At 43.0% G+C, this 70,034-nt stretch overlaps 3 protein-coding genes across 3 annotated transcripts in view; 2 read left to right on the forward strand and 1 right to left on the reverse strand.

Annotated features, from left to right (window-relative positions):
- GTPBP4 (GTP binding protein 4) overlaps positions 1-9,978 on the forward strand; it is a 10,209-nt gene extending 231 nt beyond the window's left edge. The window contains exons 2-17 of the mRNA XM_054390066.1: positions 711-881; positions 2,027-2,130; positions 2,209-2,345; positions 2,836-2,936; positions 3,426-3,518; positions 3,856-4,047; positions 4,145-4,210; positions 4,856-4,945; positions 5,335-5,445; positions 5,715-5,792; positions 5,899-5,950; positions 6,495-6,595; positions 7,454-7,651; positions 8,258-8,323; positions 9,194-9,328; positions 9,802-9,978. Coding sequence (XP_054246041.1) covers positions 711-881; positions 2,027-2,130; positions 2,209-2,345; positions 2,836-2,936; positions 3,426-3,518; positions 3,856-4,047; positions 4,145-4,210; positions 4,856-4,945; positions 5,335-5,445; positions 5,715-5,792; positions 5,899-5,950; positions 6,495-6,595; positions 7,454-7,651; positions 8,258-8,323; positions 9,194-9,328; positions 9,802-9,954 — 1,848 coding nt within the window. The 3' untranslated portion in view covers positions 9,955-9,978. The remainder of the gene's footprint in view (positions 1-710; positions 882-2,026; positions 2,131-2,208; positions 2,346-2,835; positions 2,937-3,425; positions 3,519-3,855; positions 4,048-4,144; positions 4,211-4,855; positions 4,946-5,334; positions 5,446-5,714; positions 5,793-5,898; positions 5,951-6,494; positions 6,596-7,453; positions 7,652-8,257; positions 8,324-9,193; positions 9,329-9,801) is intronic.
- A 2,940-nt stretch (positions 9,979-12,918) lies between these two features.
- On the reverse strand, positions 12,919-16,390 carry IDI1 (isopentenyl-diphosphate delta isomerase 1). The gene is made up of 4 exons (XM_054390127.1): positions 16,243-16,390; positions 15,679-15,771; positions 14,224-14,354; positions 12,919-13,236 (listed from the first exon to the last, which is right to left on the reverse strand). Exons 1-4 carry the CDS (start codon positions 16,382-16,384, stop codon positions 12,919-12,921), a joined length of 684 nt encoding a protein of 227 aa, XP_054246102.1. The 5' UTR covers positions 16,385-16,390.
- A 15,466-nt stretch (positions 16,391-31,856) lies between these two features.
- On the forward strand, positions 31,857-56,204 carry WDR37 (WD repeat domain 37). The gene is made up of 13 exons (XM_054390075.1): positions 31,857-31,994; positions 34,349-34,445; positions 36,444-36,539; positions 36,711-36,775; positions 39,569-39,704; positions 41,100-41,171; positions 42,088-42,132; positions 43,975-44,051; positions 44,888-45,125; positions 45,632-45,773; positions 52,005-52,139; positions 52,752-52,866; positions 56,001-56,204. The coding sequence occupies exons 1-13, from the start codon at positions 31,857-31,859 to the stop codon at positions 56,130-56,132; spliced, it is 1,488 nt and encodes a 495-aa protein (XP_054246050.1). The 3' UTR covers positions 56,133-56,204.
- The last annotated feature ends 13,830 nt before the right edge of the window (positions 56,205-70,034 follow it).

Below are 70,034 nucleotides of genomic sequence, written 5' to 3' on the forward strand. Positions count from 1 at the left end.
ACTCGCCCTGGGTTGGTGCGCCTGAGCGCGGCGGCCTGTGTCATGGCTGAATTGGGGGAGCAGGGGTCCTGCAGCCTATGTCGTGGCTGCATTGGGGGAGAGGGGCACTGCAGCCTGAGGAGGAATCTTGGGGATGGGGAGAGCAAGGCTCCTGTCAGAGAGGGGCACTGCAGCCTGAGGAGGAATCTTGGGGATGGGGAGAGCAAGGCTCCTGTCAGAGAGGGGCACTGCAGCCTGAGGAGGAATCTTGGGGATGGGGAGAGCAAGGCTCCTGTCAGAGAGGGGCACTGCAGCCTGAGGAGGAATCTTGGGGTCGCTTTGCACCCCCGCCCCGCGAGGTGGTTCCCACCAAAGTTCCTCCGGTTTTCCAAAGCCTCGCCTCGCTGCGCGGTCGTTCAGAACGGAATGCACTCCTGGTGTAACCAAGGAGCGTTAGTTGAAGTACGGTACGCGGAGCTGCTGGCAAGCATCACTCGGCACGGCCTCGGGCGGACCTGTCCCACACCCGGGCTTCAGGCTGTGCGAGTCCGGGATCCCCCCGAGCCGCTGCTGGGGCAGACGTGGGTGGAAAGCCAGCTCCCAGTTAAATGAAATGAAAACCTAAAACACAGGTTACAAACCCCTGTATGGTGTGCATGCTCCTGCACCAGAAAGAAATTCGTGGCTTTAGTTGACAGTTTATATAATTAATCATGTTTCCTCGACTGCAGGATTTCATAGATCTGACATTGTCAAAGACTCAGCGGAAGACCCCAACTGTCATCCACAAACATTACCAAATCCATCGGATTCGACATTTTTACATGCGAAAAGTCAAATATACTCAACAGAATTACCATGACAGACTCACTCAGATCTTAACAGATTTCCCCAAATTAGATGTAAGTATTTTGTCCTCTGATCATAAAGGACCTTTGCTTTCACTTTGATTCACTGTGTAGGTGCTTTTGATTGATTCCCAGTGGGCTTTACTGGGATGCATTTTAGGCAAACTTGTTCTGCAAAACAGCACATGCCTGCTAAGAAAAGGAGTCTAAACTGTGTCCATGGATGGTTAATGTAGGATAAGTTTTACAAGATTTTAGCTGATCAGATGTGTTTGCCAGAAGCTGCTATTTAGTGAAGAGAAGCCGTGGAGTTTTGACAGTTATGTTATATCTGCTTATTTCGTTCTGCATGCAGATTGTACTGATGCTCAGTCTTCCCTAGACTGAAAGAAGGTGTAAGAAACACGTAAATATCTCACATTTCGTGCCATCTTCAGTTCTTCAGAACTTACATTGATAACATAAACATTGTTCTTGGACCCATAAAGGTTGCATATAGTCTTAAACCCCCAGGAACTTCGTCTGGATCCATGTGTCCAATGGAATTTTTATAGGCAGTTTTTCACTCATGCTTAAATTGTTAACCTGCAACCTGGTTGGTTTTTTTTTTTCTCATGCTCTGGTGAGCATTACTGCAGAATTCCCACAAATATCTTTATGTGATGATAAACAAAATAAGTACATGAGTAGATAAAATACTTTGTTTCAAAGATTTGAACTGAAGATGCTTCTTCCTTGGAAAGCTGAAGGATTTATTTGGGTGTCGAAGAAACTTTTACCCAGTTTACACAGAATTTAATCTGGCAGTCAGAGGAATTTGTGTTGTGTTAGTGGTGTAGTGTGAATTTGCTTTTAGAAACTAGTTCTGCAGGCTGCTTACCATTTGTTGTTTTGTTTATAAAAAGCATTTCAGAGTTATTAGAAGTGTTTTACAAAGCAGAAGATGAAATGGAGACTCTGTATGAATGAGTCCAAGATGTGTTTGCAGAAGAAATTCAAAACTAGTAAGATTTATGCATTTTTTTGACCAAGCAGATTATTTTTTTACATAAAATACTAATGAAGACAGTTTGGCTTATCTTGTCATTTGTATTGCTGGACTGGAAAAAAACAAAAAGGAACTTACATAGCTGCCAAGAAATAGTAATTTTAACCAAGGAAAATACGAGGCTTAATTTTCTTTTATGCTTTTGTTTTAGGATATTCACCCTTTTTATGCAGATTTGATGAATGTTCTCTATGACAAAGATCACTATAAGCTGGCTTTGGGACAGATTAATATTGCCAAGAATCTGATTGACAAGTAAGGGGCGTTCATTTCTTCACTTGGTGTAACGAGTCTGCTTGCTTGCTGGGTAATTCCCCGTTTCCTGCCTCACAGTGTCGCTAAAGACTACGTGCGGCTGATGAAGTACGGCGACTCCCTCTACCGCTGCAAGCAGCTGAAGCGCGCCGCCCTGGGACGCATGTGCACCATCATCAAACGGCAGAAACAGAGCCTGGAGTATCTGGAGCAAGGTTTGTATTGGAAATAGGCTAAAATAAGGCGTGTGCATTGGCTCTACAATCTGTTCGTACACCTAGTAACAGAAGAATGTATTTAATACAGAATGGAGACATAGACTCGCAGAACATTAGGGGTTGGAAGGGAACTCCAGAGGTCACCCAGTCCAGCTCCCCCCACCAGAGCAGGATCACCTAGGGCAGATCACACAGAAACTCGACCAGGCGAGTTTTGAAAGTCTCCAGAGAAGGAGACTCTACAACTTCTCTGGGCAGCCTGCTCCAGGGCTTTGTCACCCTCACAGTGAAAACATTTTTCCTTCTGTTTATGTGGGAGCAGGAAACAGAAGTCGTTTCAAAATGCCCAAATTGTATTTTTTTAACTAAGTAGCTTTCTCTTTTAAAATTCTTCAAATTTTTTGGTATTTACAGTTATAAAACTTAAGCTTAAGCTTAAAAGTCACAGCCGTGCTTTACTGTATAGTTAATCTTTTTAACATTTCAGTGCGACAACATTTGTCTCGTTTGCCAACCATCGACCCCAACACACGAACTCTTCTGCTGTGTGGCTACCCAAATGTTGGAAAATCTAGCTTTATAAATAAGGTATGAACATGTTTGGGCTTTTGGGTTGGGTTGGTTTTTTTTATTTGTTGGCTTTTTGTTTGTTTGAATATTTTGTTGGTTTGGGTTTTTTCTTGTGTATGGGGTTTTTAGTTTTGTGGGTTTTGGTTGTTTGGTTTTTCTCCCCCAAAATAATACTGACATACCTCTGAATTTAAAACAAAGTGACATTTAAACAATGTGATGTCATTATGGCACAGCCTGATGTGAGCACTATCAAATTAAAATATGTGAACAGAGGTTGTATGAAGTTCTGGATGGATAAGTGGAAAATTACAATAGATTTCACTCTCAAAAACCATTCTTTCCCAATACAGCACATATTCATTATCATACCTTCTCATAGATACATGCTTGCAGCAAAGCCAGAATAACCATTTTTAGCTATTTCTGTAGCAAAGCAAGTGTATTATTCTGATACACTGCTTGCAACTTCAGGAGTAAATGTGTGTGGATTAATCTTGTTCTTAGGTTACACGAGCAGATGTGGAAGTGCAGCCTTACGCCTTTACCACAAAATCTCTCTTTGTGGGACACATGGATTATAAGTATCTGCGTTGGCAGGTAAGAGCTGTGACCATTTTGCATCTCCTTTAAAGAATTAACTGGTTACAACCTGGTTTGCTATTTCTCAAGCAGTTGCATTTTTGTGTCTAGAGACACTGTCTGAGAGCTGCTGTGCAAGTGTGCCAAAGCGTTCAATACTTGGAGCATTGGTTGTTCTGAGACCTCATTCTTGTGCCACTCTCAAGCTGGCCAAGTTTACAGTGTTAGTTGTGACTGAAAGGGTGGAATATTGCCATCTTAAAATGGATGGTATTGGCCAGAAATCAGGCACACGTTCTGCAGTAGTTTATCAGTTATCCTGGACTAAAGCCTGACTGAGTTATGTTAATTTTAGGTCGTAGATACTCCTGGCATTTTGGATCATCCTTTGGAGGATAGGAACACCATTGAGATGCAGGCTATAACTGCGCTGGCTCATCTGCGTGCTGCTGTGCTGTACATGATGGATGTGTCTGAGCAGTGTGGGCACAGCCTGGAGGAGCAAGTGGAGCTCTTCAGAAATATTAAGCCCTTATTTGCTAACAAGGTACGTTTGGTTTATCTCATTAATTAACCCCAGGTTTTTATAACATGATAACTTGAATCAGGATTCTTTTGGTTTTGTTTTTTTTTCTTTCTGTTAGCCTCTTATAATTGTTGCAAACAAATGTGATGTGAAGAGGATTGCAGAACTTCCTGAAGAGAGTCAGGTGAGACTTCTCCCACCTCTCTGTTTTCTGACACTTAGAGAAATAAAATGGACAGCTGCCATTTGTATTGGGCAGAAACTTTCACACGATCATTTCTTTAACTCTTCAATAGCATAATGGAAAGTAGCTTTCCAGGACTTTACTTATATCTTCTTAAGTACTGTCTAATCTGGGTTTGGAAATGTCTGACGCTGTGAGAACTTGCAGTTGCTACTGTAGTTGCAAGTGGAACTGAATAGCCTTGTTCAGTAATCATTTCAGGAAGAGTTTGTGAACCCCAGACTGAGAGGTGTTGCTGAAAAGTTGCAGTGGAAGGTCCCACTGGGCAACAGGTTGTGTATGTGCAGGGCTAGTTCTTTTGTGTCTACAAGTTCAGGGATGTTCTGTCACGTTTTGTTCCTTCTCTGTTTTTGTTCATATGAGTCCTTATAGGTGCTTTTTAGAAAGCAGCTCTTTGCTTTAAAAGAAGAAACAGTTTAAGCAGAACTGTAGCTGTAAAGTGTCTGTCATCTTTTCAGAAGCCTGTTGATGTAATAGTAACAGGTTGCATGCATGGATGTTGGATTAAGATTTCTTGTTCTTACAGCATCAGTATATTAAGAAATGGGCAGAATTTAATTCTTTGGGATAATGTTTCTGTTTTAGAAAATATTTGAAACTTTTGAAGCAGAAGGATTTTCTGTAATAGAGACAAGTACCCTAACAGAAGAAGGTGTAATACAAGTTAAAACAGAGGTAGGTCTCTTTTCTCTCAGTTTTATTCCCAATGAAGAGTTTTTTGCCTCATTTGTAAGAATTTAATCTCCGTTAAACTGTGCATTATCATCACATATTTTAAACACACTGTCTTTTAATGCTTGTTGAGCCTCACTGGACTTGGATGGAAGTGGAAAATTATATAAATCATATTGAAAAAAACCCTGGTGAATGTTTCCTGGGTCTTGTTACTTTCTGTTGTTTTCAGCTCACTGCAAAAAGTAATTTTTGCTTTCTTGAGAGTGAGGGAGACAAATTAGAGAGAAGATGAGATGTGAAGCTAGATACTTGGGATTTAAAGCCTGCTGTGTCATTTGTTGAATCAGGAAGGTTTCATTCCTTGCTTAAAATGTCATGTGCACTTTCAGGCTTGTGACAGGCTGTTGGCCCATCGTGTTGATACTAAAATGAAAGGAAATAAAGTGAATGAAGTGCTGAATAGATTACACTTGGCAATGCCAACCAAAAGAGATAACAAGGTAGGTTACGTGTTTGTTCTCTTTCACGTGTTTCTCAATAATTCTTGAGTAGGGCAAAAATTCTCTGACCTTAACATGTGAAGAGATTAATGTGGTGAAATTTGCTGATTTTTTTGGTCTGTAACTGCCTTTGCTGGGCTGAGAGTCAGCCTGGGGGGTTGTATGCTTTAGGAATACGTTACTCAGCAGTGGTGACTTACAGCATTGTGAAAAAGAATTGATTCAAACTTCTGCCTTTTTCCTTGGGGTCGGCTGTTGCCTTAATGTAGGAGCGGCTGCCTTTTATACCTGAGGGAGTAGTAGCACGCAAGAAACGCATGGAAGTAGACACACCCAGGAGGAAATTGGTAAGTGGCATCTCTGGATTAGGAAATCAGCAGCTGGATTTTAAATTTGCTACACTGGCCCATATACTTGAAGTTAGATGATCCATAAAGCTACCTGTCTTTGCAGGAGAGAGATCTGGAACTTGAACTGGGAGATGATTATATTTTGGATCTTCAGAGTAAGTATTCTATAAGAATCAGTATTACTCTTAAGCAGTAAAGTTTGGCTATTTCAGTCTTAGGAGGAGAATACCTAAAGCTGACTCCTTTCAACTAAATACCAGTGCCACCATTTATTGCATAGTGTCCTTGCCCTCTGTTCCATGACTGGTGATCTTCAGTGACTGCTCCTTGTTCTGTAATGTCCCTCAGTTTTCCCCATGGTAGAATCACACACGTACAATGACTGCTCTGATGACTTGAGTGATTTTTATCTTCCGTTCTGCATTGCATTACTCATTAGTTCTTGATGCTCTCTCTGCTAAGGAAGTATCGCTGTGAGAGAGACTGCATGTATTCTGTTTCCACTGGATTGTGTCATTATTGAGCAATATTTGGTGGTAGAAGGGACCTCAGGAGTATTTGTGAATGTGTCAGAGATGCTACCAAATTCTTGGTGGGGATGTGGCTCTTCTATTTCTATATAATTGGGATCTGAGTGTTTTCTGTCATCCACATTCTTTGAAATTATTTTTGTCTCTTTTTCAACTTGTGTTTTTTAAGAATACTGGGACTTAATGAATTCATCTGAAAAGTACGATAAGATACCAGAGATATGGGAAGGTCATAACATACTTGACTACATCGACCCGGATATAATGAGGGTGAGTTTTCCCATTGTTCTTTTTATCCTGTTTTTGCATCTTTATGCCTTTGTTTGTAGATGAGAATCAGAGTGTCATGAGGACAAGTTCTTTTGTATTGTCTGCACTTGCTGGTAGATGCTGTGTTCTGAGTGATCAAGGACAGCATTTCAGAAGAATGGAAAATGGCTTTAACTTGTCAGAATAATGGTGATCTTATTTTTTCCATCCTAAAAAAGGGGCTTTGCAGAAGTTACATTTCATTACTCTTTGACTGCAGCCAGGAAGAATGCAGCCATCAAACTTTATGTATTATTGATAATATGAAATTCACCCATCAAATTTATGTCTCCTGGGGTATGATGTTACAGGAAATGGACTGGATTTTCGTTTAACAATATTATTTAATTAAAATCACTGCTCTTATTTCATGCTGGTTGTTAAGGAGAAGTAATGAGTGCAGACTATAGAGCCTGGTGCTTATGCGACTGGGTTTGGCTGTACTATTGATGTTCCACACTGATCCTAAATGCAGAAACAGAAGAGTTTTTCAGCCTGTGCTTCCAGAATGAGCATAGCCAGCACAGTTCACAGTACAGCATGTGTGCATTCCTGCAGTGGTGAGCTTTGGACAGTCCCACAAACTATAATGTGGTCGAATAAGTCTGCATAGCAGTCTGCCCCATAGGTTTACAGTCATCTGCTCCTCCAATTGCATTAAGTCTGTCTGGAGGAGTCAGGATTAAGTAGTAATTGTTTTTCTGTGGAGGGTCTGCACACTGTCATGGCCTTGGACCACACAACAGTAAAATGTTGAGAACTGCAAGTCTAGGATTTAATGATCACCTTCATTTTCATTTCATCTCTTCAAAATCTAAGAAACTGGAAGAATTAGAGAAAGAGGAAGAGCTGAGAGAAGCTGCTGGAGAATATGACAGTGAACCAGAAAGTGAAGATGAAGAAATGACAGAAATCCGACAGTTGGCACAAAAGATCCGAGAAAAGAAGAAGCTAATAATCTTGCAGTCCAAGGAGAAGGATATTCACGGCCCAAGGATGCCTAGAACAGCTAAAAAGGCAAGTATAGAACACTGCAACAAAGTCTTGCTGATGTGAAATAGCTTCACAAAAACGTAGCAACACTGTTTAGTGGAACCCATCACTCCTGTTTTGACCCTCTTCCTCGCTCCTTGCTTTCTTCTGACCTCCTAGGAGTTCTGGTCACTACTGTGCTTGTGGAGGGGTGGTAGCCATTTCTCTTGTGACCAGTCCAGGATGATTGCAGTGTAGTAAATTGATAAGCAGACATTTTAAGAAAATGAACGTGGCTGATTTTGTACCCAGGATTTCTTACCTTCCCCAGAGGGGTGGTGCCTTGTGGAAGAGGTAAGGAAACCCAAGTACCTCACTGTTACCTGTTCCCCCAGAAAGGGAACCTGTGGGGAAGGTCTTTAAGGAATACTGGGACCTTGCAATCCTCTGTAGAAGGATTTATGGGTGAAGAGAATTGAGGTGCAACAAATGAAATGTGGAATTTTGGCTTTGGTTGTCTGCTTGTGGGATGTGCCAAAGGAATAAACACGTGGTGACTATAACGGGACCATGGCATCCTAAGACAAAAAATAAAGATGGAGCCATGCTTTTTTTGAAGGAAATATTTTCTTAGTGACTGTGTCTTCGCAGGTCCAGAGGAAGGTGCTAGAGAAAGAAATGACTGATCTTGGACTCGACATGACTAATAAAGACGATGTAAGTTTTTGCTAATTGAACACAAGGTTTATCTAGAGGAGATCAAGGTCTCGGAGCAGACTGACAATGTGCATTACAGCTGGCACAAGAGGGAGGTAGGGTCTCTGAGGGAGAAGATAGGAAACCTCAGTGAGGCAGTCGGTGCTGGGTGTTCAAAACATTGAGTAGGCTGCAAACTTAAACATCTTTCAAGAATTGCTATTTGTGCACTGCTTTGAGGGCAGCTGGCACTTTGAGACACAAGACAGTTAAAGTATGTCAGAGATTTGCCTTTAAGAGACACTTCATCAGAAATTAAAAACCAAAATAATTTTGTCCAGTAAATGCAGCGGTATTCGGGCTGCCTAGGCCTTCAGACCTCGAGTTCTTGAACTAAACAAGGAGTTGAGAAACAAGGAATGTCAACACTACCCATCCAAAGCAGAGCTGATAGGCCATACTGGTTTTCAGTGCTCTCAGGGAGGAGCAATGTAATTGCTGTGCTGTAGGATGGTGTTTCCATCTCTGACTTGCTGTAAACAGGACGCTAATCAGAGTAGGTTTCATTGCTCTTTTGCTGTGGCAAAATTGCCGCAGTATTATTATCCATTAATTTGCCTGTATCTTTTTTACCCATTGCTTAACAACCTGCTCAGAAAAAGCAGGAAGATGGAGTTGATACTTGTGAGAACAATCTGCTAACTCTGACTGAAATGTGCAGATTGCTGTGGGGTAGAAAGGCAGGGACAGATGGCTGACAAGGGCTGACAAGGAGTACCCAGTCTGGTGTCACAGCAGCCCACCTGGGTTTCTTGCTTAGTCTGCTTGGAATTGGAGCACGTGAGCTGATGGTTTCTGGGCTAGTGGTCAAGGTGCTGTTCTGCATTTCAGGCACATTACGTGAGAAGGTCCCGCAGCACTACAAGGAAACGGAAACGTGACGAGTCCGAAACTCCCCAGTCTGTGGCACGCAGCCGCAGCTGCTCTCGCACACCGCGGGACGTTTCTGGTCTTCGTGATGAAAAGGTTTGTTGAAGTTATTTACCTCTGTAGCAACTGTGAACCATTGTGGTTGTGCTTAAACCAGCTTCTAGGAGACTTCATACTAGGCAGCTTCATCTTTGGTTCATCTGAACTCTGTACATCAGGTGCCTAGTTCATTCTTACCAACAGGATGTAATAATGCAGGCTAAGAAAGAACATTCTACATTTTTGTCTCTTAAGAACAAGTATGAAGGAAAATTCTACAAACTGTGGAGTTCTACCTTCAGTGAGACAGGAGTTATGGGGCAGTGCCATCAGATTTTAAGTTTTCTGGAAAGAGAAGAGTTTTGCTAAGGAGGATTAGAGTGACTTACAAGTGATACTGTTCTGGAGTTGCAGGTGGTGGCAGATGTTGGGTATCAATGTCCTTGTTAAAATCATCAGTGTGTTTTCTGAAAGGTAAAGCTAGTTAGCTGAGTTACTGAGGAACTCACTCTGCCTGTCTCTTTAAATAGATGGTGAAGAAGGTCAAGACTATGGCAAAGAAAGCTCAAAAGAAAATGAATCGCCTGGGCAGGAAAGGAGAGGCGGACAGACACATATTTGACTTGAAGCCAAAACATCTTCTGGCTGGAAAGAGAAAATCTGGTAAAACACAGAGAAGATAAGCAGTCCTCTGGATTAAAACTAATTAAAACTCAGTTTATTAAACTGATTTCTGGTCCTGTCTTCCTTTTTAGTAATAGTGTTTAAAAAGTGTGTGGTTTGTGTTAGTGCTGAAGAAGATACTTGTAGCTCAGAGAGGGAAAGTTCTGAGTCCTCATCTTGCAGTTGTAGTACCTGGAGAGGTTTGTCAATACCAGTGGTGGAGACTGTTGCTAAATAGACAAAAATATTTTGTTCCATTTTCCTACTCCTGACTTTCCTGTAGACGCATTTAAAGTGCTGTGTAAAGCTAGACTTAAAATTAGGTTACATGTAGAAATGTGAAGTGTTTGTAATGAAGCTACTCTCAGAATTAGAGATGTACAGCTTTGTAAGGTACTGCAGCAGTGAGGCTTGGGCTGCTGGGTTCAAGTTAGCTCTGATGTACAGTGAGGGATGAGTTCATGTTGCAGGTGGAAGCTGAGATTGATGGGGAAGTAACAAGGAACCTGGCAGGTACTGCACATGGTGCTCATGCACTGAGCTAGTCTGGAATGAGAGGGAGAAATGCTGCTGCTTGAATCAGCTAAATGGTGACTGAAGCAGCAGGAGGGATTGCAGCTTTGGTATGGACCCAAAGCAGCACAGGCAGAGAAGGGTGCAGCTTAAAACTTGCAGTGTTCAAGTCTTCCAGATACGCAGAAAATGAGGATCAGACTGAAATTTTATCCTGAGTACATGGCAGTTATTCTACTGTCATCCCCTGCTTGGGAAGACATTTTCAGAAGCTGATAGACATTATCTAGTTGAGGCAAAACATATTGTCAAAGGTGAGATAGTGGCTTTTTGTCCCCATAGTTGATCAAGAGCTTGCCTAGAGGTTAGTAAGATGATGCATTATAAATATGCTGCCCAAACAATACACTTCACGTGCAGTTTGGAAGCCTAAACCTGAATCTAATGAAAAGTGGATTAAAAACAACCAAAAGAACCAAGAAGGGGGAAGAATCCTTAACGTATTACTTTAAAATTATTTAATACAACAGCACAGTGCATTTCAGAAGTGTTCAGATGGCAGCTTTAGCATGTTGGAGCACTGTAAATCCCTGTTCCCTTCATCTGCTCCACAGAATAAAGTTCATGTTAAAAACCTGACAGGAATGCAGCGAAGTTCAGTGACAAAACCCCTTCAATATCAGAGCTTTCTGGGGAACTGTTCAGCTAAACTTTGCTTTCAGCTCCTGTGTTTTGACACCAGAATCTGCTGTGTCAGCTCCTGCTCCCAGCTGGCTGCCCTACAAACCCAGACCTCTGCTAAAATGAACGCCTGCCCTGCTGCATCCCTGGTACAGCTCCAGGGGCCTTCCACAGCCCTGGTGGTGTTTATAGTGCAGCGATGTCAGACCCTTCTCCAAATGGCTCAAAGTCTGGAAAGAAATCAAGTCTCAGCTTTTAGGTTAGGTATTTTAATCATGGTCTTATCGTTAAGGTAATCCTTTATTTAGGAAGTATTCCAGGTATTTGCCAAGTGCTCTAATAGATGGCTGCTTGTGTTGAACTGAGGAGAGCTGTTACACTGCATCACAATTCCTTCACCCACTGCTGCTTCAGCTCAACGTACAACAAACTTGGCTCCAAAATCTTAAAGTGCTGAAGCACTAGAGCTGCTGGCACACAGGAGCTTCACAGCATCTGCCACTCAATGCTGGGATGAGAAGCATGCTAACCACTGGAAAAATTAGTTAACCTTCAGAGCACATCCAGAGTAGTTTAACACAGGGATTACACACAAGGAGTAGTGGTATGAAAAACATCCTATTTCAGCAAGACACTTCTGGGAGAAAGTAAGAAATCTTAAGGTGAGTAGTCTGCTAACAGAAGACAAGCTTTTGTGGGCAGTGATAAAAAAAAAAAAAATCTTTAATCCAGATAAAAAAAAAATCTTTAATCCAAATTGAGACCCTTCACTATCATTTGTTTTAAGAAGCCTTCCTTCTGACTTGTTACTAGCAACTGACTGCAGGATCAAAAAGCATTAGCTCTTGCCCTCTGCCACTTCTGACTAACTGAAATTAAGAGCTGATGTAAGCCCATGAACTGTGAGCCTTCAGTCTTGGAGTTCAAGGGGTTTGAGTTGTCCAGGATTTTGGAAAGACTCTTACAGTGGATGAAACAAGCTTCAACCAAGCTGCCTGTGTTTTCCAGCAGCTAGAGCAGAACCATTAGAGCCAGGCTACTGCCTAGGTCTGAGGTACCACTGGCATTTGGTATCATTAACCATCATTTTCCATGCAGAGATGGGCAGTACTTGGTCATGAACTAACCAGAGAAGGGTGGTGGCAATAACCCAAACAACCCCTGCAGCATTTATCATCTAAAGCTGTGACACTGCAGCACTTCCAATCCAGCCTTGGCCCATACAAACAACCCCATTACTTAAGCTTTTGTGTGTTCAGATAAAGCGTACAGCAAGGAGAAGAGATTTGGTTTCTGCAATTAAAATCATCCTGATTACTCTAAATTAATTGTTGGGGTTTTCTCTTCAGGCAACTAGCCTTGGCATCCATGCAGCGCTCAAATCCATGTCACCACTTGTCAGAAGGTGCAGTCACATACAGCTGGGATCAGCACAATCAGATGAGCTGGGCAGGAGGTGCCCCACCTCCCTTGCCAGCACCTGTAGTTAGGTGAGGAAGGAACAGCAAACTGGGCACACATGGGATGACATCTTCTGTATCACACCAGGTAATGGAGAAGAGGAACCATGTTACTGTTACCCATTTTACATGAGATTAAGCTTAACTCACCCAAGAGGAACAGGGCTGAGGGGAAGAGGAGCAGAAGGGAGGAAAGAAAACCATCAGCCACAACCATCTCTGTACAAAGTTGTTAAACATGCTCCAGGAGGACCAGTTTTGTGCCTTGGGTCACCAGTTACCATAGTGTTAAGGAGACAGCACAGCAGCACCAGCCCTGCCCCCAGCTGTTTACAGCCTGTGTATTTTCTCATGGTCAACAAATTTGTTCAGGTTAGCCAAGTTATCCCACCACTTAAAAAGAAAGGTCTCTGCAATTAGCTTAAACCACGGGGTAATCTTCACTTCATTCTTGGAGGCTTTGTCCAAGAGCTGCTTCAGTTCCTTCTGGGTCACGTAGCAGTAGCTTTGGATCTCGTTGGGGTCAGGGTTCAGCGTCACATCCTTCTGTACAAATAAGATGTAGTCTATCTCGTGTTCACCCCAGATCCCATCAGACTTGGCCTTGTAGTGAATTCGTGTCAAATAGGAGATGTCTTCTGGAGGTACCTACAACCAAGACACTTGTCAGCACAACTGCCCTGCTGGGCACCACAGCAGAATTGACAGCTCTCAGCCTTTTCCTTGAGAGCATTCCCCCAGTGTACACCTGCTGTGTACACCTGTACTGCCTCACAGGCAATTACTATGAACAATAAGTAACTTGCAGTCTGCTGACAGCAGCTGCACAGTTTCTCTAGTCAGGCTCACTCTCTGGGATACTCTTGAGTGGATTTCTTCTCCACAGAAAGTTTTAAAGGATGTTTCCCAGACCTTGAGGCACACTCATTGCAGCTGATCAACATAGCCCTTACCTGCCAAGGAGAAGACCTGACAGCTGCTTAGAGTCAAGGCCAGAACTGGTGCTGACAGACCACACAAAACCCTCATCTACCAGGGATGCACGCAAGCTGCAGACCAGGTAATTAATTCTGGGGACAACCTAAGCAGTGGCAGGCTGCCTCTCCTGGGTCCGTGACACAAATGTCATTAGTTACAAAATGCAGGAAAAGATTTTGGCTGTGAGCTTCCTTCAAGGAGGTTTTCTGTGCTCTCCCAGACTGCTACTAGAAGCTCTGGGAGCAACACTCTGTGCCCAACCAGCCCTAGAGGAAACTTGGGACTGCAGAGGGACTTGTAGATGAATGGTGCCAGAAGCTCAGTGATGCCCTCCAGGACTACCAGTTCTACAGCCAGCACACAGTGCCCTGCCTGCAGCCTGGAGGAACTACAGCAGCCTAGGCAAGCAGGACAGCCCAGGCAGCCCTAAAGCAGTAACCCTTCATTACAATGATTTACTCTTGGGCAGTGCACCAAACTCCAAAATACCACTCAGCACCATTAGCTTCTGAGGCTCTGCAATCTAGATGGAGGAGTCTCAAATTCACTAAGTTCCCTACAGCTCTTCAGATTTCATCCTGACACAGCCTGTCAGACGCTGTCAGTCTATAAACCAGCAAACATTGGCAAGAATTCCTCTCTCCCTCCTTCCTTTACCTGCTCCACAGGAATTCCTAACTCTGCTTTCAGTCGCCTCTGCGCTGCTCTCCGAACACCCATGGCATTGTTTTCTTCCAGTTCTAGTGGATGGCTTAGAGGATGACTGCAACAAGTGTTGGTAAAACAATCTGCAAGAAGTTTGTATCAGTACATTTTTGATGTGTAAGAAGTACTGCAAAAAAAAAAAAAAAAAAAAAGACAAACCAAAAACCCCACAACCCTGGAAATCAATCCAGAGACACAGGACAGTTAATGAACACAGCCTTGTTTCTCTTTTGTAGAGAAGAGAGGAAGGGTATTTTCACCTCTGCTTTTCTTTCCATATTTTGCACCAAGATTTGCCTGTACCAAGTACTGCTTGGCACATCAGTGTTTCAACACACAAACCTATGCATGCTCATGCCCAAGAAAGCATCTACTTAGAGAAGCAGTTTGGAAAGAACCAATTAAAATTATTTAGGGCAGTTTATATGCAACAGAATACTGAAAAGCCTCCCAGAGCTTCAAGGCCAGTCGACAAAAAGTAGAAGTAAATGAAGAGTTTTTGGTTATGTTTAAATAACAGACCCTCTATCCACTCTGCTTCGTGTATATTGCAAATCACTTATTAGTAATGCAGAATAACTCTCTTTGACCAACTTTTATCTGTAAGAGTCCATGTCAAAAGCATGTAAACCAGAGTCACATTACCCACAAACTACACTTGAGAATTTTGTTAGGTACTGGTCAAGGAGAAAAAAAAAAAAAAAAACAGCAAAGCAAAGCCTAAGGATTCCCTTGGAAGGAAAAAAAGGTCTTTCTTGCCCAAGTTAAAGAGGACTAGGAACGTCTGAAGTGGTTTTCCACCTGAAATTCTGAAACAGATTTATGCTTCCTCCCAAACGTCTGATATAAGCCACATTTCTTTCATTCAACGTATTTTTATGCCTCTCCGTTTGCATTTGATAGCAGTAGTTAAAGAGTCTTCAAAACTCATGCACTACAGAGTCTGTCCACAGTCTCATTTCTTCTATAGTTAAGGAAGTTGAGACAGCCACAGAAAAAGGTCTGCAGAGCTCGCTGAAACACAGCACAGCTGCTGAGCAGCAGGGCTCTGCTACACATCAGCTGCATGTCTTTACTAGTGGAGCCAAGGCACTCTCCAGCTACCAGAGCAATTGCTTCAACTCCTGCAACTACATCTTGCAGCAGAGGAGGTGAACAGCACACAGGATGAAACATGTCAGGGAAGCTCATTTCTCAAGATGATGGCTGGCAACAAGCTGCTAGTGCCATTACCTTACTTCACCCACATTAAAACCACCATAACATCTCAAACTCTTCAATGTGTCTCCTCCAAAGAAGTACATCCTAAAAATCTCAGAATGAGTTACACTGCAAATTAGAGTGCAGTATTTAAAAACATTGATTTAAAGAAACATTTTGATGGATACAATGCATGTCAGTACTGACCTGGAAAGGTAATTTTTGCATTTGACCTCTGCTGCAGCAACAATTTATTTTCTGTATTAAACAGGAAAACGCTGAAAGCTCGGTGCAGTAAACCTGAAAACAAAAGAAACAGAGCTACTTAGGAGGAAGAAAAACATACCAAGACACAGTCTAAGAACTTAGAATGCCCTCAGTTTTTAGATAACTTACATTTAAAATTTATACAGATTAAAACCCAAGGATTTGATAAAAAACTCAGAGTTATTATTTAGGTTTCTGTCATCTTATTTAAGATGACAGATGTCACCAATACAAAACATTAAGCCATTAGGAAAATGCCAATAACAACAATGCAACAGAGGAGTTCTAGTCAACTCAGCCAGTTCACCACTCTGAAGGTGCATAATTGAGCAAGCTTCCAAGGAGGGCTCAGCATCCAGAAATTTACTATCAAAAAGAGAGGAATCAAAAACTCATTAAAAATGGTATGAAATTTCAGGAAGTAAGTATTTTCCGAATAAAGTCATGATTAAATTAAAGCCTCAATCAACTTAATAGTTCAACTAGGAGGCAAGCAAGCTGTACCTTTATCAATGTTTTCATTCAGGTGACAGTTTTTCTTGGTATCTGCTCCAATCTTGTTGTCATTTTCATCAATAAGGATGCACATCTCTGCCAAGAGCTGCACCTGCTGTTCATCCAGGTGATCTGTGTTGACTTCAGGCATCGTGATGGTAGCAAAAGTTCTACTGAAAAACACAGTGAAGAGTCATCTGGTAATAACAAAACCTGTAAGATTCTGGGCACTACACAGCACTATGAAAAATGCTAGCGGGAATGGAACAAAAATAAAATGGGTAGATTCAGATAGGATGTTAGGAAGAGATTCTTCACCATGAGGGTGGTGAGACACTGGAACAGGTTGCACAGGGAGGTGGTGGAAGCCTCATCCCCAGAGGTTTTTAAGGCCAGGCTGGATGTGGCTCTGAGCAACCTGCTCTAGTGTGAAGTGTCCCTGTCCACGGCAGGGGGGTTGGAACTAGACGATCCTAGAGGTCCCTTCCAACCCTGAGAATTCTATGATTTTGTGCTATGGGAAGAACTAACTCATCTCAGCCAGACCCAACAAATGGGCAGAGCATGAGAAATAACCAAATGGGTCAGTTTTCCAGCACGGTGTAAATGGTGCCCCAATCCTATTTGGGGGCTTTTACATGCTTTTCAATTTCTGAAGCTTCCTCCCCGCAATGCCAAGCGCCGCTATCTAAGGTGTAGGTGCTCAGCTGAGCGTATTGTTGTTGTTTGACAACCCACACAGCAGCTGCTGCAGGACAGCTGTGCCAAGTGTACGAGTCCGGTGGGCTAATAGTGTGTGAAATGCAGTTGCGAACATCAACCTGCTCTACCCCACACTGTCTGCGTGCCCTGCACACTGCCGCCGGGTCAGCCTCACAATGACAGGCACCGTGTGCGCCAGTGGTTTTTCCTCCCGTCAGCAAGAGCTAAGTAACGAGGGTTCCCCGGAAAGGACACGCTGCCCAAGGCGCTCCCCAAACACTCCTCAAACTCTGCTTTCGCTGCCCCGTCCCGCTCCCTCGGCCCGCTGCCCTACCGCTCTGCAGCCCCCTTCCCTGCCGCCGGCTGCTGCAGCAGCTGCTCCTCGCTCTCGCCAGCCCCGTCCTTCAGCCTTCCTCACCTCTCGGCCCAGACCTTCCCCTCGCACTGGCCAGCGGCGGAGGCAAGCAGCTGGTGGTAGACCCACACACAACGGCGACGCCCCTGAGGGCCGGCGGCTCCTCGGCAGCCCGCACTAACGGCCCGGCGCACCACGCGCCACATCGCCCGTCACGCCTCTGCCGCCAATGGCAGCGCCCGCAGCGCCGACGTCACCGCATCGCCCGATCGCCCCACTGCGCCGCGGGCTGCCCCGGGCACGCACCAACCAGTGACAGCACGGAGAGGCGGCGACTCAACCATCCACCACCGGCCAATACAGAGAGGGGATAGCGGCGAGCCAGCCAATGGGAGCGGGGGAGCCGGGTCACGCGGCGGCCCGGCCCAGCTATTTCCGGCCGGCTGCGGAGTTGGGGTTTCGTTGCGAGCCGAGATTTCGGGGCGCCTTCCGTCACCGAGCGAGGGTTGTGGGATATGCTGGTGCGCCAGGGCAGAGGGACAGATTCGCCATGCTGGGGCGAGGCTGGGCGGCGATCGGTGCGGTAAAGGCCTGGCAACCTTCGGCGCTTCACTTGTAGAGCGCCCTGCGTTGCATCGCGTTGTTCCTGGGACTTGCAATGATGGAAGGTGCTGGTGTCGTGGGAGCTTTGAGTATTTCTCCCAGGCAACCAGCAGCAGAACGAGGGGACACAGTCTGAAGTTGTGCCAGGGGAGGTATAGGCTGGGTATTAGAAGGTAGTTCTTCACAGAGAGAGTGATTGCGCATTGGAATGGGCTGCCCACGGGGGTGGTGGAGTCGCCGTCCCTGGAGATGTTCAAGAAAAGACTGGATGAGGCACTTAGTGCCATGGAGTAGTTGATTGGATAGGGCTGGGTGGTAGGTTGGACTGGATGGTCTTGGAGATCTCTTCCAACCTGACTGATTGTATTATTCTAAGCGCTGCTGTTTGTCTTTCACCCATCCATGGAAAACAAAGGACTGCACTGAACCATTGAGTCGTTTTGGCTGGAATTAAGATCATCAGGATCATGAACCCAGCACTGCCAAGTCCATCACTAAGCCATATCACTAAGCATCACATCTGTGCATCTTTTAAATACGTCGAGGGATGGTGACTCCATTACTGGCCTGGGCAGCCTGTTCCCAGGGCTTCACAACCCATTTGGTGAAGAGCTTTTTCCTAATGTCCAATGTAGATCTCCCCTGGCACTACTTGAGGCCATTTCCTCTTGTCTTACCACTGTTAAATGGGAGAATAGTGTCACACCCACCTTGCTAGGACCTCCTTTCAGGTAGTTGTGGAGAATGATAAGGTCTCCCTTGAGCCACCTTTTCTCCAGAATAAATGGCATCGGTACCCTCAGCTGTCAGTGCCAGCTCCTACAAATGCAGTTCCTGGATTGAATTTCTGATCAATGCCCATAGAGTCCCAGGGCATTTTGGCAGTTTCTGTTACACTTGGATGTTTTTCTCTGCTCTGTAGTGGCATCCTTTGAATTAAAGAGGTTAAGTGTGTGCCATACAGATCACAGCTTGGGGAATGCTGTCCACTGGTCAGCTACAGTTTGTAGAAAACAGCTACTCTGTTAGTAAAGATCTGCCAATACCTAACTAGTTAAGTCTCTCAGGGACACAGAAAAAAATCAGTTTCTGGACAAGGAATCAAGTATAGGCAGTATGTGAAGGTGAGCTGCTCAGATACAAGGGTTCTAGGTATGCAGATACCCAGTTCAAAGGGAACTTCTATATCAGCCTCTGCAAAAACATCACACACCATAGATGAGTACATCTTGAGCAGGACCTCTCTTGCTGGTTTATTGCCTGTTCATGGGGTTGGATTTATAGTTAGATTCCACAAAGGGCCTGTAAATGATATTTCACATGTCTTGGAGGCATCACTGCCTCTCAGCTCCATCCCAGCATTTTAATCTGGTAGCTCCTGTGGCCAGGCCAGATGGCCTGTCATTTAAGGATACCATTAGCAGAACAAAACATTTAAGCTGACAGCTAATATCTTACAAGGGGGGTATCTTACAGGGATTTCCCTGTGCAGAGCTTGATGAAAGAAGAGGGAGGGTAGGAGTGGATGCCACTTGAAACCAGAAGAGTGCATCAGAAAAGAAGGGGGAAAAAAAAAAAAGACTCTGAGAATGTGCCATTTGCTGCACATCCCTCAAACTACAGCAAACACAATATATGGACAGTAATATTGATGTGAATATTGTGTTATTCATTAATACATCACAAACAGAATCATTTAAAAAAAAAAAGCAGCCAAAAAGGACAAAAGAGACAAAATAAACCCTTTTCACGCAACAGACAAGGGAGAGGCCTTCCAAGTCTTTAACCAAAGGCAATTTCAGGATCAGGTGCTTTATGTCACCTCTATCATCTTTTCTCTCGCACCCCTCCAGCCTTGCCCTGTACCTTCAAAGAGAAGGTATTGAAAAGAAACCATCCTCATTTTGTAAGGGCAAAAGCTCCACACTTGGATTCCACCCAAATGCACAGAAGCATGCCTGCAGTGACATATATCTGCCTTAGAGACTTAAATGTGTGCATCCTTTGATATCTGCTGACTGGTTGCAGACACTCCACTAACAAGGTAAAATCCATTTCTTGTCATCACTGGGAAGTCTGTCATTTCACCTGAAAATCCAACTACCTGCAAATCACTGTCAGGATTTTGCTGTCTGCTAAGATAAAGGAAAATGCAACCTGCACCAAAGTGGAGGAAATCAACTTAGTTCTCCAGCAAGTTAAACTAGATGATGGTAAAGCACAGGATGAAGTCAACACTGAACAAACCTGGCCTTTGACCCCAGCTGAGAATGCACAGACTCTTGAGACATGTCTGCTCACTTTTCAGCCTTGCCAAGAAAAATATTTTTTTCCCCACCCTTCACATCCAACCTGTCTCTTTTTTAAGCTTCTTGTTCACTTGTTCTAATGTTTAAGACCTCCAAGTCTCTGTTCTCAGATACAGACCTATCTTTGTTCCTGGTCTCTCTGAGGAACCCCTCTTAGGATTCTCCTCCTGCCCTGGAGAAATAGTTCTGCAGACAACATTTATCCAACTGATCCGCTTATGTGCAGAATAAACAACAGCCTGGGCTTTATCTGAATTGGGAGGAAAATAACTCCCAGTCCTGACTAATCTGCTGTTGTTTACCTGACCCTTCTTTCTTAAAAGGCCTATTTCAGGAAAATGGGTTTGCTTCAGCTCTCTTCAGAGAAGCCAGATAGCTTTGCAGTAACAATGTAATATATAAGTAGGATGTTTTATTTGCATTTTGTTTTGCTGCCTCAAGTGTAATAGAAAGTGTGCAATGATGGATAGCTTCCAAATGTGTTTATACAGCACAAGGTGATGATTAATGATACAGGAAACAGCTGTTTTAGGAAGAGGTATTAGGACATTTCCTATCTGAAGGAACAAATAACCCTCGAGTCCTTTTCTCTCTTAGATCTGTTTTTTTTTCTTCTTTCTTTTGGTCTGAGTTCTGGATAGGTGGTTCTGTCTTTCCCTGCTACTTTTACAGGTTTCGGAAATCTTAATTTGGGAAATTCAGCTGTTATTCTGTTCTGTTGCTGGTTTCCTAAGCCTTGTATCTTGTCTTCTCAAGTCCAGATGTGGGCCCATTAGCAGGTTTGGAAGGTGATGTCCAGGAGAACCTAAATGTTGCCACTCTGTTTTCTGTAATGACTATTTAAAAAGCTCCTTAGCTGTTACTATGATGCTGACTAGTACTGCCCCCATTCCCCAGGCTCCTGTACTGCTGTCTCTTGCTTTAAAAACAAGTAGCTGGTGAAAAACAGGTGCAGCACAGTGCCTTCTGCTCTTGCAGTGCCATAACAAAATGAAAAAAGCTACAGGGCTGGACTCACAACAGGACACTGGCTGTTCTTTTTCAAGAGAAAGCAAATGCATCCACACAAGGACTGTCACTTTTCATACCAGAATCATCCTCTCTCAAGGAAAGAGTTGTTTAAGTCCCTGTCCTTCCTTATTGCAGTATTTTGCATTTTTTCCAGGAAAAATATGGCCATTTCTGTATTGCCTCTTGTTGCTATAGCGTGAGCTGCTCTTGAAGGTAAGGTGGCTGCTAAGTGTCTTCCCAAATGGGAATCTTTGTTCTCTCTCTGGACTTTCTTTTTTCCTTTGTACCTACAGGTAAAACTATTGCAGTACAATAGAATTATATCAGGATTAAGTAACTTTGTTAGGAATAATGAGGCTTAAAAAAACCCATTTAGTTAGGAATTGAATAGCTGAGGACTGGAGTTGTGACTTGGCTAAGAAGGCTGAGGGAATGGCAGCTGCATCGACTGTGAAGAGAATTCAAAGCATCACACAGTGGCATTTGGTCAGGTTAGGTTGTGTTCAGGCTTCCTCCCACGCATCTCTGTTCTATCTTTTGTCCATCTTCTGCCAGTCCTGTTTCCCCTCCCTCTTCCTCTCCTTAAAACCGTTATTTGTTTTGTTCCATTCCTTTCTTGTTTTGGTGGCTTCAAAAAAGGAAAAACGCTAAGCTTAGAGAATCATAGTATGATTCAGGTTGGAAAAGACCCTTAAGGTTTTCAAGTTATGCTGGTTGTCTTGCAGAACAACATCCAGTGATGAAAAAGATGCTTCTAAGAAGGTAAACCACATTACTTTTGTCAGTGTTAATACAGCTACAATTAAGACATGACTGCACAGAAGGAGGAAGAAAGGAAAAAGAAGACAAAAGAGAGCAGCAGGCGTACTTGTAGCTGCAAAGTACATGAAAAGAAAATGTAATATTTTCAGCTCTCACTCTGAGGCACATGTTCCCCTGGCCTTTTCACAGTCCTCTTCTGAGGCAGCCAGATAATCTGCAGGAAGAGAGAAAATAATTAGGCATAGGGCTCTTTTGACTTTCACAGCCTGCTATAATGAATAAGAATTTTAGGTGAAGGTTTCTTCCAAGTGTTAATCAGCAGAGGAATTAATCACATTTCAATTATGTGTCGTAAGCTTCAAAGCCAGCAGCCTGCTCGCAGAATGTAGTGCTTAGCTTTGATTCACTGCTGCTGCCCTATCGCCTTGCAGATGCAGTTGGAAAAGTCCAGATTTGGTATCTCACAGCCATTCTATATTAAAAAGTGAGGAATTCCAGTGGTGTTTCAGGAAAGCTTCATCTGCCTTGGCAGCCCACGGTGGTCCACTCGGGCAACAGTGAGGACGAAACACAACTCAGCATGAAATTACAGTCAGGAGAGCCCGGGCCAAGAGCCAGCCCCCGAGGGGCGGGTGGGCTGGTGGCAGCGCTGCCCTTTGCCTCAGTCCTTCGCGGTCTGGCAGGGCCTGCCCTGGCCATTCGGCTTCTGCGGTGGGCTCCGTCTACCAGGATTTACGGCACCCACCCCAAACGAGCCGTCCAGCTGGCGGCCTGTGTCACGTTCATGTAACATTCCTGAACCTCCGGGCAGAAGCCGCCCGGGGCAGCGGGCAGCAGGCAGGAGGCTCGGCTGGCGGCGAGCGGCGGCTGCCCACCGCCAGCCGGTCGCCATAGCGCCCCCGCTTCCGCCTGGCGCCGGATGTCGCCGGGAGGGCTCCTCACCAGAGAGGCGCGTCCCTGCTGGAGCGCGGCACCGGCTCGTCACTGCTACCGTTGCCCCACCTGCCCTCCTCCTCCTCCTCCTTTCCCCTGCCGCCTCCGGCCCTGCCCCTTCCCGCCTGCCGTCCTGGCTGTGGCTGACAGGTGAGTGCTGGGGACCGCTGCGCTCCCTCGCCCCTCTCCCCTCAGCGGGGCGCGGACCCTCCGCCATCTTCCTGCCCACCGAGTTCCCCCCCGCCCCAGCCGGAGGCAGGGGCTGCCCCGAGGGCCTGCGGGCGCAGCGCGGCGCGGAGGGAGCTGCGGGGAAGGGCTGAGGCTGTGGCCGGGGCATGGGGCGGGAGAGCAGGGGCTGGGGTCTCGGGGAAGAGCAACGGGCGCTGACTGCGCGGTGCCGCTGCCTCGCCAGGCCCGTGGCGTAAAGCGGGGCTTCTGCCTCGGCAGCCCCTCCCAGCTCACCCTATCCCTGTTTCGTTCCCTGCGAAATGATTTCCACGTTTTCTTGAAACCCGTAATAATTGAAAATAAGCCCTTCTGCCTCTTTCTCTGGGTGGTGGGTTTGGGGTTTTGAAAGATTTTTCTGTAACACTTGCAGCCCGAGGCTGTAGGGATGGCTGCAGGTCTGCAGACAGTGAAAACAAGGGTGTCTGCTCAGGAGGCTCTGCTCCCTAACTTTATTTATGTATTACTGCATAGTCGAAGGACAAGCCAAGTGTAGCACCTCATTAGTTTACAGATAGAGTTCAGAACCTACCACACGTACAGATGAAGGAAAAATGAAATTCCTGAATTCCCTGAAGTGGGGCACAGCTGCTTGAGGATGGGAAATGCCATTTGTGGAGGGATGGGATAGATCTGGCCTTCGGCAGTGGGAGGGTGACTTGGAACCGTCTGTGAGATGGGTAAAAGTTACCTCTGTAAAGAGCCATTTGTAGTGTTTCTGTCTGTGAGCTAAAAACCATGAAAGCAAATTTGAGGGAAGACTTAATATGCTTAGTGTATTAAGAGGTTGACTAGATGTTAGCTTCCAGTTCTGAAAGGATATTAAAGAACAATAAGATTATTCTTACGCAAAGGCGAGGAAAACTTTCAAGTTAAGCCTTGAACCGTTGTTCAATGTTGGTGTTTGTGAGGAAAGAGAAACTTCTATGTGTTTCTATCCTTCCTTTTATATCTTCCAGCTTGTCGAAGTTTGTTTTGTTACAGCACTTGAAAGCATTGCCTTCTGTAACAGTAATCCATGGGAGATGTACCTAAAGAACTGGTGGAGCAGCTTTAAAGTGATTCAGTGTCATTTGGTACACCTTGAAATTATACAAATGTCTATTGTGCAGGCACCCATTTTGCAACATCACTGCAGTGTTGTTCTCCTTAAGCAAATTTCTCAAACTGTTTTTCCAAGCAAGCCTGCTGTTGGCATTTCTTAGGTGATCTTTTTGAAAGCGAGTTGGTAACCTCAAGAATCCTCAAGTATGTTTTCTAATGAGTGGTTTATATCAGATAAGATCTTGTGTGTGCGTGTGTCAGCCCTAAGATATCCAACTTTAAATGTAGCTTTGTGTGTTGTGGACTTGGGCAATATTTGAAGGAAAGACACCTACACCAGACATTAGAATTTAAAGCAGAGTCCACTGTATTTTATTTTTTCTTTGGCTGGTTGTTTTTTTTTAAATTTGTCTATTTGTCCCTAAACTGAATTTTTCATGTTAAATCAAAGTCTCTTCCAAAGATGAGACTGTTTCTATAACATAGACATGCCCTTCCACCATCTTTTTTTTTCCAGTTTAGGACTTTTTCAAAGGATGCAGTCTCTTGTATGGACTGAAATGCATTGGTAGAGGCACGGGAGAAATTCTGTGATTGTGGTGATAGTGTCTTTAAAGAAAAACTGACTTCTACAATGTTCAGAAACTGCAGGCCAGAACTAGCATGCCTCAAGTAAGAAGTTAAGTGGCATTGTGTTACATGTTTAACATGAAGTTTGAATCATTTTGTGCCATGGAATGAACTCTTGGAGCTGAGGCTACTAGCTTGTCTTGTGAATGATTAGTTCTGGATGCCACTGCTTCAAACCTCTGTGGGGAGAATCTGTTAGTACTGAGGAATGCACAGGAATTGAGATGGTCTGACAAGGCCACACCAGAGGATACTTAAAGAACAAAGGTTATTGGTGCTTCAGAAAAGCTTACTAAATATATTTTGTGTCAGTTACATGTTTTTGGTGATGTTTGAACCAGTAGAAAGATTCTGATTTGCAAGCAAGTACTATATTCCCAAAGTAAGAGCAATGATATTAGAGGTCACTCTGCTTGCATGAAAGCATAATAGCAGTTTATCCAGTATATTGATAATAAGTGCCTAAGCATTGTTTAGAGACTAGCACAATAAGATTCTGGCCTCTTAATGTGGTGCAGTGCTTCCTTAAACAAATACTTGGCTAAACTGCATTTGCTCTTGAACTTCCTTAGGATTCCTCACCCTGAGGTTTTGTGTTTGCATACCTGTGCATGCATGCATGTAGACCACTTCTAGGCGATTAGGGATTTGCTATACAGGAACAGGAGCTAAAATGTCTGTGAAACAGCTAAGGAAATAGAGTAGCCTCCTTTTAGGATTTCACATATTTTGGGATTTAGCCAGCAGTACATAATTCAGCAAGACCAGAAGCTGTCTGTCACACTCTTCAGTAAAGTCAGCTAATCAATACTGATTAATAAAAACAAGTATGCTATATACTTGTAAGTAACTGACTAGTGTTAAATATAAGATTATATTGTACCCTGTACCATCTAAACAGGTTGAAGCAGTGAGCACACTCATAGGTGGTACAAATGTCAAAGGAAAGTTGCATGCTTTCAGGACATCAGCAATTTCACTTGACAGCTCTTGATCTGTTGGACCCAGGCAGGTATCTTCTATATTCTAAATTAAAGAAAAGTCATCCAAGTGTGATAATTACTGTTGTTTAATATTTGTTAAGATAAGTCTGTATGATTGAGAATCTGATTTCTTGCTTTAGTTTGGCAGACTGGGTCTGCACTGCATTCTGGTGTGATTGCAGCATTTGCTGACATAATTGAATTAGGAAGATCAAAGCTTGCTTGCAGCAGAACTGGGCTGGCTCAGGCTTGGATGTTGATGCTAAAAACTTGCTTGGAGTAGGTGCCTACTAGTGCCTTAAAACTCTTATTGTTGATTTCCAGATGTATAATGTACTTAAAATTCATTGGTTCATCTTCTTTAATATGCTTTGTGTCAAAGGGAGGTTGTCAGCTTTTCAGTGGCGGATGCTTCCCCTTTTTGCATTTCAGGGAACATCCCATTTGTTTGAAAGAATACTGCACTAAATTTAGGGGGAAAATCGATGTTGTAATGCTAGAGTGGATTTCATAAGGTTTGAGCACACTTATCAGTGATTCTAGCATCATTTGTGAGGATCTGGAATAGTTTGTTTCCTAAATATTTATTTTTAGCAGAACAACTAGTCTTACAAAGCAATCTGTTTAGTCTGATCTTTCTCAAGTGTGCTGTATTCTTGGTGCTGGCATTGAATTAATGGCAGTTGAATGTTCAGCATCCTTGAGAAAAACAGTTCACTGCATACCTCAAAATCAAAGTTTTGCTCCTTTAAATTTTATTTCTTTGCATATTAATAAAGATTGTAATGGCATATGTTAATACTTAATTCTCCCTAACTCATGAGTAATGCTGTCAAACTGAGTTACATGTAATTATGAACTTTATGATCATTCTCCTCTCTCTCCCCTTTCCTTCCCTGCTGTGTGGACCCATCCTCCATGTTAATTGACATTTTTGTATCTTAAGGTTTTAATGCTGCACAGAACAATAACTGCTGTTGTAAAATAGCCCTTTGTTTCTTAGGCAGTATACACTGAAATTTTGTTCTAAACCATGCTTGAAAACAAGAGACCTGTCTGAGAGATTTAGGAGCACATACTTCTGTGGTGTTATGATAATTAATATTTTTTTTTCCTTCTGACACAGTTTAATGAATAAGTATTACTGCTGCTAAACTCCAAACAAAGTGGAGCGGGGAGTTCTTGCGTAAGGGATGTTGCTGAAACTTCCTGATGCTTTCCCTTTTACAGGCTTGAGTGTTGTCCTGAATGAACAAAAAAGGAAATGCAATACTGTAGCTATTCTCTCTGCACTCTGATACTTCTTAAAACAAATTTTCTGCCTGGCCCCAGCAGCATGCATATCCCAGAATTTCTTTCCCTTTAGCAGTCTGCTTTTCTCTGTTCAAGTGTAGAAGTAGGAGGCAATAGAACTAGTTGATTGCTGCAGTGATTGACTAGTTGAGTGCTGCAGTCCTGTAAGACCAGGGTGTCTACTTTGGTGCCATTTCTCTGCTGTAGCTGAATAAAATAGTAATTGGTTACACATCTGTTCTTTACTGCTACTCTGATGAAATATTTCCTGTGACTGAATACATGGTAACATCTGTTACAGAAAGGTAGGTGGCAGAACTTTAACACAATGTGAAATATGCTGTGAGTTTAATTAACCAGCACAACTGAAATAGCCAAGTATCTTTGCTTTTAGAAAGCAGTAATCACCTGTGGACTAGATGTTTTCTAGGACATCTTTCTCCTCTACTTCTGCTGATCGACTTTGTCAGAAATTCCTTTGGTAGGGTTCTCCTGAGGCTTTGACAGATGATTGTGTGAAGGACACTATGCCAACGTAGCATTTTCCAAAAGGATTGAGAGGAATAACTCAGTAAGTCTCAGAAGCTCATGTTTTAACAGTGCAGTACTTGTGAACTGCCACAGTTAATGGGTATAGTTTAGTAATGAAACAATCACTCTTCCATTTGTTTTCTTGGAAAGTACTTTTATTCAGGTATGTTTTTTTTTTTTTTTTTACTTTTGATCACGAATTTCAAGCTTTTGTGAATTCAGCTTCATCTGAGCCCCATACTTCTTTTCAGAATCCATTAGTATCACTAAAAGGTTATGAATAACTAAATCTGACTAACAATATATAGTGGGTCATTTGGAAGCGTTTTTCCTTTGTTTGACTGGGTTTTGGTGCTTCACCTTGACATATCTTGATGTTTTCCCTCACTCCCCTCTCCTGTCACTAGTGTATTCTAACTACAAAGTTTCAAAAATGTGAAAGACTGACTGGTTTGTCTACTACTGACTGTTTCACTAATCAATATTTAATATGGTTTTCATAGGATATGTAACATGACACTGATATTCTGGACAGGTAATTTTCATTGTTTGAAAACCTTACATAATAAGGGGAATCAGGTAACTGCTAGAAATGAGCACCTTATTAATTTAATTTTTTCAGCATCATATTGCCAAGGATCTGTTTTGTGAAATCCACTCTTGAAAACCTATGGCTTCTCACTGTTGCAATTAGCATCAAAATAGTTCTGAAAAATCAAAGATTAAATATTTAAAGGGACACTGTCACTTTTTAAAAGAGAGTTCTAAAAACTCTTTGCTACTCCCTTACTGAAAGGCTGTAAGGCTATTTGGTGAAATTCAGAGCAGTATTAAAGGCAGTGAAGCTAGTCACCTTCAACTTCTCCTTCCTGTCCTCTGTATGCACATGCCTGCTTGTTGCCTCTTTGGTTGTGGTTTGCTATGGCTGTGTGCACCTTCTTGCAGAGCCTGAGGGAGAGCATGCATGCTTGCTCTCTCCAGAACAGTGCATGATAGATGTGTTCATGCTGGTGCATGAGGAGAGTGCTGTTATACTGTCCGTGCCACTGGCTGCAGATGAGGTACTGCTACCAAACAGATCTGGTAATGGAGGTGTTTCTTACCTAAACAGCTCTGTTTGCTTATGAGCTGTGAAAGTAGAAACTTCTGTGTAGTTAATCTGAGAATTTCACTGTGTAAAAGTATCATCTGATGCATTTGACTGTGTCCCTTTAAATTTGAGATGCTAGAACATAGAGCTGCCAAATCTGTAGGCATCAGTGCTGAGTGATGCAGTTGATTCACTTTAGGGAAGGAAGCAGTCTGGCAGAGGAGGACTTTGGGACACTGGTGGATGAAAAATTGAACATGAGGCAGCAATGTAGGCTTGCAGCACAGAAAGTCAGTTGTATCCTATGCTGGCCAGTGGCACAAGGAAGACATGGACCTGTTGGAGCAGGTCCAGATGAAATACACAGCCACGAAAATATCAGAGGGCTGTAACACCTCTCCTATGAAGAAAGGCTGACAGAGTTGAAGCTGGTTGTTTTGGAGAAGAGAAGGCTCTGGGGAGACCTTACTGTGTTCTAGCATTAATTAAAAATGGCCTACAGGAAAGATGGAGAGACTTTTTACCAGGGCCTGTAGTAATGGCACGAGGAGTAATGGTTTTAAACTAAAAGAGAGTAGGTTTATACTAGATGTAAGGAAGACATCTTTTATAATGAGGGTGGTGAAACACTGGCCCAGGTTGCCCAGAGAAGTGGTGGATGCCTCATGGCTGAAAACACTCAAGGTCAGGTTGAAGGGGACTCTGAATAACCTGATGTAGTTGAAGGTGTCCCTGCTCACTGCAGGATATGTTGGATGAGATGACCCTTAAAGGTCCTTTCCAAAGCACCGTTTCATTTTACGAAGCAATCCAGAAAAGGGTGTTTCTTGATAAGAGTCCTCTCAAATGAAGTTCCCTGGCAGCAGAGGGTGAATGGCAGTTGACACAGCTAAACCAGAGCCTGCTAAGGCAGAAACCACTGTAGCACCTCTGTGTGCAGCTGGAGCTCAGCAGCCAGCTCTGGAAGTCAGTTGGTGTTTTGTCACAGAGGTTCAATGAAGCGGTGTCAACTGATTTGTGTTATTACTATATGTAACTATGTGTATATAGATATAAAGTGTTTTATCATGTCTGTGGTGCTTTGGGCCTTAAAAAGTAATCCCAGACACTGCAGAGAGCAGTAAACTGAAAGCCACTGAAAGAGTGGTTCCCAAGGGGAGACAGGAAGGAGGGTGGAAGAGAGATGAATTATACATTTGAGATCTGATCACGTTTTGAAGAGAAGCAGAAATGTGAGAAGCACTGAAAACTTGTTCCAAATTCTTTGACTGTATGTCCAAGAACAGGAAGGTCCTTAGTGAAGGCCAGGAAGCTGGCAACAGCTTGTTTATGGGATGGGCTTTTAAAAGTTTCCATCCTGTCTTTTTACGGTAAAGGGATCTAGCCACAGTGAGAAAAGAAACCTAGTCAAATAAGAAATGACCTAATGGTGGTTCTTTCTCTCCTTTCTTCTTTAATTTGTGACTATAGCTAATTAGTTACTGCTGATTAATCACAGATCAAAAGCTCTGATGGGATTAGATGCAGGGGAGAACTGTGCAGAGTCCAGAGGAAATGAACAAAATCATTTCAGTGCTGTACAACATACTGGTGTAACCTGAATTTTATTTTAGGTTCACTATGGAATTGATGTCAGGTTACTGGAACTTGTGTGTTCCAGAAGCTAATTAAAATACCAGATTTTTTAATGAAGTTTGAGGATGGATGTGCATCAAAACCTTAACTAAATCTAGTCTCATTTTGATAGAAGTACATATATTTTTATATATTTTCATTATTTGATATCCAAAGCAAATTTGAAGCTGTTTGCATTCATGATGCATACTTTGTTTTTAGCAAGGTCTGTTTTTCCTTGGCTTTATGATCTGTTAAAAAGGTGAAAAGACCACGTGAAAGCCACCAAACTGGTTAATGCCTAATCTTGTTCATAGTGATGGTGCTCATTCCTAGCTTGAGATCCAGTGCGTTGGTGGATCTTAAATTGGAAGTGGCCCTGGGTTTGGTTTCATTTCTCTCTGATCAACTTATTTAAAAGGAAGCTCAGTTGCTTGTTAGCTTTGCCAACTCTGCTCTTCTATTTCTCTGCAGACTATTGCATATATTTTAAGTTGTAATTGTTGTTTCAGAAATAATTAATGCTGGAGAATGAATTTTTATTTTATTCTCTACATTCATGATTGCAAAATTGTCAATAATTAATACTAAAACATTAGAAATTTTTGACAACTAGTACCTCATGAAATGAAAAATAATTTCTATTGAATATCAGGTTTAAATTAAAAAATTCAGTAATGTTTGTAAAAACCCAAGATTTTGATAGTAAAGAATGTATTCACCTTTATACAAGAAATCAAATATAATTTGATTTGCCTTAAACAGGGGAAAGCAGTGGATCATGCATGGTAATGTTAATTAGTGATACTGTCAGGTGTTTTTACTGATATTAAAATGTGTATTTGGCTTTAACTGCCAGAAATTAACAGCGACAACAGCCTGGTAAGCTAGGTGCACTTTCACTCTTCTGAGTTCATGAACGCTTTTGCTGTCAAGAAAGTGAAAATCAGCTGCCAAAATTGGTAGAAATTTTTCAGAACTTCAGCCATTAAAATTAATTTCTGCTTACTTGTAAACAAACACATTTATTAAATTTGGTAAACTAACCCTTAATATTGCATAATACATTTGTAACCTGACAGTGTCCCTAAATTATCATGTCTGTTTGCTTTCATTTTCCAGCTGGGTTTTAATTTTGCATGCATTTCAGTGAAATATCATATGCATAGTAGTTGTTTCCTGAAAGCATTTTGGGGCTGTCTCTGCTAGCGTTCTCTAAAATGAGCAAGGCAGTGGAATTGATTTTCCTTTTGTGGAGGTTTGTTAGCCAATGAATAAGTAACACAGAAGTGATTCCACTTTATTTACATATGTGCATTACGTGCTTTTGAACTTAATGTTGTTTGAAGAACAGCTGTTAGTAATAGGGATCCCTTCTTAATCATTACCTAAACAACTCCAAAGCTTAGTTGAACTAAACATTTCTATTTTGAGAAATAAAAATTAAGCTGTGCTCAATTTGGCAAAGCAATTTGTAACTTGTAATACCTGTCCTTAGTTTATCATAGGAGCCTCTGTGAAGCTGTTTTTTTGAAGTAATGCCCATAGAAAGTGGAAGTTGTGCATCTGCTCGCCAAGCAAAGCAGAAACGTAAATCGCACAGCCTTTCCATCCGGAGGACCAACAGTTCCGAGCAGGAGCGGGCAGGACTGCAGAGAGACATGTTGGAAGGGCAGGTAAGGTAATGCTTCCTTCCATAAGAAAGGAGTTAAAGTCAAGGAAGGAAACATGCCCACTAAAGCTGTGGGAACAGCAAGCTGTGTAAGTGTTGGCTGTCTTTGGAGACTGCTTACCTGGAGGCTAGTGCTGCTTCAGGTTGAGTTCGGACCTGTGGAGCTTATCGGGCTTTTCATCGTCTTTTGTGCTTTCTTACAGGAATGATAAAATCATAAAAAATAGAAAGAGACAAACTATTAATTTTGCTGCACCTTCCCTTCTTCCCCTTAAATTCGAAGATTGATTCTTGATTTCACAAGTTTGAGTTTGGTACAGTCGTAACCCAGGAATATGAATAAACTGAAGTATTTGTTATGACAACTCTGACAGGGGAGGTGTTAGTGAGAATGCTCTGCTGCAGGCCTTTCCATGAAAGAAACAAATGCAGCCTGCTTGACAGGCTTGAGCTAACTTAAGGCTTTGGGGCTGGGTTGGGGTTTTTTGTTTATTGCTTTTTAAAAATTTGTCTCAAGTGAAGTGTGAGCTTATTTGTATTAAGCTTAAGGGAAAGAACAACAGCCACAAAGTTCCGTAGTTCTGGTGAACACACTCTGGAGCCACTTGGAGTGTTTCAACCAACAACGTTGAGGTTAACAGTAGGTGAGGCTTCTATAGGGCATGCTTGAAGTAGTGCTGCCAAAGATAAGCAAATATCAGTTTGAAAACTATTTATTGTCAAATCGACTGCACAATGTTAATGTGGGCCTGGCAAGGATGGTGCAAAACCTGATTTTTATCAGAGAGATGGTTTGACATGCTAACAGTGTTTGGCTCTGACAGACTTCACTTTTTCACTGCAGATACTCTGAAGGGAAAACCTTGGGTTCTCTCAGTGTTGTGACATTTAAAAGAAAAGAAAATCTATTACTCAGTAAATTGCAGCATTAATTTTCTGGGAACTGACAAGTTGTTACTTCTAATCATCTAGAAGTTGGATAGAAAACTTCATGCACTGCTGCAGCCCTCCTTCAGGAAGGAAGTGAAGGGCAGCTGAGAGACCAAGGCATTCTGTCACTTCTGTGTAGTAAACCAAAATTTTAGGCTGTTTTAGTATTCTTATTAAACTCTGCAAGTGTGTAATGCTTAATATGTAAATGTTCTAAATGTTTTATGTATCATCTGAACAGCCAGTGGCAGATTGTAATGAGCAGAGTTTTGATGCCCCTTCACAGTGAAGCTGTAAACCACATGAGATCTATATAAGTCCTTTTGCAGATAAACAAATAATGTTGTTATGTGGTACTTTAATCAGCTAATTATTTAGAGAGTAAAGTAAGAGGGTGTGGTCTAATACGCTAGTTAATTTAGGACAGGTTTTGATTTGCTAGTGCTTTCAGGCCTGAGTAGTGGATTGAAAAAAACCTTTCCTATCATCTTTTCTGTTTTGAAAGCTGCAGGATAATTTAGTTTCTTTCGTAACCTCACTCTAGGTGATCCTGCTCTGGCAAGGGGGTTGAACTAAACGATCTTTTCAGCTCAATTCGAACCCCTACCAGTCTCTGATTCTGTGTGGAATTATTGGGTAACTGAATTGGAAAGAATTATTCTTAAATCAGTGTTTCCCTTAATAGTGATTCATTTGTATAGTATTCTTGTTTAATACCTTTAGTTTCAAGCTGATTTTAACTGACATCTGTTTCACATTATGCTTGACAAAAGTACTGTGAAGGGAGAGGTGAAGTCACAGAAAGGAATATCCTAGAGGGGGCATAAGGAGCTGTGCTGAGAAGTACCACTTCTTGAAGTAGCTGTGAAACTGCTGTAAAACCGAGTGATGCACAAAACAGATGTGCTCCGTAGGAGGATTATTTGTGATTTCTTTCGCTTTTCTCTTTAAAACGGATATTCAGAAATAACTGATAAGATGGGGATCATGGCAGGCTTCTCTAGTTGTTCCTGAAGGCAATAATCTTGGCCGGATGAACCAAACGTGAGTTGTTTAGACACTGGCTTGGCTGAAGGCGTGTGCTGCCCTCTGGTGGCTACTGCGCACACGCTGCCTCCCGATTCAGTATGTCGGGATCGGACTTAGGTCTTTCGATTTGGGTTTGCTGAAACACTTAAGAACAAAACAAGCTCTGAGCATCCTTAAACTCATGTTGAACAATAAAGTTCCCTCGAATTTGGGTGGTACATAAAAATGAATAGTTCTGTGATGCACTCAAGGTTTTTTTGTGTGTTCTACACTAGTAATAGTATTAATTTTACTGCTTGCTGGGAGGTGGAGAGAACATTAAAAATAAGTTTAAGATTGAAGGGTAGCTACATAAAAAGCACATAGAGAAAAATAGCAACCCTGTGTTTTGTCTTCTAGGATTCTAAACTACCATCTGCTGTCCGGAATACGCTCCTTGAACTTTTTGGACAAATAGAACGAGAGTTTGAAAACCTCTATATTGAAAATTTGGAATGTGAGTATCTGTTTCACAATAATTTGTGAACTGTTTGGATTTGAGATAAAGTAGCACCAGTTGAGATGCTTACATTGGATACTGTTGTGTATAATTAACATCATTTTTCTTTGAGGCATTAAAGAACTGTTTTGAACTTGTAGGCAAAGGTGGAGCTTGTACCTTTACAGAAAAATCAATTCCTTAGCTCTTTGACACAAGCAGTGAGAACTGATGTGTGTTGTCCTCTGTGACTCTTAGGCAGGGAAAATGAAGTATTTGTCTCCTGGTCAGTGTAGGCTCTGTTATATACCATGTTCATCTGGTGCTAGCTCTGTTCAGCCATTGAAGTTGGTAGCTTTGCTGTTTATTTACAGGGTTCGTTTTAATGATGTAACATCAGTAAATAAAATTGGAAAAGTGTCTTACTCGAAAGAGCATAAAATATGGTGGCTTTGGATCACACTTCTTAGTACACTGCATAACCAGCACCTACAGTTGTCATGAGTTTTGAAGCTGAACACTCAGGTAGAAATTCCAGGTGTCACCTGCACAAGATGTTATTTATCTAGTGAGAGTGCAGTCATACAGTGATGGAAGTGGTCCAGGATGGTGTGAGAGGATCTAGAGTAAGTCATACAATAAAACCTCTGCTCAGCATTCCTTGCTGGATTTTGGAAGCTGTGTTGCCTGGCTTGGCTTCTGAATTGTGGAATCTGTTTGGTTTGGCTCCAGATCAAGTTTTTTTCCACATCTAATCTGTTCCCACAGTTAAACCAAACACTTGGGTTAAAAAAAGTTCTTGCATGCATTTTGAAAATGTGCTGGTTTTTATTCCTTTAAAAGAAGAGATTGTTTTGGTTAAAAGCTATCACCACACTACACATTTTTTAGTGACAATTAGCACAACTGAGTTCTCAACCTCCTGCTGAGAAGCTGGCTGGTAGCAGGAAAAAGAGGGTTTCCCTCCCCAGTTTTCAAAAATGTTTGTCAGAAAGCAAGTGCTGAATTTGTCTGTACCCTCCAGAGCATGACTATTTGTCTTCCATTCCATTTCTGTTTATTATTTATCTTATTCACATCATTCTAGTTCACCCCTGGCTTCTGTGGTCCCTTTCCACTGCCCTTATAATTCCTAAACATTTTCTCTTCTGATGCTCAGTCTGCTACTTTTGGTTCTTGATGTAATTCCTACACTAGTGTTGTGCTTGCGGTATGTAGAGACTCTCTGATTTTCCTCCCTGGCTTTTTATATACTTCCTTGCACTGGTTACAACTGATTCCTAGTTTCGGCTTTTTCTTTCCCTTCCAGGCTTCAGCACTAGTCCTTTCAGGCAATTCTTGTATCTGCCTGGTTGGTTGTTGTTTTGGTCATCTGTTACAAGCCCATCTCCTTGTTTACTTGTCTTTCATATTATTTATGTTCCATAAAGGTTTAGGTTTATGTGACTGGGAAGACAGGAAAGATAATCTTGCTTTGCTCATTTCAGGCACTTGGATCTGGTATGGAAATATAAACTGACGTTTCTAGTCTTTAGAACTGAGACTTCAGTGAATTTCTCAGAAATGGCAAGAATCATATTCCTGGTGTGTCATGTTCTCTCACATCTGAGAGCCTGGCAGTGAATTCCTCTTCTTTAAAGAAGTCATGAATTTGTGAAAAGACAGACCTAGACTGATGCTCAAGAACACAGACGTGTGCTGCACTGTTTCTTGCTGAAACTCTTAGCAGGCAGGCATGCAGGGGAGGGTGCTATTGCATGATGAATTAGATTTTTGTTGAGAAATGACATGCTAATTCTGTGGCTAAAATACTTATGATGCTGCAAGTTTTCAGTCTTTGGCTGGATTTGATTCAGTACAGGTTTATGTCTTGGTGAGACCTGCTCTATTAAAGTCACAGCTGATGGCTTTTCCTGTCTTTAGCATAAAATAGATTACTTAGTAGCCATAACAGTTGCTAAAGGGGATGTTAATGGTGTTGTAAATGCTGTTCAGGTAAAGTTTTGCTTTTCTTAGTACGTAGAGAGATCGATACACTGAATGAGCGCTTAGCAGGGGAAGGACAGACCATTGATGGAGCTGAGCTGAGCAAAGGACAGCTGAAAACAAAAGGTAGGAGAACCACAAAGAATCCTAAATTAGTATTTTTTTAATTAATATTTTTGGGTATTTTTCTGGCCAAGACTTAACATCTTACTGAAGGGAGCTAATACCAGTTACTTAATGCAAGTAAGCTAACGCTGTATTTGAAATACCTTCCTTGGAATTTATTTGTCTCAACAGCCAGTCACAGTACCAGTCAGCTTTCTCAGAAATTGAAGACAACTTACAAGGCATCTACTAGCAAGGTAAGAGACAGATTAAACCTCTACACATCATTACTGCATTTTGTTTGGTCTCCTTTTTATGTTACTGTTTTTCAGACTTTCTCTTTTATTCTTACCAATCTGATGCACAGAGGTGCCTCTTCCTTTGACTTGGAGTTAATGACTTGTAAATTCTTAAATGAGGGCACTTGAATAGGAAAAATATCATGTTAATGGGGGTGATGTAGTATTAGTACTACACCTACTGTGTTTTTACGGAGTAGTATTTTCTCTAGTACTATAGTGCTGGGGTTGGTTTGGGGGATTTTTATTTTAGGGCTTTTTAAGGCTGCTGTTAAATGCCTGTCTTTGACTTGCTTGCGATGCAGCACTGATCTTCTGTCCAAGGCAAGGCAGGTGGGCCTCACAACTTCAGCATGGGAAACTGGGAAGTATGAGGTGGAGGCTCCTGGGTAGCAGCTTTGCTTCCCAATGTTTTGATATGCATGCACATGAAAGTAGTCCTGAGTAGTGGAACATGAAGAATTTAATACCTTATTAACAGACATCACATGTATCTATTATCTCAATCAATAACCAGGAATGTGCTGATACAGCTCTTCCCATGACTTTCGTTCAGAATTTGCTGGAGGGTGGAGAGGAAAGCTGAGGGGAATGCTGAAGTTGAGAGGATCTCTGTCCAGAAATCTTTCTGCTCTTCATGGGAGTGGATTTATTTTGATGACTTCTTCCTTCCTATGGGGAGGAGTCAAAGCTGCAGCCTTTTGTGTCTTGACCCACTTGTTTATGTTTGTATGTGGTAGTCTGAGATCTATTGAAGTTACTGCAAAAGCTTTCTGCAGTACAGAGGCCTCTTTTTAGCAAGCTACATGTTAGTTATTTCATTTCCTTTCTTGGAAAATTGTTTATATGGTTAAGGAACAATGAAGTAATCCAGGCATTGTCTAGTTTATCCAGTTACTGGTGTGTGAGGTGAGTGGCAACAAACAAGAAGGAAGAACAATGTGTAGAAAACTTGTGCATGATCTATATTTGGGTATTTAGTGTTAGGGAGTGTTCTGGAACTCTTGTCTTCTATGGGTTCATTCAGAACTGCTAACACTCCCCAAGGAGTTTTACAGCCTGCCCGTGAACTGATCCATGAAACCACTGTCCAGCAGCCTTGTAAAATCTGTGCTTCTTGATGAGATTTCTCCTGGAAAGCTTTTGCATGAGAATTTGACTCATTAGAAGGACAGAATGCAAGCCTGGTTTGAGTGTGAGCTTGGGAGCTGAAAAACTTCCTTTGGAATATTAATCCTTACCCATTTACTCATAGGTTAGTTGGAGGACTATATTCAGTGTGAAAGTTGCACCTGTAGGACTGTGTTCAGAGTATGGTTGAGCTAATAGTCTTTACCATTATCTCATTTTGTTTTTGATGCATCCTTAATGATTGTTCCTTCTGCTAAATACTTACTAGCTGTTAATTTGGAATTCAACTAGGGCACTATCATCTCATCACTGGAAAGCTGACATGCTCAGGATTTGGGATGCTTTTGCAGATATTCTTTTAACTTCTAGAAACCTTTGTGAAAGTAATTTACTTTAATGACATACTTAGGGCTTTTTTTTTTTTTAAATACCGAAACCTAATGGGATTTTAACCTTGTTTTATTATATCTGAAATGCAGACTTCATTTTCTAGCTTTTGCTGTTAGAAAATGTTAGCTGTAGATAAGTCTAATGTGATTTGTATTGAAGCATTTAAAGGTTTTGGTTTAAACTGCCCAAAATTGCATGCAGGGGAAGACACTGATAAATGGAAGTCTTCTTGTCTCACTTTTAGCAAAGCTTTTCAGGCAGTCTTCCTCAAAGAACATTTAGGAACTTCAAGACTTGTCAAGTAAAAATAGAGTATTGTAACAGTGGGTTTGATTTTTGAAGTCATCTTTCACCACTCTTGGTTTCAGTTGTCTTTGGAAGTGTTCCAGCAAGACAAACTTTCTTTATTTAAAAATACTGCAGTCCAGTTTATCTAAAAATGTAAAATGTCTATGATTTGGTTCCTTTCTGTAGATACTGAGTGTTTTCAGATTTCCTGTACTCGTGCCTTCCAGTTCTACCATTTTTTGAGGCTTTTTCTCTCTTTTAATTTGGTATTACATATGCAAGTACTAATTTGGATTTAATGAGCCTTCTTTGCTTTCCCCAACAGCATTGTCTTTGAGGGAATGTGCTTATCAAATGTTTAGATGAGTCAGACATATCTTTTTTAAAAAGAAAAGCTTTATACAAATCAGCTGGCTGAGGTTAATGTTGGATTTGATTAGCTGTGTGAAGTTTTGAATCAGTGAGTGTTTTAAATGGGAATGTTCTGGATTTTACTACAGTTATGTATTAAGTAAGCTTTGTCAAAGACTTTACACTAGATAACACAGTTATCAGATATATTTGTTTGGGAATAGACAAAGTGTTGAAGGTTTTTGTTGATTTTTTTTTTTTTTTAAAATGATCCCCCCACACCCAAACTAAATGAGAAGTGCACACTGCATTTGTGCAACTCATTGCTCCAATGGGATTACATTGTTGGATCACAGAACAGTTTATCTGGTGTCTTTAAAAAAGGAGGATGTTATTAACAAAGGAAATTATGAAGTATGTTTGCATCCAAACTCACTTTCCTACCATCAAATATCAAAGTTTGAGCAATAGTGAACTGTCAGAACACTAAAGAATCACTATGAAAAAATAATCTATTTATATTTGTGAGATAATTACTTATTCTTGGGTCAATGTGGAAAAAAAAATATGTTGGTGTCTCTGCTATTTCAGATTGTATCCAGTTTTAAAACTACAACATCAAGGGCAATCTGTCAACTGGTAAAGGAATATGTTGGCCACAGGGATGGTATTTGGGATGTCAGTGTCGCGAAAACTCAGCCAGTGGTGTTGGGAACTGCATCTGCTGGTAAAGTTTTGTGTTGCTTGAATCTTTAGAAAATCCTGGTTTAGTCCCTAAGCTATAGCCAATGTGGGTTAAAAGCATACCTGAATACTTAGCTCCACGCTGAAAGAAGATTTAAAGACGTTCACTAGCTGAAAAAATCTTGCATTGGAGTTTCCTTGAAATGTATTTCACCTTTAGAGGTTTCAGGCATCCTTGCTGAGCTTTCTAAACTATGTGCCAGTTAACTTCCACACAGGTCATGCTGCCTTTAGGATCAGCTCTAGCCTGTTGGATGGTGTAAATGGGTGTGGGGGAAGCTGCCTGCTTGGAGAAGTCTCTTGCACAGTGCTACATGGGTGTGCACAGGATCCCTGTTGAGTTTCTATCATAGTATTGTTTAGCCTTTGCTTTGGAGAAGGCCTAGACTCAGTCACAGTTTGCATATTGGATTCTCACACCTGTCTGACTTTTGCCTAAGGATGTGGAGGCAGCTAGAAACCTTAGTTTTCAGTTATTAGTAACGTAGTAGATTTCTTCCTTCCCAGATGGGAAGGAAACAGGTACTAATGAGTAAGTCACTAAATCTATTATGGTCCAAATACCAGTCTAGAGGCATGTGTGATTTGGGAAAATAAACCATAAGTGGTCAGAACTGGACAGTTTGAAGTGACAGTCTATTAAAGCTGGAATGGAATCTGAGGAGGCTTCCTGGACATAAGTATTATGGACCAGGACCCTCTGCTCCATAAACTGAACTGTCTGTCCTAAGGGGCACATTTTGTGTTCACAGAGGACATCTTTTCTTTGTCCTGATATAACTTGGAAGCATTTTCCAAATCATCATGAAGGTTCTTCCCACTTACAGATACTTACAAATTGTTCTTTATTTTGGAGTGTAGCAGGATAAGGGAGCAGCATTGGAGTGATTTCTTTAAGTAAGTTTTCTGTAGTGCTCTGCATTGATCTATATGCGTTTAGGACTTCCATGCAGGAGCTAAACAGTTTGTGCACAGAACTCTTATTTCTAGTGACTGCCTGACTTTTTCACCACTGCATGCTTTCTCTATGCTTTTTGAATCTCATGACACACAGATGGGGCATTATACATAAGTATATAACCGAGTTAGGAAAAAGTAGCAAAAGCAGAATTTACCTTGCAGCACTTAGAGCAAATGAATCCAATTGGGACAGCACTTTTACTTTTGGGGGGCAGATATCCATTAAGTTATAAAAAAAAAAAAAGAAAAAAGGAAACTTTTATTTCATATATAATGTGGTGCTCAAGAGGATTTGTTCTGTTCTGCATTTGAAATCTATTTCATATGGTATGCTCTACGTTTGGAGCTAACTTGTTTGTTGATTTGATTAAAACATACATTTGTAACAGTATTTCCAACTGCCTTTTAATCTTTGTAGATCACACTGCTTTGCTGTGGAGCATAGAAACAGGGAAGTGCCTTGTCAAGTATGTAGGGCATGTTGGATCAGGTAAGATAAGAGTCTGTTGTGAAAACTGGAAACAGAGTGTGGGAGGGGGAAATGTGTTCTGGACAGCTACAAAAATGTTTGTTGAGGTTTCACTTGCATGTTTGCCAACACCATTAACAAGTCAGTTGTGCAGTTCCACTTATCTTCATACAGAGAATGTTTTGTAATAAGATTCTTTTCTTGGAGAGCCCTATTAAGGCAGTTCTGTGAGTGCTAGGTGAATAAACAAGTCCATGTAAAGAAACCTACAGGCACACTTACAGCAGTCAGAAGATAAATGTCAGAACTCATGGAGGTCTTACACATATGCAGAACAAGAGAAGCTTATGTCATCAGAAATTAGCTGATTTGCAGGATCTGTCTTACATTTGGGATACAAAGTGCAGCTGTTGGGTGAACACCTGTTTGCATTTCTTTGCTTAGTACATGATGTGATACATAATTTGTTGTGTAGTAGTAGAATCTTGCTTTGAAGATTAGGTTTTTAGGCATTTGTTCTTGCGACCTTAAATAATAATCAGAAAGCTAATGGTCATGTATGGTAAGTTTTTATCATGTCAGAAATAGTTATGAATACAGAATTATCTTTCTGGAAGTCCAGAGCATTATCTCCTGTCAGCTTACACATGATAATTTGGATGTGGTTTGTTTATCCTCTACAACATGAAGTACTAGATTCTTGAAATAACTTGCTAAAAAGTATAGACTGTTGTATAATCAACTATAACTGCTTCCTTTGGTACTACACAGGTTTATGTACTCAAATACCATTGTGCTCATCTCACCTAAGAGTTTGCTAAGCTACAAAAAAAATACTTAAACCCAAAGTCTTACTATTTCCAATCTTTTAATGATAAAATACTGTGGAATAATTCTTTTAGTATACTACCTTAAAACTTTACTCTGTTTCACACAGTAAATTCCATAAAGTTTCATCCAACTGAACAAGTGGCTCTTACAGGTATGTGAAGTACTTTCATGTGCTAACTATGTTAATCATGATGGAAAAGCAGCTGTCATTCCCTAGCATCTTTTTGGTTGTAGCCCCTCTCCCTACTCCTTTGTCAGCATCTTTGTCCGTTGAATTATTTTTATACTTCAAGCCATACAAATCAGAGCTAGATCTTCCCATGCCTGTTTGTCATATCATTCTCATTTGTGTTTACCTGCTCCAAAACACATACTTAAAATCTTAACTCATCTGAATATTCATAAGTCCATGGAGCCAGGTGGGATTCATCTCAGAGTACTGAAGGAGCTAGCAGATGCTATCATCTACCAAAGGTCTCAGGACCCTGGGGATGTCCTTGTGTCTGGAAGCTAGACACACAGTATTATTCAGAAAGGGCATGAGGGAAGACCCAGGGAGCTACAGACCTGTTAGTCCAACCTTAGTCCCTGGAAAATTTAGGGAGATTATACTGGGTACTGTTGAGAGGCATTTAAAGAATAATACGATCACCAGGCATGGACAACGTCGTTTCCCAAAGGGACTGAGAATACCATCAGTGCAGTTTGGGTTTGAAAACTGCCTAATACTGTGGTTCATATGGTCCAGCAATTAGGGCACTAGCTTTGGGATTAAAGAGATGTAGATTCAGTTTGCTGCTGGTAGCTAAGCTGTTGTAGAATGAGGATAATTATTACTGAGGTTAGAAATTAAAACATCACTTTTTCTTCATCTACAGTGACTACTGTAAAAGAAGATAGGGAGTAGAATGCCTTCTGTCTAGGCTGACAGGGATTTAAGTTTGGCTATTCTCATATGGTAACTGTAACCATTGTTTCAGCACCACAAACAGTGTTGTTATATAAACTGACTGACAAAAAACCAAAGCAAGCAAACAAAAGCTGCCCCTAACAAAAATCTTTCATTTTGCTGAGAGGTGGTTCTGAAAACTATGTCATTGAAAGTTTTCAGGGGAACTGTTTTACAGTGTTGATTGATTTAGAAATTTAGAACTGATTGAAATGAAAAAAAGTCTTCCTCCCTGATCCAGAAACAGAACAGGTTGACCTTTCTTCTAGCCTTCTTACCTGATCTGTTAGGTAAGATCTTTTTTCTGGTGCTTTCATGTACATTGCACTTGTCAGAACTGTGCACGCTCATAGCAAACTGTTTTCCTTCTAAGTCTAGAACTGTCATCACTCTACCCCTATGTGTTAGAGTATGTTTATTCTGTCCATAACAAGGAGAATCTTGAGTTTCTCCCTAGATGATAATGGATAAGTCTATTTCCAAAACAATTGAAGTCTAAAATCAGATGGTACCTGCAGAGCCGTAAACTAGTGCTAGTTAAGTTGAGTTACCTAAGGCAGAAGCAAAATAGCTGCACACTTGCTTTTTTGGGGGTTTCTTATTAAAAGCAGGCTAAAAACATTTAATAGAAGAAATCATTGAAGAACCACCCCAGTAATATGAGAAACAGCAACTGAAGGGTGACACCTGTTGAAGTGTTAAATGCCTTCTTCAAATGGGAGGCATTAGAACAGGAGAGATACTCATGTGGTGTATTTAAGTGTATGTTTTCACTGCAGGAGTGATTAATTTGGTAGCTACTTAGATTCTGCATAATGAGTTATGTTCTTATCATTAATGAAGCCAGCAAAGTGTAACCATTGATATTGAGACTTGCTTACCAGGAAGGTCACACTTGTGACTGTTAGAAAAATAGGCAACTCAGCATTGCCAAATGTAGTGTTAAAGTTTGGTTTTATTGTCCATGGAAATACTCCTGTTTAGTCTCTCTCTCTCTTTTTTTTTTTTTTTTTTTTTTTTTTAACCTCTCTTCCCCCTCTGCAGCATCTGGAGACCAGACAGCTCACATCTGGAGATACATTGTACAATTGCCTGCCCCTCAGCCAACTGCAGATTGCAGTGTAAGCAATCAACTAAGTAACTGCAGCCAAACTAATTGCACAGCAATTTCATCAGATATAGGTTTTCTGATAAGACTGATTGTTAAATTTATACATAATTTAAAACTGGCATGATGTCAGGATTGCCAAAGGTGGGATTTGGAGGTTTTAGTTTATCAGGTATTTGAGCCTTTCTTTCAAACAAGACTCACTTCATATTTTCACTCTCTGATGTTTGTCCCCAGGCTTTTGTTAGTCACTATTTACTGCAGACTTTCTAAACTGTGAAGTCAAATGTAGTTTATAGCATGAGCTTCTGAGGAAGCTGAAGCGAGAGATGTAATACAAGATAGAACTCTGAATGGAAAATGTTTGATTCAGTTTATTCAATCTGGCGTTTCCATTTTGTGAGAACAGGACAAATGTTACCTTTTCTACATCCAAACATCATGAAAGAAAAGCATATTTGTCTTGCATGATGGTTAGCAAAAGAATTTTTGTGTGCAGTTTAGATCAGCACTGCATGATGACTGTATTGACCAGAAGACAAATATTGCTGTCAGCATTTTGATTCTGATGGATAAAAATACAGCTGTAAATGACACTCTTCCCAAAGATTAAAATAATCAGCGTTCAATTAGATACTTCCTATCTTTAAAAATTCAACTGCATTTAACCCACTGGTATTACTCCTCCAACTAAGTTTTTGATAGTGAGTACCTGGACAAGGCTGCATTCTACAGAATTAAGTTACCCAAATTCACGTGGAGGGGACTGAGAAGCATTTATGCTGTATCATGTAACAGAGATATTCCTTCCCTTTTATTCTAAATCTCTTTTCCTCTTGCATATTGTAGCAAATGTCTGGAGAAGATGAAGTGGAGATCTCAGATAAAGATGAACCTGATGGAGATGGAGATGGTTCTAGTGATTGTCCCACTGTCAGAGCCCCATTAACTTCACTCAAAAGCCACCAAGGAGTGGTCATAGCAGCTGACTGGCTTGTTGGAGGGAAGCAAGCTGTGACAGCATCATGGGATAGGACAGCAAATCTGTATGACGTAGAGACTTCTGAACTTGTCCATTCTCTTACAGGTATTTTTTCACTCACAAAAAGATAAGTTGGTGGCTTATTTTTATACATGCCATTATTTGTATGTACCAAAACGTCAGGAAGAGGAAGTTGTTTCTCTGGACCATGATGCAAGTGTGTAGGTGACTTCAGCTGCTGCTCAATTTTGTAATGGTTTCTAAAATTCCAACCTTGCAAATCCTCTGAGCGTGAGATTGTGTTCTTTTAAGCTTGTAATGTAACCTGTGAAAGCAGTCATTTTTAAATCGAACGTAGCCAAATTGGAGTTCTTGCAAAATGCTTTTTGTTCATGGCACCTTAAGTAGCAATAAGCTATCAGTATTTAATAACGGTGGGAAGTGAGTAGTGAGGGGTTGAGCTGAAACACAGTTCCAGCTTTTCACAGCAGTAATGACATTAAAGTTCAGAACAATTACTGCAAATCACCAGCATTTCATTCCCAGTGTATGTGGAAATAAAAAGCCTTATCTCCATGACCTTATGTGTCCTCCCTCACCTGTGATTGCAGGGCACGACCAAGAGCTAACTCACTGTTGTACGCATCCCACCCAGCGGCTGGTGGTGACATCATCTCGTGACACGACCTTCCGCCTGTGGGATTTCAGAGATCCTTCTATCCATTCTGTGAATGTCTTTCAGGGCCACACAGAGTGAGTGACAGTTCCTTCCCAGGTTTTTACAACTTCCAAAAGTATGAATGTATTCAGTTGCTAACCTGCACAAAACTCTTCCTGTGCTCTTTTTGAGTTACTAAGTTCATTCCCCTGTTTTATGAGACTGGTCTTCACAGAAACCCCTACCTGTCCTCCTTCAAATGTAACACAGCAGTACTTAATTTCCAAAACACTAGCCAGGGCTCTTGGTGTGATATTGCTCATATGGTAAGTCTAGCTAAAGCTTTTTACAATTAAATGTAACTGGAGCTATGAGATTGTTTCCCACATTGCTTACACTTGTAGGTGTAAGGAGTAAGGGTATTTCTGTAATGCAGTTGAGGCAGATTGCCTCTGCTTGTCATGATACTCACTATTAAATGAAGGTTACTTCTTTGGAACCAGTGGGGGAAAAAAGGCTGCATTAATTGTTACTCTTTTAAGATAAACTTCTGATTTGTACATAAACTAAGAAATTGAAGTAAGGGCACTGATTGCCATGTTCTGTCTAAACAGAGCTTTTGGTGTAACATTTTTACTTACCGATTCAGGCTTTAAGTTTTTATTCTGGCTACTATTGAATATGGGCAAATACAGTCATGAGGATCTCTGTTACAGTGTTGGCTTCCAATTCCCTTAGTCAGGGCTTTGGTACACAGAAAACACAGGAGCAACTCTGAAATGCTTTAACCAAGGAAGCAAATATTTTTTGTAAAGATTTTGGAATGTTTGAACGTGACTGTTTCAGAATAAAAGATGATTGTTAGGCTTAGCTCCAAACAAAAACCACAGATGTGTGCTCCTAGCTTTTGGTTGATTCAGAGGTGCAGCTTGCATTATGACTGAGTTCAGGATCCACTTTCTCATTTCCTTGCTGTTGCCTAACCCATATATGATGTAAAACCTCTTTAAATTATGCCCTGCTCCAGACTCTTCAGCTTGATAAATTATTTGGTGCATGACAGTCATCCCATATAAGTAGCCATCTTCTCCTGATAGAACAGTAAGCTTTATTTTGTGGCCTGTATCCTGAAATTGATTCATGCCATCATTTTTGTACTCTTCTGTTGCCTTCTGTAGAGTGACTTATAAAAGTTGGAAGTTTTTGTGTCCAATGGTGCGTGCATTTCCTGAGCTAATTAATTGCTTTGTCTCAGTATATTTTTTTCAGAAAGGAAGATGATTGCTATGAGGTTTTTTTTCTATCTGTATGCTGAGACCAAATGCTGTTGATCTGGGGTGAAGGTACACACTGGAAAAGCTGTGCTGGTATTTTGGCCTCTGCCACTGAAACATATAAACTGTCAGGGAGTTTTTTTTATGAATGAAACAGACCTTGAGCAACCTCTTTGGTCACTCTGTTGTAGCTTTTGTTTTCACACTTCTGTGTATATTGTCTGTCTCGGTTTCGTTCTTGCAATGTATGAGTTTTTAGTAGGATTTTTTTCACCAACTACACTCAAACTGCTAAGAGTCTCAAAACTGAGTTTCCTGTTGAGAATGACTAAGGTTGTTCAGCCCCTCATATTGTTGAAGAGATGATTCTGTCACAGAAGAAGAGTATTTCACTGAGGAATGCAGTCAGAGGGGAGATGGGAGCTCAGTATTTTGCAGCTAAGACGCTTTGAGGGGTTTTAGTTTTGGTCCGTTATTGTACTTCCTATTAGCAAATGATTTTTAAATTACCCTCAAATCAACACTGCAACAGCCTTCTCACATTCAGCAGCATAGAGGAAATGCTTTTTTCTGTTGATTGGAAAACACATACACACAAGACATTCTTTGGCTTTCTTAAATCTGAATAATTCACCAAATTTAAAATATTTTGATAGGCTCTTGGAATCAGTTCTCTAAACTGGGTGTTACTGCCATCGATGCTGATGATTTGAAGTCCTTGGGCCTAAGTTTTAACAGCCTGTTGCTAAGTAGTACCTGACGAGTAGCTGTCTAGAACCCATAGAGCAGCCTTTTTTCCCCCCCTGTGCATTTCCTAGGTAACTCCTAAACTAGACACCTTATCATCTAAACTAAACTTATCATAAACTAGACATCATAAACTTATCATAAACTAGACATCTTAACAAGGAGGCCAGCATACGGGGTTTACTGCCCTGTGGCACACCCCCGCCCCGAGTTTATTCCTCCCCACAACGGATCCAAACCACCACCGAATCCCAGCAGAGCGTGGCTCGGAGGTTGTTTGGTTCCATCGCGCCCCGGTTGATGCTGCCCAGAGCTCGCTTCCCTCCTGGGTGCCCGAAAGTCCTCCCCGGGCTGGGTGCTCCTGCGCGGAGTGCAACGGACCCTGAGAGCCAGCAGCAGGGGCGGGCCGCCCGAGCGCTCCCGGTGGGGCCAGCAGGGGGCGCCAGCACCCCGCCGCACGCCCCCCGGCGGCAAGCGGCGCAAAGAGGAGCCGGAGCCTGTGGGACCCTCCCTGAGCGCAGCAGGCGGCTGCCGCCTCTTGCCCCTCCGTGTCCGGCTTGTCATTCCTCTCACCGGGAGCAGCTCTTGGGTTTGGAAATGCGAGGGAGGGATCGAGGCTTGAAGCCTGCTGGGAAGGGCGGTGTTTCTGTGCCCGGCAAACTTGGGCTTTGTGTCTGTCTGGGTGCTTCAGTCCTGTATCATTTCATTATATGATGGTGAGAAGAGGAGATGCTGGCAATGTAAATACCATGAAATGCATATCTCTGGAACAGGCACTGTTGACTTAAACCCTAAAAAAACACATTCTTCAGTGCTAACAGTTATTCTGAACCCTCCCCTCCCATGTTAATTCCTTCGTGGTTTGTTCTTCCTCTCAAGCTGGAAGAAGAATCTCTGCTGATCTTTGGAGAGAAATCCACAAGCAGGCTTTGGGAACTGTGTGTATAGGTCTTTGTGGAATCCAGTGCCTTTAGCACTTCCAAAACTTGAATGCTTCTCACCTGGGACTCCTGTGGTCAGTGCCACCACCCTTTAAATGTGCAAGCTGTTGTCTGTCTGGAGGTTTAAAACCCAGGTGGTGGCTTCCCCCTAGGCTGCAGCCTGCTCTGTGTGGGGATACGCTTTGTTCCCCTAAAAGAAAGGAAACTCTTGTGCAGGAAATAATTGTTTCAAATAGCATTTCCTTTAGGTTTTATTCCTGAATTTTACTACTTAAAGTGAGAGAGACGTATTTGAGCACTCAAATTTTACTGTTTAACTACACTTTGGTGTGCATTGTAGAAGCACATCCAAACTCTCCAGTTTTAGTCCATTTCTCTGGAGCTTCACCCCTCACAAGGATTAATACTTGTGAGTGGATGCCTTCTCACAGGCACAAAAACCTGTTGTCTGGCAGTGTTCAGGGTTAAATCCCAGTACAGGTTGCAAATCAAAACGGAAAGAGCAGTGTTAACTTTTCTTTGGTGCATTGCCAGTAAAGGTTCTGCATCAGCATTTCACGGTCCAAGATTTCCAACAGCTTTTTTTTTTTTTTTTCCCCTTCCCCTATGTGTGAAGTTTCAGCAGATTGTTATGCAAAACAGTTTTGTGTCTCAGTGTGACTGGGGAGACAGCTGTTGGGCCTAATGAGGAGTGCTAGCACTACAGCATTTCTGTTGATTGAGACCCACGGAGGGAGCAGGATGTTGGAGGCCAGGCAGCGGTGTGTGGTGAGGAAGTGCCACGCTGTCAGCTGGCAGTGCATGCTCGGCTGCTCCCTATGACAAGATAAATGAGTTTTGCTGCAGTTTGGCGAGGCTGAAGCTTTTCTGGAGAATAGTTGTAGCACACCAAACTCCCTGTGGGACCCACAGTTTGAAGTGTCATAAGACTGCTTCCTCTTTGCCAGGATTTTTTGTTAAATGTCCTACAATACCTGTCATCCCTCTGAGTTATTAAAAACCTAATGTCTTCTAGCATTCCATTAACACAGGGGCTGATGAGCTTTTGTTGACACTTTTTATTAATTTAGTTAGTTACAATTTTATCTGGGTTGGAACAAACTGAAGACAAGTGTAAGTATAAACAAAGCAAAATGAGCCACACAGAAATGCAGGAAAAAGTGTTTCAATTTATGGATGGAATTAGGAAGGGAATACCTTGGAAATGTTATTTGCATAGTGGTTGCTCTACCAGCTTCTTTCTTCCTACACAGACTTTGCTTCCCTTTATTCTCACCTCTTTTTGGTTGGGCTGAAACCCTGGTTTAGTTTATAAGTAGGAAATGGCCTTTCTTCTTGTGGCTATTTTGTCTGAATTAAAAATACCAAAAAATGAGAGTTTAGTGGAAGTCAGGCTGGTGGAAGACAAGTTCAGTGCTAGGAATGCTCAAGCCCTATTCTGACTATGTGAACAAGACTCCTTTCCAAGTGTGGAGGTGCCTGAGGAAAGAGACTTGTCAATTGTGACCTTCATGTCTGTTTCAACTTTCTGACTTCTGGTTCATAAAGTCCAGAAGATTAGGTGAAGACCTCTTGGTTCTTATTGTAATCATCTCCCTGGTAGCTTAGTTGCACTCTAATAATGCATGAGAAAACTTGGTATCATGAATAAAGTGGGTCTTCATCCTAATTAAAACTTAATTTGGTGTCAATTTAAATTAAGAGGCTTGCGTAAACTGGTCCATTGTGACCTGGCGAGTGCTAATCTCAATCAGCAGCTTGGATAGGACATGAATTCAGATTTCTGCATAACAGCCCAAGTGACAGGAACAACTGACAACTTCAATTAAAATGGCTGAATTGGAAGCAATTGATGTGCATGACCCAGGTTACAAGAGAGGTCATTCGATGAAATCTGTGGGAACAGCTGAGAAGCCTTCCCTGATGATTTTTAGGGAGAGACAAACCTGCTTTGTTAGTACATTGTGTGGGCAGAAAAGAACTGGGCTTGAGTTGGGAATTCAGGCAGTATTGAAATGAAAATAGTAGTACAAAAGCTTTAATTGGATAATATGAGATAATAGGTAAAAGATTAAAAAAAAAACCCCAGCTCATCATCATGAGAACTGTTCATCTGAGCTCAGCTGTGTACTGTGCTCTGAAAGTATGGAATACAAAGATAATAAAATGCTAAAATAAAATTAGTTCATAAAATTCTTTATATAATCTCTTCTGAAAGTAAAATTTTGCACTTCCTTTTGCTGGAACTGTTCTTAGGAGGCTTTCTGTGGTCAGCCTTCTGCATTTATAGACGAGTAAAATCTGAAGAAGTGATCATTCTTCTTACTATTACTGCTTGCCATTTTTTATCTGACTCGGACTTTAGCAACTTGTAGAACAGGAGTGGAAATCACGATTAGCAATGGTTAGATTGCTGCAGGTGTTGCTAGTGGAGTTACACTGGGAGCTCTGTGCACACATCGCAGCCATGTCTAGGGGTGTCTCAAAATAGCTGCAGTTGCATCTCAGGTGCTTGGAATCTCTTCAGTGTCTGTGCTGTGGATAACAAATATCTGAGGTAGTTCTGCAGAAGTCCTTGGGTGGAGAGGGAAAGAACTTGACTACTGGCCTCAAAACACTGGAGAGGAGAAATTGTGCTGTATGTTACAAATTCAGTTTTGGTTGCCTGAAAAGCTTGGTGGGCATCAGTACAGAACTTCAGAACTGAATTAGGGTTTCAAGACTGGATGTGATTAGCTCATATTAGGGCCAGAGGAATATGAGACATGCCTCCAGAGTGACTTCACACTGATGGGCACTTACAGAATCATAGAATTGTTAGGATTGGAAGGGACCTCAAGGATCATCCAGTTCCAACCCCCCCCTGCCATAGGCAGGGACACCTCACACTAGATCAGGTTGCCCAGAGCCACATCCAGCCTGGCCTTAAAAACCTCCAGGGATGAGGCTTCTACTACCTCCCTGGGCAACCTGTTCCATTTCTCACCACCCTCATGGTGAAGAACTTCTTCCGAACATCAAACCTGAATCTACCCATTTCTATTTTTTTTTCCATTCCCCCCAGTCCTATCAATACCTGACACTAATTTTATTTTAGCATTTTATTATCTTTGTATTCCATATACAAAGTCAAGCCCTGTATACCTCAAGTGACACAGCTTCTAGTTAGAATATTTTTTTAATTCTCAAATACCCACTTGGAGTTTCAGTATTTCAGATTAGCTTAAAAAAAAAAAAAAAGAGAAAAGGCAAGTTATATATTTTAAGGGGAATGCAGGAACAGGAAATAGATCTTTAAGTCAGATGCTAGTTTAATAAAGAACTGTAGAGCTTGACATCTTTCTTTTTATGTCTGATTGTTTAGCACTGTGACATCTGCAGTTTTCACTGTGGGAGACAATGTTGTTTCTGGTAGTGATGACCGTACTGTAAAAGTTTGGGACTTGAAAAACATGAGGTCTCCTATAGCCACAATCCGCACAGATTCTGCAGTCAACAGGTAAGCAGGTCTCTGAGCTACTGAGTTTCTTCAGTCATGTTCTCTTAATTCTTAATTTCTTTCATACATGGGAATGGCTCAAAGCTGTGTCAGCAGAGTTGTAGGCTGGGCATTAGGAAGCATCTCTGTACCAGGAGAATGGTTGAACACTGGAACAGGATTGTGAGATCGGTGGTTGGTGACTCAAGCCTGTCAGTGTTTAAGAGACATTGGAAGAGTGCCTTTGATAAGATGGTTTAATTTGTGGGCAGCTCTGACTTGGTCAGGTGGTTGGACCAGATGATGCCTTCCAGCTGTACCTTCACTGGGTGTACCTTGGTTTGTAGTCACTACAATTGAAGTTGAGTTTTGTGAGATTCTGAAATCATCTGCAGTGGATTTATGAAACGCAGGTGTAGTCAGTGTTAATTTTCAGTGCCTACACTGTCCTGCTTCTCAGAGGTTTGCTGTGTGGGCTGTAGGCATTAGGGCTGTCTGAGCATCTGAACCTTTAATACTTTTTTCACTGGTGAATTCTAATCGAGGAACACTTCAGCATTGTCACTTCCCGTGAGCTCAAACTCACAGAGTCAAGTTGCGTCTCCTGGGCTGACTCTTGTCTCCTGTGTGCAGGATTAACGTCTGTGTTGGTCAGAGAATCATCGCCCTGCCCCACGACAACCGGCAGGTCCGGTTGTTCGACATGTCAGGAGTGCGCCTGGCGCGGCTGCCGCGCAGCAACAGACAGGTAACCACGAGGGGCTGCTCTGCCACAGGGGGCTACGGGGGCCTTCAGCAGCTCTAGCTTGCTCTGCACAGCTGCTGAAAGACACTTGGCTGTGCTGCTGGTAGCTGTGAACATGACCCACGTGCAAATAAGCACCAGATTCGGATTTTTTGTTTGGAGTTGGGAACGTCTGTGGTGCATTTCATCAGCATTTTTCTCCTTCCTCAAGTGAAGCTCATGTCTCTGCACTGGGAAAGGTGTGTGAGAGCACTGCAGGTGTGTGTGAATGTCTGTGCACTGGGAAAGGTGTGTGAGAGCACTGCAGGTGTGTGTGAATGTCTGTGCACCGGGAAAGGTGTGTGAGAGCACTGCAGGTGTGTGTGAGTGCACTGGGAAAGGTGTGTGAGAGCACTGCAGGTGTGTGTGAGTGTGCACTGGGAAAGGTGTGTGAGAGCACTGCAGGTGTGTGTGAGTGTGCACTGGGAAAGGTGTGTGAGAGCACTGCAGGTGTGTGTGCAGTGTGGGCACTGGCAAGGTGTGTGTGAGAGCACTGGGAAACGTGTGTGAGAGCACTGCAGGTGTGTGTGAGTGTGCACTGGGAAAGGTGTGTGAGAGCACTGGGAAACGTGTGAGAGCACTGCAGGTGTGAGAGCACTGCAGGTGTGTGTGAGTGCACTGGGAAAGGTGTGTGAGAGCACTGCAGGTGTGTGTGAGTGTGCACTGGGAAAGGTGTGTGAGAGCACTGCAGGTGTGTGTGAATGTCTGTGCACCGGGAAAGGTGTGTGAGAGCACTGCAGGTGTGTGTGAGTGTGCACTGGGAAAGGTGTGTGAGAGCACTGCAGGTGTGTTTGAGTGTGCACTGGGAAAGGTGTGTGAGAGCACTGCAGGTGTGTGTGAGTGTGCACTGGGAAAGGTGTGTGAGAGCACTGGGAAATGTGTGAGAGCACTGCAGGTGTGAGAGCACTGCAGGTGTGTGTGAATGTCTGTGCACCAGGAAAGGTGTGAGAGCACTGCAGGGGTGTGAGAGCACTGCAGGTGTGTGTGAATGTCTGTGCACCAGGAAAGGTGTGAGCACTGCAGGGGTGTGAGAGCACTGCAGGTGTGTGTGAATGTCTGTGCACCAGGAAAGGTGTGAGCACTGCAGGAGTGTGTGAATGTCTGTGCACCAGGAAAGGTGTGAGAGCACTGCAGGGGTGTGAGAGCACTGCAGGTGTGTGTGCATGTGCACTGGGAAAGGTGTGAGCACTGCAGGTGTGTGTGAGTGTGCACTGGGAAAGGTGTGTGAGAGCACTGCAGGTGTGTGTGAGTGCACTGGGAAAGGTGTGTGAGAGCACTGCAGGTGTGTGTGAGTGTGCACTGGGAAAGGTGTGTGAGAGCACTGGGAAACGTGTGAGAGCACTGCAGGTGTGTGTGAATGTCTGTGCACCAGGTAAGGTGTGAGCACTGCAGGGGTGTGAGAGCACTGCAGGTGTGTGTGAATGTCTGTGCACCAGGAAAGGTGTGAGCACTGCAGGGGTGTGAGAGCACTGCAGGTGTGTGTGCATGTGCACTGGGAAAGGTGTGAGCACTGCAGGTGTGTGTGAATGTCTGTGCACCGGGAAAGGTGTGTGAGAGCACTGCAGGTGTGTTTGAGTGTGCACTGGGAAAGGTGTGTGAGAGCACTGCAGGTGTGTGTGAATGTCTGTGCACTGGGAAAGGTGTGTGAGAGCACTGCAGGTGTGTGAGAGCACTGCAGGGTGTGTGAATGTCTGTGCACTGGGAAAGGTGTGAGAGCACTGCAGGGGTGTGAGAGCACTGCAGGGGTGTGTGAATGTCTGTGCACCGGGAAAGGTGTGAGCACTGCAGGGGTGTGAGAGCACTGCAGGGGTGTGTGAATGTCTGTGCACCGGGAAAGGTGTGAGCACTGCAGGGGTGTGAGAGCACTGCAGGTGTGTGTGAATGTCTGTGCACCGGGAAAGGTGTGAGCATGCAGTGTGTGAAGTCTGTGCACCGGAAGGTGTGAGAGCACTGCAGGGGTGTGAGAGCACTGCAGGTGTGTGTGCATGTGCACTGGGAAAGGTGTGAGCACTGCAGGGGTGTGAGAGCACTGCAGGTGTGTGTGAATGTCTGTGCACCAGGAAAGGTGTGAGAGAGCACTGGGAAAGGTGTGAGCACTGCAGGTGTGTGAGAGCACTGCAGGTGTGTGTGCATGTGCACTGGGAAAGGTGTGAGAGAGCACTGCAGGTGTGTGTGAATGGTGTGTGTGCTGTGCCAGAGAAGTGACTGGTGAAGTTTGATGTGGTTTTTTTTTTTTTTCATTAGGTGGTTGGGGTTTTTTTGCTTGGTTGGGTTGGTTCTTGTAGTTGGTTGGTTGTGGTTGTTTGGTTTGGTTTTTGGTGGTTTGTTTTTTTTCCCCCATTACAGGGTGTTTAATTTGTTATATAAAGAAACAAAAGGAAACAAGCGAGGGACAGTTTTGTGCACTCACCTTGTGTGATTGGCTAGTAAGCGTGGTGTCTTCCCTTCTGCTCTCGCACACAGGCATTCTTGGTGTTTGGTACTAAAAACTTGGTGTTTTCTTTTCCTCGGTATTTCCTAACAGGCTGACACTGCTGAAATCATGGGAAATTAATTTTTGTGACTTAAATATTGGTCAGAATTCTCCTTGTGGCATTTTTGTTACTGTTGGACTTAAGCAGTATAGATAAGGCATTGCCTTTCCTCAGTATGACATTGCTCTTTCTGTAGCATCATCCTTTCGGTGTTATGGCTGTGATGGACACTTAATCTTGCAGGTTTCTAACAGAGTAGTTGCCAGCACACAGTTCTGTGCTTTAGGATTGCTTTTATAAATAAAAATGCTAAAGTCAAAATCCCCTTTGTTTTTGTGAATAAAACGTAATTAGGTAGCAAACAGACCCTGGAGGTGTCTGGAGTTTGGGTGCACCTGTTTGTGTGCCTCTCTCATTATGGATCCAGTGCTGGTGTTAGAGGGGTCTCCTTCTTACACAGCCTATCACCTTGCAGATGACTAACAACGTGCTCTAGGGTTCTGCAGTGTTGTAAACATCCCTGTGAGCATTAGGAAGTTTGCATTTTGGCTCCCACTAACCTGTTGATGTACAAGCCTTTACAATCTGCCCTCAGTAATCCTGCTGTCTCCTGAACTGTTGCAGGGCCACAGAAGAATGGTGTGCTGCTCAGCGTGGTGTGAAGACCACCCCATCTGTAACCTCTTCACCTGTGGGTTTGATCGCCAGGCTATTGGGTGGAACATCAACATCCCTGCTTTGTTACAGGAGAAATGAAATGCTGGAAGAGTGGCTGCAGTTTTGTGTTGCCAAGGACTTCTTCTCCCCTTGGCAGACCTTCCCAAACACTGGTCTGCTGCAGCTGTGAAGCTCTTCCTTAGCAGAGACTCGAGCAGCTGCTGTTCTTGTTCCCACGTTGTGCAGTTTGCATGGGTTGTACAGAAAATGTGATTTTTTTAAAAAAAATTAGTTTGTCTGGTGTATGAACTTTTCTATTCTGGCATCCACTGGTCAGTATGTTCCCTGTTGCATAGAGCACATAAATGTTCTAAGTTATTTAGTGTTGAATAGGTGCACAGTAGGGCATTACGTTTGTGACATGAATGTGAAAGCTCTGTAATTAATGTAGGATGTAGAGCAGTCTGTTACATTTTCCCATGACTATACATATCTGCCTTGTGTTACAAAACCTGCAGGGCTCCAACTTTGAAATGAAGTGTGACTTCCACTAGGTGTGTGATTGTAAACATTTTCCTGTCTGCATCTCATTTGGAACACTTTTTTAATAGTGCTGTAGTAAAGTGCAACTTCAACTCCATTTTTATTCCAGTTACTGGAGAAATAGTAGAATTGAGAAGGAAAATGCAAGCAACTTGTAGTTGAGTAAAGACTGCCAGGTTTATTTGGAAAGCTTTTTTTGTACTTCTGAAAAAGTATTCATTCTGCCCTTCTTACATAAAGTGACTAAAATCTCATGGTGTTTCCTACTAGCAAAGATCCAGAGCATCGTGATTCTAATCACTGAAATCTAGTCAAGCAAATTCTGAAGCACTTTAGTTTATAGCTATTGTTATAAACCATTTATGAAAGTTTGACTCTACCAGTGAATGTGAGCTGACCTTTGTAAGAGGGATTGCTTCTTTTTGGTGATCTGCCCAGAAAGGAAATAGTTTTTTTGGGGGGGTTGTTTGTTATTTTTATTATTTTTTTTTTAAACTATACCTACAGTGAGCATACTTTTCTTTTGTGTTCACTTCCCATGTTTTTATTTTGAGCCAGCAATATAAAGTAAATGAGTACTACCTCAAAAATGAATGTTGGTCAAGATGCATAGAATCTCTCTGTAGCTTAGAAAAAAAGCACTTTTGGTCTGTGGCTGAAGTCCTGTCTATGACATGAGAGGAAAGACAATCATACCAAATGTGATCCCTAGGATAACACGTACAGCTAATGGAGCAATATGGTCAGTGAACATTGTCTGTCACCTTTCTGTTCTCAGCTGTGGCAAGGGCTGCTCTAGTTCCTGCTCTGTTCCAGAAGGGAGTAACTGACATAGATCTCTCTATTCCCTCCCAAATGATCTTACTCTGGATTTAGTCTTCACTGTCCTTAGCCTTCTTTGCACTGGCAGTGGGGTGTTTTACCAGGGCTGCTGATTGTGTGAGTAAATACAAGTGTCAGCTGACATCTCCAGAAGAACAAACCCACTGCTTCAGCCACTGCTGTGTAGCTAAAGGGAGGTAGTGCCCCTGGCTGGCTGACATAGCACAGAGCCAGAGGAAGGCTGAGGGGAGCCAAGGGTGCACAATGTGAGTTGGGGGGCGGGGGGGGTTGGCATTAGGTAAGTGTTATGAACTTCTTATCTCATTATTATTTGTGAAGCTATGGCTGTGCTCATGTTCTCTGTAGCACTGTTCAGAGTGACATTAAGATGTGTTAACTGTTCTGTTAACTAACAGGTAATGGCACTGGAGTGCAATGGGATGGGATGAAGAATGCATCATTGAGTAATTGTAGGGAAACTGAGGTCCTAGACTGGTTTGGAACTGTAACATTAAGGAAGCTCAAGGTAATGAATGGAGGATGTATGTAGTATCTTTATAGTATAGGTGGTCATAGTAGCTCGATATCTTGTTTTTTTCTGTTGTTTCTTTTATCTCTCTTTTTTTTTTGAGATACAAGATATATACAAAATTTTACTGAAGTGATCTTAAAATACCAAAACTAGTGAGGTTGCAGGAAGCAGCTGCAGAGTTTTACATCTTCTGACAACAAGCATTACAGGATGGTGTCAAAAGTTGATTTTCACTTTTTCCCCCCCTGCGTTTTTAACTCTTGGGTAAAGCCATTTGGTGTTGGGTTGTAAGTGGTATTGTTTAAGAAGAGGAGATTCACTTTTTGTTTCAGTTGGTAATGGAGAGAGCTTGACACAGGTTGATGCTGTTAAAAAAAAAAAAAAAAGTCTCTCCAGCCTGGAGAAGGAGTTTCTGCAGCATGGCCTGCATGTCTCTTGAGCAATGAGTGTCCTTTTATTATCTGAGGTGGTGGGAGGGTCACTGGTTTTGGTCTGCTAAGCTGTCTGTTGAAGCTTCTCTGATACGTATGTGTGACACAGGACCAAGTTTAACCATCAGTGCTGCAAACTCTTGATATCACCAGAGGGGCCATGCCCTGGCACTGGGAGTGGTGGGATGCTTACATGCTTTCGCTTTGACAAAATCAACCAAGGTGCTAGAGCCATGTTCTGTTGAGCAGGCTAATGCTGAAATCAGCTAACACTTCACTATCACTTAGCTTAATTTCATGTACTGTACCCAGGGTTAAGGGTCACTCCCCTTTGAAGCAAATCACACATGAGCATGGCAGTGAATGATGCTGCACTGACCAAACACGTGGCAAACATTTCATGGCTTTGAGTGTTCTGAAGAGTTTTTTCAGCTCTGAGCAATGTCCAGCATTTCATAAAAGGAGGAGAGTTACGGTTTCAGTGTTGTGCAGAACTTCACAGACAACTCATCACTGGGCAAAATCAAGCTTTTGTGTCTTTCTCAAGCAATGCACATCAGTTTTCACAGTTTGTGCATACAATCAGATCTGGAATGAAACATCTTTGTTGCCTAAATCTGTGAGAACTACCTTTTTTTGAAAAAAAACTTTCTAAGTTATGTGGAACCACTTTTTATTATTCTGCTAATTTGTTTTTAGATGTAAAACGTTTTTCTTCATTATGATTCAAAATGCATTAAAATGTTCAACAATTCCTTTTTTGCAAGTTGTTCTTCTGTGTTGCATTAGAGTTCTATTCATCTTAGCATTTCACTTGGTTAGTAGTCAAAGGATCTTCTTTGCCACTTTCCACTCTTTCCTACTAGAAGAATCCTGCACCTAGGTTGGGGCAGTGCTAAGCACAAATCCAGGCTGGGTGTAGAGTGGCTCAGGAGCAGCCTTGAGAAGGACTTGGGGATGTCAGTTGGTGACAAACTGCCCATGAGCCAGCACTGGTCGCTGGCTGTCCAGAAAGCAGCCATGTGCTGGGATGCATCCAAAGCAGGGAGAGCAGCAGGACAGGGAGGGGATTCTGCCCTCTGCTCTGCACTGCTGAGACCCCACCCACAGCACTGCCTCCAGTTTCGGTGTCCCCAAAGGCAGAAATTTTGATTTCCTTGCTAGTTTTTGCTAAACCTTACTTAAATGTTTGCAGTGTCAGAGATCAGCCTTGTGCAGAGGCAGAGCTGAGCCTGAGTATTTCAGTGGCACTGTGTCCTCTGAGGCTGCAACTGCTGAGTATACAGTAAGGTAAAGTCTGACAGTGCACAGCAAGCACTTCTGAAAGCAGGTTGATAGTATGGAAGAAAACTTGAAGTACAGGATTAAAGCATTAGGGAAAAGGGAGAGAAATGAAGGATGAGCAAAACTTTTCAGCAGCAGTTTCAGGGTAGAGGGAATAGTGATGATATTAATGAAGGTTGTTTCCCAGTGTGGATAATCGCAGGATGTGTTGTCTTGGCCTTTCATGTTTCATGAAGCTTGTGAAAACTCTCTGCCAGAAGGCTGTCAAGAAGTTGGATGCTGTTGTGATGCACCCTTCAGAAGTGCTGAGCTCCCATCAGTGTTCTGCACAGCCTGGTGGGTGGTTAGTAGTTTGGAAAATCAGATTCATGTCTCCAATTACAGGTCTAGAAACTTCATTTTCAGTGCTTTACCCTAATTTTGTCTATATTTTATGTTGCTGAATTAATGTACTGAGAAGTTCTTGGGCACAGATGCATGGTTTACTGAAATTGAAGAAAACCCTCTCATGATTATCTAAGGCTACTGGAGTTGACAATTGGAAAACTGAAGCTAGGTTGTGTCAGTTCCTGGTATAACTCCACTGAGCAGTGAACAAACCTTTTTGTTAGGTGCTTGTTGCTCCTCTTGCAAACCTCTTTGCACTCCTGGTGTTTGCAAGGCTACTGATCATAGGGCCCTGCAGTGCTGGAGGACTGCCATGTCCAGCATCCCCCAGGAGTAGCTGCAGGTGGCTGCACAAGGAACTGTGACAAGGACCCCAAGAGTGGGCTCCTCAGCAAAAGCACAGGAGAAGGTGAGAGGGTGTGAAGGAGATGGATGTCAATCACTAAGGTGAGCAGTGTTAGAAGATTAAAAAAGTGAATAAAGGCAGCATCTGTGTGTGTGAGAGAGAAGGGATGGACAGGGAAGGTGGCAGCACCTTTTGGCCAGCTTTCTTTTGGAGGATCTGGTGTGATTCAGAGCTGTGATACCTGGGGGTAGGGTCTCAGTTCCTCACCAGAGAGCACATGGTTTGTGATACTGATTACAGCAGCTTTGCCAAAAGGGTGAGCATCACTTCTAGTCATCACTGCAGATAAGGTCTCCCCCAACAAGACACCTGCTGTGTTTGCAGCACTGCTGCATGTTGTCCTGAGTGCTCTAGGAGTGCCATAGCAGTACAGATACTGCTAGGCTCGTAAGTATCCAAACGTGCTCTGGTTCTTCCAAACTCCACCCCTCCTCTCCATGCAGTGGTCTTGGCCTCAGTGAGGAATCAAGTGTTTGCAAGAGCCTCATCTGCTTCTTTAAGTTATTGCCTTGAAGCACCTACAACTCTTTGAAATACATTTCTGCTCTCCTACTAGAAAGCTACAACCACTGACATGTCCCCTTCCACTATCCTCTTCCTCTCACCAAAAGAGGGTGGGTTTTTCCTTTCCCCTTCAGTGTCTTTCTGTCTCAAAGTGACTTGAGGAGGGCAGGGAAAGGTAAAGCCAAGCATGTGAACAAGTCCACATCAGGCTTTTTCTTAATCAGCTTCTGTGATGTTGCAGCCAGGCTGCTCTGTCAATAGGCTTTACGTTTATTTTCCCATACTGAAGGCCAAAGATTAATTTATCTGGACATCCACTCCACCTTGCAACACAGCCTTGTTATACTCGATAACATGTGGAGCTATTTTAATCCAGCTTAATTTGATCTTGATCTTTAGTTAATATCCTTTTGATTTTTCCTCTAGCCTGTTCTGCTGAAGTTTACAAGTATAAAATCATAGGAGAAATGGTATCTAACTTCTGATCCACTTTGTTAATAAGCTGATTACAAGTATTTAAAGTTATCACCTCTTCTCCAGATGCAACAGAACAAATGACCTCTAAACACCACCAGACTTGCCAACAAGTTACAGAGCTCTTGCTGGAAGTAGACTTTGTCAAAATGCAGATGGAGACCTTGTTCCTGCAAGTCAAACCATTGTGCTGGTCCAGCTGAGCTTGGTGGAGCCCTTTTAAGGCACAGATTTTCAGTCCTGTAGTTCCATTAAGGGCTTTACACAGGAAATGTGTTCCATGCCAAGAGAGCTGCTATAGGGCCACACCATTCCCCCTGTAAAAGAACCCATCTCTTCCTCATGACACTGATCCTGCACTGGTGCAGCTCTGTTGGCAACAGCAGCTTTACATGAGGTATCTGGAAGCAGAGACAGATCCTTTTTCTTATCTGGGAAGAAAACAACCCTTTTCTTCATTAGCAATGGCTCTGCAGGGAAAAGGTTGCAGTTTCCTGCCCTTGTGCTCCCAGGTCCTGTTCGAAAGAACTCACTGGTTTAAAAAGGAGCAATTCTTCAGGAACCTACAGACACTTAGTTAAACAAGGAGATTTCTGGTGCTGCCCATAGAGCTGCATGATTTAATAAATAACATGCAAAGCTGAATTCTTGATTTTTTTTTTTTTTTCAGTTTAACTAATTTTCAAAAGGTAAATCAGCACCAAGCTCTGTGAAAACTGGGTGAGAATGAAAGCAATGTTCTGGCTGTGCAAGGGCAGAAGGTCTGTGCCAGAAAATGGTGCTGGTAGTGCCTCGTGCCACCAAACCATCTCTCCTACCCGTGTCAGAGACTTATTGATGAGCCATTGGAAGGACAAGAGTGGGACCACCACCACCTGCCACCCTTGTTGACCCTTCCTGGAGTCTCTACCTTAGGGCTGGGGGAGAGCCGTTTCAGCATCCACTCAAGACGCTTCCTCCTCTTGCAGCTCTGCCGCAGTTATGCTCTGCTGCTTGTTTGTTTGCTTTTGGTCTTTTTGCCTTCCTCTTTCCCTTTCCCCTTTCCCCTTTCTCCTTCCCTTCATTTTTTTGGTTGGGGGTTGGTTTTTTTTGTTTGTTTGTTTTTTTGTTTTTTCCCCTCCAGAAATATCAATTCCCGTGCGCTTCCCTGAAGCTCTCCCTGGGGAGCAGAGCTGCTGGCCCCGGCCGGGAGGGTTTGAGCGCAGGGCGCGGTGTGAGCAGGAGCTGCCGCCAGAGGGCGCGCTGAGCCACGCAGAGGCGGAGGAGAAGCCCGGGCGAGTTCCCTTGCGAGGAGCCAGGCGAAGCTCTTCTGGTTCATAATTCATGTGCCGGTAGGACTCCGTAAAGGAGCATAATACCTCTCTCAGGGCAGCCGCGATACTTTGCTGTGAAAAATGCTATCAACAAAATGTCTTAGAACATCGCTGGTTGTAACATGGCTTTAGAGGTGCTGAGAGAAAGGAAAGAGCCTTTCCCTGGCTCACTTGGGCCTCCTCCATTAACCTTTCCTCCACAGCACTTAGGAGAAGGTAATGGCATAAGCACAATTTTCCTGCTGTAAAGGCACACAGAGGCTTTTGTTTTCTAACAAGTGCATTTCTCATGGTTTTATCTCATTTTAATTAAATAGAGACTGCCTTGTTCTTCAGGGCTAGATTTGCCGTATGTAAGACTCTGCTGGTCTGGGTAGTGCTGTGCATGCTGAATGCCCCATGGGGAATCTCTCTGGAGAAGGATGCATCCCCTAGGTGTCTGTCTGACAGTAGATGCAAGCAGTTAGCTAGCAGCAATACAGAGGCACTGCCAAAAGAAGTGTTAACCACATCTATTGATTCATTGATTGTCATTTTAAACTGTGAAATGAAGGGCTCTGCCCAGATAACTTCATGGAAAGCTACCAAGTCCAGGGCGTGCCCTGCCCATGGGTTAGGGGCTCTAGGCTAGTGCTTGCCATGTGTAGCACCTCCACTGTGGCTGGAGGGATGAGCTGCTGGTGGGATGAGGTGATGACAGGACCTGGGACTGGTGGGATGAGATGCTAAGGTGTCTCTGTGCTCAGGTGCAAGGGAGCTGATGCTCACTGCAGGTGGAGAAGGGAATGGAAAAATTGTAGCACTTAAAAATTAATCTAAACTTGCGTTTTTTTGAGTGTTTAAAGATAATAAAATGTTTTAGCTAATCAACAAAGCATTTAATCAAACTCTCAGACATTTTAGTTTCTTAAACTCTCACCTCAGAGTCATTGAAATATGGTTTTATTTAGCCAGGTGGATACAGGGAGCTTGGTCCTTACTTGCTTCAAGCAAGCCTGGAGCAGGCACTGCATTGCTTGAGGCTGTGCTGCAAACCCAAGGAGGGGTCAGACATGGAGCTCCCTGTGGTGTTTCAAAGTCACAGAGCAGTTTTTGAGTCTTTTAGCTAAGCAGTGAAGAGATCTCCACATGAAACTGGGAGTTTGAAGTGAATCAAAACATCTTTTTCAGTTTATTCAGAAATTTGTTACTTTTCAGAAAGGAAATATACTGACACTTGGATATATTTCGACAGTCCAAGCTGCACTTGTAAAAGTGATGTGTGGGTGGAAAGCATCACACACTTTATGAGAAGTTTTCTTTAATCCAGATGCAGTAATGTTTCCAATACTGCTGTTGATAGCTAGTCAGTCTCCCAATAAAAGCCTTCTGAATTACAAGAACAACAAAAAAAAAACCCTCAAAACACTTGGCCAGAATGTGTATAAACTCTGACTAACAGAGATCTGCTAGAGCAATAAACAAACATGTTTAGCACCTAAGGCATTGGTACCCTCCATGGACTCTAAGAGTTCATTAAAGCTTGCCCTGTAAACTTATGGACCAATTTTGTCTCATGCTGTCTAGTCTGCCAAGATCTTGCTCTGTAAATCCCTAAACAGGATAAACTAAATATTCAGCCAGCAGCAAGAGGAGCAGCAGCTGAGTGTAAGCAGCAGTCCCACTGCCTCACTCACTGCCATGCCTGCAGCTCACTTCCATCCCTGCCATGCCTGCAGCTCTCTTCCATCCCTGCCATGCCCACAGCTTCCTTTGGTCCCTGCTTCAACAATAGTATAATGGGGCAGTCATGGGAACTGCATACCCTGCTGCCTCTCTCTTTCTGCTGGGCACCTGCTGCCTGCTTAAGATCATGCCCAGCATCAGAATGCCTCTGATCTGGCACTGTGTACCTGGGACCTTGCCTGGGCTGACAGCCTGTGCCAGTGAGGGGTTGTGTTGGTGCTGTGTTTAAGAGAGTTCATCTCACCCCCTCCCTCCAACAGAGAGGCACTGTGGTACTTATAGTTACCTACACCTAGCTTACACCGAGCTTGTGGAAGGCAAGTGTCATGGGAGATTCATTGCAAAGTTTGAAGCTGTTCCCTGTGAGTGGGACAGCGTTAGACTCAGATGCAAAATCGTAAAGTTAATTCCAAAAATATTTGTATTTTTACATCTCTGTGTTCAGCAAAATGGCATCTCTGAAGCCCTGGAAGCTGTTGTGGTTTTCCTAGCACAGGGTAAGTGGTTAAAAAAAGCAAAGTGGCTACCTGTAACTGTTTCCTTTTTTCCATCATTCCTATATTTACTTTCCTCTCTGTGAGCTGGGTCTGTGTTTATCACAGCTCGGTCCCAGGCTAAGTGGCAGGCACTCCACACTTTTAAGCTGAGCTGTTGGATATTCTGTGTAGAGTGCAGACCTCAGAGATGCCTTGGAAAACTTGTGACACAGGTATTAGGCCTGTTTTGTGCTCCTTTAACTGCTAAATTGTGCAGAACTCCTAGAAAGAGAAATATGTAAGCTGGCTCACAGGATATTAGGGTCTGGAAGGGACAGCTGGAAGGGACCTCTGGAGATCATTGAGTCCAACCCCCCTGCCAGAGCAGGACCATAGAATGCAGCACAGGTCACACAGCAACACAGGTCTTGAAAGTCTCCAGAGAAGGAGATTCCACACCCTCTCTGGGCAGCCTGTTCCAGTGCTCTGGGACCCTCACAGTGAAGAAGTTCCTCCTCATGTTGAGGTGGAACCTCCTGTGTTGTAGTTTCTGTCCATTGCCCCTTGTCCTATCCCAGGGTGCAACTGAGCAGAGCCTGTCCCCTCCCTCTTGACACTCAGCCCTCAGATATTTATAAACATTTATCAAATCCCCTCTCAGTCTTCTCTTCTCCAGACTGAACCAGCCCCAGGGCTCTCAGCCTCTCCTCATAGGGCAGTGCTCCAGTCCCTTCATCATCCTCATAGCCCTCTGTTGGACTACCTCCTCCAGGAGCTTCTCTGTCACCTGTTTTGTGAGAGCTCAGCCCAGAAGAGCTGAGTGCTCTGCTCTATTCTGCTCTACTCTGCTCAAGAAGTCTGCAGAGCACCTTCATTTTCACTCATAACCACGTTTGGACATGGTGCTGCTGGTTTAAATTGGAGTAATGAAATCTTGACAAGTGGTTTGGACAAACACAACACAGGCAATAACAGAGGCTTTAATAAAATGAAAGGATTTCCAGGGAATACCTTCATTTCTTCCCTCTTCCAATTTAATTCTTTCTGAGAATAATCAGACCATAACAGAAGACTAAATTAAAGAGATGAAGTTCAGCTGCAGAGGTAATAATGTCCATAAAATGTTTTCAAAGGTTGTTCATTTGTTTGAAATGAGTTCTGTGAGTCGAGCTGATGTGCCTTAAATACTTCATAAGCAAAAATATTTTGCACTTGAAGTACCTTTTCATCTAGGGATCTCAAAGTGGTTTGGAGGCAGGGGAAGGGGAGCTTGTTGCTGCTTGTTGCCAGCTGACAGCAAGAGGCTGAGTCTTCCAAGGCAGCTCCTGCAGACCCGATTGCAGTGCAGTGTGAGCTGAGGGCATGGCTTTAGTATGTCCAGCCCATGACCTGGGGTGGTAGTTTCAGGCTGTGCCTTGAAAATTTTCCACAGATCTTGAACAGAAAGCAGTAGAATGTAAATAAATCACCATTGGGTGTAAAAAGAAAGATAATGATAAGCTCTAAATAATCCCACTGGATAGATACCTTCCATAAAACTTAGGTAAACTATCTCTCTCTTTTCAGCTTCCTTGCTCTGGGAGATACTAACTTGGGCTTCTTCTTGGCTTTGCTGACCTTGGCTGTGTTCCTATTGTGGCTGAGTACTCACAAACAATTCTCTGCTCTTTCTCTTGTCCCATGTGTAAAGGGGATAGGATGGGGGCAGGGAAGTGGAAGCTTTTAGAAGCCCCCTGGTGTGTCCGGGGGAGGTGTGTGTGTGTGTGTGTTTCTTGTGCTGTTTATAAATACCTGTAAATAATGTAAACTTTGTGTATTTTGTACATATTGATTGCGTTTAATTTTAGATTGTAGTTTTGCTTGTAAATGCAGCTTCATTTGTTTCCAGCTGAGCTGGTCTGGCAATTTTCAACCCACCACACCTGGTGTGATCACAGGATGGCCACCTCTGCCTTCCATGTCCTCCTCTCCACTGTGAGCTCTCACTGCAGCTCGGATCTGTGCTGTGGGAAAGCACAAAGGGTTTGTGGTGTGTGAGGCATTTGGCTGGAGAGCCCCAGGTGCTTTGTCAGAAGAACAACAACTGGGCCATTAGGGAAATCTCACTGAGTGAGCTTCGGTTCAGATGACCTTCACACAGGTCCAGAGAAACTCCAGATGCTCCCCTTCCCCTCCCCTGCACGATCAGTAAATAGCAAATGCTCAGCACTGCCAGAAGGACTCTGCTGCCCAGACTCTGCTCTGGAGGCACCTGCTCCTCACCCACCCTGCTCTTTGCTTGTGGTGACCCAGGTGAACTCCAGGAGGGAGTGTGTCTGTGCTACAGCTCATTTACTCAGAGGAAGGATATCTCCTAAATCCCATAGCCTAGCAGCCAGCTCTCCCAGAGCTCCAGTGATAATGAGTTGTCCCACTGAAACAGAGAAAAAAAATCCATCCTTTATCCCTCCTGCTGCTCTGAAGCCTTGAACATCAGTGGCACAGAAGGCAGTAAAGGAGCAATGGCTGGGGAGAGACTGCGGGTGCTGAGCATCACCTCCTGCTGTGGGCAAGAGCTCCTGGATATTGCATGCTGACAGCTCAGTTTGGCTTTGAGTTAGATCCCAGTGGAGGACACTGCCCTTCCAGGTGAGAGACGATCCCCTTTACCAGAGGTCCCTACATCAGTTTTTCCTGGACACATAACAGAGACGTAATGGAAGTCATTGTGGGGCTGGTGAGGCTGTGTGCTTCATTAGTACCTTTTGTGTTTCAGCGGACAGTGAGGCAGTTAACACAGGCCTCATTACACAAGAATTCTGATCATTTGTTCTGCCTGTTCCTCACAGTCTTTCCTCTGAGAACACTGGAGACTGTGATTAAGCACAGGAATAATTCAGGTAGTTTCTTCTTTGGGATTTCTGTCACCTTGCTGGGGTCTGGTATGTTTGACAGCCTTCATTCCTGGTGTGCTTGTGGTACATGTGCCTGGTGCCTTGCACATAAACTGCTCTGCAGCTTCTGCCCGAGGTTTTTTCCTGCTTGCACCACAGACCAGTAGCTCCACCTGGGAAAAATGTCAAAGCACCATCCTCAGACTCATCCTCCCCACAGCTCCACAGGAAGAGGCTCCTGTGGGAGATCCAACTGTGCATATCCAACAGCCCAGGCAAGGTCCTAAAATCATAGAATTGTAGAATTGTCAGGGTTGGAAGGGACCTCAAGGATCATCCATTTCCAACCCCCCCTGCCATGGGCACAGACACCTCACACTAGAGCAGGTTGCTCAGAGCCACATCCATTCTGGTCTTAAAAACCTTCAGGGATGAGGCTTCCACCACCTCCCTGGGCAACCTGTGCCAGTGTCTCCACCACCCTCAAGGTGAAGAGCTTCTTTCTAACATCTAATCTGAATCTACTCATTTATATTTTTGTTCCATTCCCCCCAGTCCTATCACTACCAGACACCCTAAAAAGTCCCTCACCACAAAGGATGCCCTTTGCTTTAGGGGAGGCCTCTGCTAGCATCTGCCTGTGAGCTCTGCCCAGGACCTATGCATGTGGTATGGAGATTTCAGGGAGGACGCAGATTGTGCTGGCTCAGCAGTTTGTAATTTACAGCCCAGGTATTTCAGTGGCTGCTGGCTCCTACTGCTGAAGGGTTTGAGTCTGTGCTAGCAGCGTCACTGCTGCCAGCACGGGAGGCTCATTCCACCTAACAGCACTGTGTGGTGATGGAGATGGATCCCAATTACCTCCATCAGATTGATTTCCTTTTGGTTACCACAGGGCTATTAGAGGAATGACAATAAATGTTCATCTCTTTGATCAGGGCTGGAGTTTAACCAACGTTTCTAAAGCCATTAATGTGTTGTGCCTCCCCCAGGCTAATGGTTTCATTACCATGTCAAGCACTGGAGCCAAGCACTTCATCTATACCTTATGGGTGGTGAATAGACGGTGCTGAGAAAATACAGGCTGCACCTAAATACAGCAGCTGTGAGACACCAGGATGCCAGAGAGCTGCTGGGAGGCAGGGAGCTGCATACGCCTGGGAGCCTCATTTCAGAGCAGTTCTGAGCACAGAAGCACTGAGGAAACCACGGGAGCAAAGTCCAGCTTCCACCACCTTTGATGCTTCGCTGCAACTCACCTGCAGTCACTGAAGTGCTGAACTGCCACTGGGAAGCAACTGGGACATTTCTTAAATTAGCTTTTGCCCTTATATACCTACACATAAATACACATAAAGACCTCAGTGGTGCTTTATCTTGACAGGTTTTTAGTGATTTGTTTTGTTGGCTTTTTTGTGTGTGTGTGGTTTTTTGTGTGTGTGTGTTTTGGTTTTGTTTTTTTTTTTTTTTTTTTATATACCAACATATAAGGAGGTGTTCAAGTGGGGCTTGGACGTGGCACTTGGTGACATGGTTTAGTAGTCATGAGGTCTTGGGTGACAGGTTGGACTTTGATGATCCTTGAGGTCTTTTCCAACCTTATTGATCCTGTGATTCTGTGATAGCCACCTAACCTCAGTGGTACTGTAACACTGAAAACAGTTGGTTTGGGACATGATCCTGTAGCCTTCTGTCAAGCAAAGTTGTAGTAAAGTTGGCAAGGAGCAGCAGAAACTGGTCCTGGGACAGAGGTAGTGAACTGCTGCAATATGTGGAGGACCACACTAACTAAATTGTCCTTTCCATCTTCCTGTGAAGATCTGTCTAATCTTACCTGCAATGGCTGGATGGAGCTTTCCCCCTATGGAAACTGGAGAGACATTAGCAGCAGGAGCAAAGTGTGGGACTCCCTGACCAATCCCATCAGCACTGAGATGCTTCACCAGGTGAGTGTCATTTCACAGGGTAATCTGCAGCCAGCCTTGTCTGGAGACACCAGCAGGCTGCTTCGGCACTCAGGGGTGCAAAGCATTGAGCTGCACTGCAAAAGCACGAGAGAGAGAATGATGAAAAGTCCCAACAATGTGGGGTTCAGATGCTGACAATGAGAGACAAGTTAACCAAGTCCCTTTTGACTATCACCTCATTGAAACCTGAGATTCAGGAGCCCAAGTCCCACTGTTCTATGGAATGATGATGATTTTTACGAGCCTCCTGGCTTGGATCATTTC

The sequence above is a fragment of the Indicator indicator genome, chromosome 20 (assembly GCF_027791375.1).
Source record: "Indicator indicator isolate 239-I01 chromosome 20, UM_Iind_1.1, whole genome shotgun sequence".
NCBI lineage: Eukaryota > Metazoa > Chordata > Aves > Piciformes > Indicatoridae > Indicator > Indicator indicator.

Bases quoted from the DNA above. Each gene is read 5' to 3' on its own strand.
- IDI1 (XM_054390127.1), bottom strand. From the start codon at position 16,384: ATGCCTGAAGTCAACACAGATCACCTGGATGAACAGCAGGTGCAGCTC. The intron at 15,772-16,242 runs GTACAGCTTGCT...TTTTGTTTTCAG, and splicing joins GAATGAAAACATTGATAAAG to GTTTACTGCACCGAGCTTTC. The intron at 13,237-14,223 runs GTAAAGGAAGGA...TCTTGGTTGTAG, and splicing joins TAGGAATTCCTGTGGAGCAG to GTACCTCCAGAAGACATCTC.
- WDR37 (XM_054390075.1), top strand. From the start codon at position 31,857: ATGCCCATAGAAAGTGGAAGTTGTGCATCTGCTCGCCAAGCAAAGCAG. The intron at 41,172-42,087 runs GTAAGATAAGAG...TGTTTCACACAG, and splicing joins TGTAGGGCATGTTGGATCAG to TAAATTCCATAAAGTTTCAT. The intron at 45,126-45,631 runs GTATTTTTTCAC...CTGTGATTGCAG, and splicing joins ACTTGTCCATTCTCTTACAG to GGCACGACCAAGAGCTAACT.